This window comes from Brachypodium distachyon, chromosome 5, assembly GCF_000005505.3.
Source record: "Brachypodium distachyon strain Bd21 chromosome 5, Brachypodium_distachyon_v3.0, whole genome shotgun sequence".
Classification (NCBI taxonomy): Eukaryota; Viridiplantae; Streptophyta; class Magnoliopsida; order Poales; family Poaceae; genus Brachypodium; species Brachypodium distachyon.
Window position 1 is genome coordinate 4533706 of NC_016135.3, and position 70216 is coordinate 4603921.

Sequence of the window (70216 nt, forward strand, 5' to 3'; positions counted from 1 at the left end):
GTACAGGACTTAGCCTCACTGACGAGCTGACCGGAAGCAGCACAATATTGATCTAAAACAGATTTCAGACAATTGGCATTTTGGACATCAGCTTTCATCAAGATTAGAGAGTCGTCCGCAAATAAAAGGTTGGACACGGCAGGAGCATCTCTACAAACTTGAACACCTTGCATCTGACCAGAAGTTTCAGCGTGGGCAAGCAAGGCTGTAAGACCTTCCGGACAAAGCAAGAATAAATATGGTGATAAGGGATCACCTTGGCGAAGGCCCCGTGTCGGCTTAAAACCATCTGTTTCTTGGGAATTGATTTTGATCGAGTACTCGACAGAAGTAGTGAGCAGCGTTAAAGAAACCCGAACGCGGCTTCGTCTGGCACCACGATTGGCACGAATGTCCCCATCAGCCAGCTCTCGTACACACCTGGAACAGGCGGCGGCGGCTCTTGTACGTACCTCACCACCTGCGCAACAGGGCGGCGGCCGAAACAATATTTGACAGAGGCATTGGGCAGCAAACTGCAGAGATTGAAGATCCGGTGGACTTGCTCCCGCACGGGCCGCCGCACGCGCCGCTCTGCGAAGGCGCACCCGACGCTCCACAGGTCCACGGACCGGTACGGCATGGCGCCCAGCCGCCCAACGGCATCTCGGGCGGCAATGCGGCTTGTCATTAGCGGTGGCGGTAGCAATGGCGAGAAAGCTTCAGCCAGGACGAAGTCGGTGACCTTGAGCTCGCTACCTGTTGCTGCTCTCCCATGGTAGTCCTACAGCCCTGCAGCAGCTGCTTTATATAGCACTTGATCAAGCTAGGAACGTGGACAATTATTTACTTCTTTACATAGCACTTGATCAAGGGAGGAACGTGGACAATTATTTGGTGGAATTGGAAAAGATAGAGGGGAAGAGGAATGGAAACGGCAGGACATTGTTCCTTAATTCGTACGATCATTTCCATTTTGATTGAATATTAACGGGCTGTGGAGGAGGAAAGGAAACGACGGGATGTTCATTCCTTAATTAGAGGGATTACAACGAACGTGAGATTTTTTTTTTGAGAATCTCAGCTAAAAGGAGTTTTTTTGACCAGTCAACTAAAAGGAGTTAATTCGACGTGCCTAGCTTTAGCAGGGAAAATAGATAGCGCAGGTGCGTACGTGCATTACATGTTTTTTTAGAACAATGCGTGTGTGACAGCACTTGTGGGCAACAGTTTTTGGTGGGCTGCAAACTTGGCCCGGAATTCCTTTGAGCTGGCGAAGACTGCAACGGAATGCCACGAGCAGGCGCGGTGTGCTGGCCCAGATTAGTGCATGGTTGATCAGTGATAACTGATCCCTACATGATGACGTGGCAAATTGCTGAGGTGGATAGGCTGCTTGTGCAGCTTGCTAAATTTATTGCATTTAGTGGGCTTCAACTTTATAGAGTTTATAGATTAGCAATATGGCGGCGTGTGTCACGTGAGACAAGGTAAAAAGCCTGACGTGCGGGGTCACCTGGAGATGTAGCGGCGGCTCTAGACACACGGTAGCATGTGGTGAGGACGCGCGTCCTTCCGTACCCTGCATACGGGCCCCAGATCGGTGGAACTGACAAAAACGTGGGAGTGCGTCTGACACGAGGCGCCTGACCGTCACTTGTACTGGAACGTAAGAAGTCAGCCAAATAAGGGGTGCCGTAGCTTGATGCGTCCCACGAATCTCGATCGGAGATGGAAAGAGCGGCTCTGACAGCATATTCCCGAGGCCCATGGGCTTTCCGACCATCAGAGACCAAATCGGCAGGATTTCTCATTTTAGGTGACAATCTACTAGAACGTCACCGTGAGAATGTCATAATTCGACCAAATTCTTGTAGTGGATGGACTTGGCCAGTCTACGGATTTGGGGGTTTCTTATGTTTGAACGAAGGGGAAAGTGGAAACGGGCGGTTCATCATTGTTTTGTTTATTTCTGACTGACTTATGGGCCTTATCCGGAAGATTATGGGTCGTTGTCACGGGGGTAATTTCTGTTCACAGCGAACTCGTTGCATCCCGAGTTCGATCCTTCACCGCAATTGTTGTTGTTTTTCCAATCGGGACAATAAAATAAGCATTCTCTAATACGGAGTAGTAATAAACATTTGCCCCTCAAATCTAGGCAAACTCTTATTTCGCGCTTCCGCCCATTTACAACCTCAAGGACTTGGTTGAAGCCCGACAAAACATTGGGTCCAATATGGCTGAAACTCTTATTTCGCACTTCAGCCCATATGGCCGAATAGGTGCAAGCCCCACCGTTATACATGATTGGGCCCACCATTGTACATGAAGCCTACTTGACATGTTATTCCATAGTAATTGCAAGGCCTCACAACCCCAGCCCCTTAAGTTTTGCACGTCAGCCCATATGCTTCCTCATATGCTTTCCAAAGCTGGCCCAAACTTGCTTAACATGAGCCCATATGCTATCGCTAAAAAAAAAGGTCTGACATATGGTCCCAACCGTACATGACGTACTCTCATGAGACCACACGAAAGGACACATGTCTCGAAGGTCGCTCTTCCAGTGACATGCCGACCCAAGAGGAACCATAGGAAACGGACACGTGCGTCCCCTTACTCTGAAAGGTTGTCCCGTCTAATATGTGGGTCCACCAGGTTGAAGACACTGACCATTCGGGGCCACACATGAACATGATGGATAGGTGGGAGCAGTTCGTAAAGACACGTGTAGTTGGGTCTGACAGGCAGGCTCAGTCGTATGGTGCAAGCAAATAATGCACGTGCTAGTCAAAAAGGGTGGAAGCGTGACATGTGGGATTACTCGGGGATGTTGAGGCCGATCTGGACACGCGGTGGTACCTGGTGAGGTGAGGACGTGCGTCCTTCCGTACCTTTCATGTGGATCCACCGGGTTGGACAGACTAACCAGGCGGGCCCACCAGGTTGGACGGGCAGACCATGCGGGCCCGCCCGTGAACGGGGTGGACAGGTGGAAGCAGTTCGTAAGGACTAAGGACACGTGTGGTCGTATTTGACATGCGGGCTCAGTCGTTTGGTGCAAGGAAATAACGCACATGCTACTCAAAAAGGGTGGATGCCTGACATATGGGATCACTTGGGGATGTAGAGGCCGATCTGGACATGCGGGTGGTACCTGGTGAGGACGCGTGCCCTTCCGTACCTCGCATGTGGGTCCACCAGGTTGGAGGGACCGACCATGCGGGCCCACGTATGAACAGGGTGGACACGTGGGAGCAGTTCGTAAGGACACGTGCTCTCGGATTTGACAGGCGGGCTTAGTCGTTTGGAGCAAATAACACACGTGCTCGTCAAACAAGGTAAAGCCTGACATGCGGGATCACCTGGAGATGTAGCGGTGGCTCTGGACACACGGTAGCATGTGGTGAGGACGCGCGTCCTTCCGTACCTCGCATGCGGGCCCCAGGTCGGTGGAACTGACAAAAACGTGGGAGCGCGTCTGACACGAGGCGTATGACCGTCACTTGTATGAACTGAATCGTATGAAGTCTGCCCAATAAGGGGTGCTGTAGCTCGATGCGTCCCGCGAATCTCGATCGGAGATGGAAAGAGTGGCTCTGACAGCATATTCTCGAGGCCCATGGGCTTTCCGACCATCCGAGACTAAATCGGCAGGATTTCTTATTTTAGGTGACAGTCTAGAATGTCATAATTTGACCAAATTCTTGTAGCGTGAGTCCTCTCTGTGGTTTGGCGCCCCGGGGGCCGGCTGCTCGCCACTGCCCCCGGCGTCTACCCGTCAGGGGGTCCAACCGGAGCCCCGGGACCTTCCCGGCCGGGTGTTCCTCCTCCCGCTCCGCAACCCAGCACCGAGCTCACCACCTGCTCGGTAGCAGCCAGATACAGGAGTAATGACTCCCCCTCACAGGGGGCGACAAGGATGGGTGGCGAAGCCAAGTAACGCTTCACGTCCCGGAAGGCCGCCTCTGCCTCTAAGGTCCACCGGATTGGGCCCTTTTGCTTGAGGAGCCGGAAGAACGGTAGCGCACGCTCTCCCAAGTGCGAAATGAAACGCCCCAACGCCGTGATGCAACCATTGAGGCGCTGCACATCCTTGACTTTCCGCGGGATCTCCATGTCCTTGATGGCCTTTATCTTCTTTGGGTTCACTTCTATCCCCCGATGAGACAAGAGGAATTCCAACAGCTAGCCCGATGGGACACCGAATGTGCACTTCTCCGGGTTAAGCTTGAGCCGGATCTTGCGAAGGTTATCGAAGGTCTCCTTTAAATCATTAATCAGCGTCTCCATCTTTTTGGTCTTCACCACGATGTCGTCCATGTATGACTCGATATTTCGGCCGAGCTGTTGCCCCAGGCACTTCCGCAGGGCTCGCTAGAAAGTGGCCCCCGTGTTCTTCAGCCCAAACGGCATGCTGTTATGGCAGTAGCACCTGACCGGGGTCATGAACGCCCTCTTCTCTTCATCTTCTTTGGCCATCATTATTGGTGATACCCAGAGAAGGCGTCGAGGAAACACAGCGACTCGCACCAAGCGGTGGAATCCACAATCCGGTCTATCCGTGGGACCGAAAAAGGATCCTTGGGGTAGGCTCGGTTCAGGTCGGTGCAGTCTACGCACATGCGTAGTTTGTCTTCTCCTTTAGGCACCACCACTGCGTTGGCCACCCAGGTAGGGTATTTCACCTCCTGGATGGCCCCAGTTTCCAGCAGCTTTTTGACCTCCTGGTTGATGAATTCTTCTCGATCTTGCGCCTGGGAGCGCGCTCTCTACTTGTAAGGGCGCGCGTCGGGCCGCACTGCTAGTTTGTGCTCGATCACCTTCCTTGGGACCTCGGTAATATCCGACTATTGCCATGAAAACACGTCAGAGTTTTCCCGGAGGAAGGTGACGAGCGTGCTTTCTTATTTGTCCGTCAGGTGCGCGCCAATGGTGACGGTTTGAGTTCCGTCAGCTTGCAGGGGCACCCGCTTCGTTGTGCCACTTGTCTCCTTGAGGCTCTTCCCGGCCCCGAGGACGACGCCGGCTCGCCCGGTGCTCCGCTGGTGGCCCGCAGCACGCCCCCAGAGGGCCCTGGCTCCCATTCGATGCCAGCCGGGCTCCCGGTCGCAGCTGGTGGGGGTAAAGGGAGCCTTGCCCGGGCCCGCTTGGCACTGGGCTTCGAATCCGAGCCCTCGGACTCATCAGCGCCACCATGCGACTCAAGTGGTACAGTCCCATGAGGCACCACAGCGCGTCGCGAATGTCCGTACGCACGGTAAACGCGCCATCTTTTGACGGCACCTTCAATGCGCCATAGGCTGGGTGGATGGTGACCGCGAACTTGATCAGGACCGGCCGCCCCAGGATGCCATTATACGGCATGTCATACTCTGCGACGTCGAAGACGACATCCTGAGTCCGATACCGCGCCCCCGTCCCGCGGCTCACATGCAGGGTAATCTTGCCCAAAGTCGTGACATACCCCGCGGTTATACCGTGGAAGGGGTCGGAACCCAGCAGCCTACGAGGGGAGATTTGGAGCTGGTCGGAACCCAGCAACCCAGGACCGAACTAATGAAGTTGAGGCTGGCCCTGTCGTCAACCAGCATCTTGGTCACAATCACGTTGTTGATGATGGGGGACACGACCAAGGGGAGCTCTCCCTCCCCGAGGCAGTGCAGGGTGCGGTCGTCGGAGTCGAAGGTGAGTGGCTGGTGCGCCCACTTCATGGGCTGGGCCACACCATGCTTGAAAGCTGCCAACAACTCTTGGCCACGGTGTTTCACGGCGTCATGCGAGGCCGCAACTTATGCCCCACCGTGCAGACATGCCACCTCTCGGGTGACACCAAGGGTCCTTGCGCCATGTTCCATGGGCACTCCTCCGGCATCCCACGTCGCCACCACCCCACCTGCAATTTCCGCTATAGCCTCCATAGCCAGAGAAACCTTCCAACGCAACTCGCGCGCCTTGGCGCGCCAGATGTCGGTGCCTTGAACCTCGACACCGGGGATCTCTAGAACCCCCTTTTTGTTCGTGTGGGGTGAGGGAGCTGCGTCGGTAGGATCAAACAAACAACTCTCAAGAACACACACACGGTTTACCCAGGTTCAGGCTGCCGAAACGTAACACCCTACGTCTTGCTTGTCTGGATTGCTAGAGCAACACTTTGGGTACACAGCCTCGAGGGCACACACCCGCTCCCGAGGGTTCTCACTCTCACAGGAGTTGAGCTCTCTCTCTGTGTGTCTGTCCTCACTATTTTGTAATCCTTTTTCTAGTGCCTCTGGTCCTCTTTTTATACTACAAGGAGATACCACAAGGTTGGGCTACATGCGAGCCGCGTGCAGCGGGTACGTGGCGTGTGCGGTACCAGCCCTGGCGTGGTCTTCTGACCTTTCCCTGCACGTGTCCGTCCTGCTCCTGCACTGACCCGACAGGTCGAACAGTCTAGACGCGACCGATCAAGCCACCAAGTCACCAGGCACGGGCGGTGCAGGTCCCGTCTTGTCGCTGCACAGTGTAGATTCCTAGCTTGTTTTACTCTTTTGTCGTCCCAACCACCGAGGCAGAGGCTTCAATGTGGCTGACAAGTGCGCCACGTGTGACGTTTCCCTCTGTCATGTCCGATGGTCGGCGGGCCAGCTATCATGCCCCCGGCGGGATTGAAACGGGCCGTCCCCAAGCATGGAGCCCACGTTGAACGTAGCGTTCCACCACGAGTTCCGACTGCATCAACAATCGGAGCAACAAAATCGCACGAGATCTGACGCACACACCGACAGCTACAACCAGCCAGTAAGCCATCTTCCTCCGTGATAGACCCGTTTTTGTCCCACACCTCGTAGCCTCGTAGCTAGATCATGCGTGCGTACGGAATAGAACTAATACTAAATATTTGTTCGTAACACAGTGAGCAGAACAATGCGCACAAGTAGCTAAAATGCCGCTATAATTGTATCTCACATGCCCGGTAGCTTATCTCGACGATGGAGTGTCCGGCGTGCAACAATCTATTGGGCAGAAGCTGCGGATCTGAGTCAGAAAACACGCTTGAGATGACAATCTACCTCCACGATGATTTCGAAAAACGCCTGGTTAATAAGATTCCACGAGAAATAATCATGGCCATCACACAACATATTGTTCTTTGCGATTAACGAAATCACACGTTAGCAACAGGTTGTTCCCTGCAACAGAAGGAATCTATTTATCCAGCTCTACGGAACGCATGCCGCGCTCGTTACTCCCAAACAAAACATGTTTAAGGCAAAGATATGGAAGCGGCGGGACGTAACGACCATCCAGGGGTACATGTATCCAGAGATCATCCGCCAGCATGGCATAGGCGCATGCGACTGGATCGTGATGACGATGAACCCCGACGAGCTCACCATCGACGCCAGGCTGTTTGGGCCGGATAAAGTCACAGCCATGCAGTCTATTTTTTGCCGCAGTGAGTATTCCCCACCTAACAACGTGGCTCGGCGCAGGAAATAGAAGAAACAAATACCATATCATGACATGCTTATATCCCTTGTTTTCACGTTCATTGCAAAGGGTACAACGGACTCACCGATCGGGAAAAATGCCTCGTTGAGATCCTCATGTGGTCGCCCGGTACGTGTTTCTCGCTGGACGCCATGGAGTTCATCTGTGGAGCATATCCTTGCGGCGGGCCAACTTCACATGTATCCATGGGTCCACAAGTTGGTGCCGGAGGATATGGAACGGTTGGTTACAGCATCACCAGTGTATAAGGTCACATTTACAATAAGATGGGACCTTTGTACCAGTCTTGTAGCTACCTAAAAATTTCACAATGCTTGTGGCTAAACTTGTCATTAATATGGGCCCACAACATAGAAAAATTGAAGTGGTAAGCCTCCTTGTGTACATAAACTATTAAAAAGTAATTTTTTTTGTCTTATGGGCTGTCCACAAGCTTATGGGTTGCCCTTAAGCTTTTGTGCTTGCGAACAACTGTGAAATCATAGGTGATGTGTAACATTACCAAGTGTTTTAGATGAAACATTGATGTTGATACTTTAGATAATATGAATACTTATATGATGACTTGTATCTTGTTTGGACTTAGTGCTTTGCTAGTGGTGTGTTGATCCATTAATTTCTTATGTGAAAACATGGCGTGAATTGTGTGGAACTTACCCTGAGTCAAGTCGTGTACTTGTGCTCGTATTGGTTATCTGTGTGTTCGCTTTCAGGTGTTGCCGGAGCTACAGGAACGTGGTCGATGATGGGATCGAGGGACGAAGCTTGGGAGAAGCTAAGGTCGAAGGATCAATGTAATGCGGGATGTTCGTGCGAAGGAACAATGAAAATGAAAACTACGATAATTCGGAGGACACCGGTTTGTCGTACGTTGTTTATATCGGAGATGTACGGTATTGAAGATATTCGACATGTACGGTATTGAAGATATTCGACACGAAGACATCACAAGAAGAGTTGATGGCATGTAGTGGCATCGACGTAGGTCCAACCGTGGCTGGATGAGAGCTGTTTAAAGATTAAACAGTAGCATCATCAAGATGACGTCCGATGAAAACGTGGTCCACATGAAAGTTGTGCGCGTCGTCGAGACGAACAACTTTGATTTTGAAGTCATCTCAATCCAGGTCGTTTGTGGGCCCCACGGGCAGAATAACTACGGAACAGAGGAGTTCGTGTTGGATTCGGACTCGGTTTAGGGTAGCGAATTTTTCCTTATAAATAGAGTGCATCCTAGCTAGGGTTTTAGCAAGGACGTGAGAGAACTCAGACATTTGGATCTAGATCAATTCCTGGAGAGTTCTTGAATCCATGGTTGCATCTTTTGTAATCGATCGACATCGTTGCAATAAAGAAATTCGTTGGCGGTGTCATTTCTGTTCTTCTCGGATCTTCATGGATTCTTCGTGCTAAATCTTTATAACACTTTGTTGCAGGTTTATCACGAGTTCATAATACTTTGCTGCAGCTTTACCACGAGATCAAGGAAAGATCGCGATTACTATTTTTCTTGTTATTTCTCGAAATCGATTATAGATTAATTCTCGTACCTTTCTGTCAGCTATTACTGCTTTGATCATATCTTTTGATTGGTAAGTCTAATTGAGCTGATTCTTGTTGTGTTGGTTAGATAATTTCAATACCTTTCTTTTGGACACTCATACGTATTTTTTGGTTCATCCAAACAAAAGTTACGGCTGTTTTACTATCACGGACAGAAAGGTGATTCAGGGTTTGAACTTTCGGGAAAAGTTTTAATTTGTTTCCGCGCAATCATTCACCCCTCCCCCCCCCCCCCTCTGATTGCCTATATCAATCTCACAATTGGTATCAGAGCAAGGTCTTTCTATTTATTTTAACCGGTTGATTAGACTTTGTAGATATGGATAGGTATTCTATCAAACCCTGTGTGTTCAATGGTGTTGATTTTCAGTTTTAGAAGGCAAAGATGAAAACATACATCATCGCACAAAGTTACGCCATATGGGAGAAGGTCGCCAAGCCCTATGAGCTTCCCATGGACGATGTGATCACACCAACAAACTTGGTCCACGTGGAGAACAACTTTAAGGCGAGGAACTACATCATCCAAGGTCTACAATGAAGTGACTTCGACCGTGTCGCTCAACTTGCATCCGCTCATGAGGTGTGGAACGCACTTTGTAGTTATCATAAAGGATCAAACTCTGTTAAGGACGTACGTCAGGACATGAACAAAAAGGAGTACGTGAGATTTGAGATAAATACAGGTGAATCTTTGGATGAATTCTTTGCATGCTTTAATAAGATTCTCAGCAACTTACGTGCATTAGGTGTTACTTATACTGATGCCGAGGCTTCTAGGCAACTTTTGAGTGCATTAGATATGTCCATATGGGAGATGAAAGTTACATCTATTAGAGAATCTACTGTCAAGAGCACACTTACACTTGATATTCTGTACTCAAAATTGAAAACTCATGAATTAGATATTCTTGCTAGGAGAACCGGTTCCAAATCAATTGCACTTGTTACTAACCCTGGAAGCTCTAATGATGGTACTTCTACATATTGCTATGCTCTGTCTTTTTTGTCTCAACTAACTGATGAACAGCTAGAGCAATACCCAGAGGAAGAATTGGCACTCCTACCTCTCGTTTTACACGTGCCCTGCAAAATGTTCGTTCAAGGAAGAGAGGTGGAAACAATGCTCCGAGGTGCTTTGAATGTGGTGATCCAAATCACTTTCACCAAAATTGTCCTAAATTCTTATCCAAGATGGCGAAAGAAGAAAATGGGGAGGACAAGAAGAAGAAGCGCCCCTTCAAGATCAAGAATAAAAAGCGGGGCGACTTTGCTTGAGCGGTGACTCACAGTATTTTCTTTGTAATAAATGAATATGGTGAACCATGCTTGAGTGATGTGGATATCGAGTCTGATGAAGATGATGCATCCAAAAGCAAGCGCGACATTAATGGGATGTGTCTTATAGCTAGCAACAAGAGTGCTACCTCCGGCGACGACTACGACAGTGACAGTAACAATGAGGTAGAACTTTCTTATGATGAATTACTTAAAAGTGCTAGTAAATTGAGTTTCTTGCTTGATCACGCTACTGAAAGAATTAAGAAATATGACTTGAAATTTGCATCCATGAATTCTGAAATTACTAAACTTAAGTTTATGATTCCTAATGATGATTCCTGCAAGTCGATCACGCTACTCCATGAATTCTGAAATTACTAAACAACAGAGAAACACAATTAAAAAAAACATTGTCGCATGGATTCACCACAACCACTGGATCCCAGTGGAGTTGGAGCCGCTGCACGTACCAGGCCGTGCCATCTTCCTCCGATACGGGGCGGGGCGTGGAGTTGGCTCCCCATGGCGGCGCCCACCTCGTCTCCGGCCATGGCGGCGGCTACCTCCTTAACTGCATGAGATTGAGAAAGGGAAAGAACAGAGAGCGCCGAGAGAGGGAGAGTGGAAGAAAACCAAGAGTGAAGATGGGGAGAGAAACTTATGAGGGAGAAGGCCGGTGGCTGCTGATCTGTAGAGGAGAGGAGAGAAGGGCGGCTCAGATCCGGCATGGGTGGAGAAATATGGTGCGTAGGGGCCCACTTCTACTCCTCCAGGTGCCACACTTTGCCACTGCTCCAGTGGTCAGCCGGAGTCGCCCGTGGCCAGATCTAGAGGCGTCCTGCACCGGCGAGGCAAGGAGGACGGGCGCACAGCTCCTCCTCATCATCCATGACGCTGGCTGTTGATGCAGATAAAGAAGGAGGAGAGAGTTTGGGGGAGAGATAAGGAAGGAGGAGAGATTGGGGGGGAGAGGAGAGAGTTCGTAGGGGAGAGGAGACAGAACTTGGCGGCGGCAGGGAGGAGAGAGCGAGAGAGTTTGGTCATGGCATAGCTAGGGTTACCTTTATATAGGAAATAGATGGACCGAGATTTGTATGTAAGCCCAATAGTGTATTAGTGGCTGGCCAAATTGTAAAACCCGTTACTAATGGATATTTTTTTTGTTTATTCGTTTGTGTTTCTCATAGTCTATTAGCTTAATGTCTTAGTGGTGTAAAATAAGGTGTAATATTATTTGGCATGGCAAGCTACCTTTGTACAAAAAATGGATACATCATCTTGAACTATAGCACAGAAATGACGATAACTTTGGTCATTTGGCTTCAAAAATACCCATTTTTCGCAGTTGGAAAAAATCATTTTTTTATAACCAAAAAATTATAAATCTTTTTACGAATTTTTTTTGCCATGACAATATGCACATTTGTGCAAAAAATGTATAAATTATCATGAACTATGGCATAGAAAAGGGTAAACTTTGGTCATTTGGCTTAAAATCTAATGTTCAATTATGAGAAATAACAAGATTGTACTACATATGTCATTTTTCAAATGTTACCATATGATATTATTATTCCACTATATTAAGCAAGAAAAAATAAGACTTCAGCAAAAAGAACCACATTTTTCTGATTTTTTATGAATTAGTTATGATTTTTTTCAATCTTCAAAGCGCTCCAGGGGTCATCAGTGGCGGACTTAGATGTAAAGCCCGCCACTGATGTGTGTTTTTGTGAATTTTGTGATTTTTCAGACGTGGATATGAGTGACGGGCGCGGTACGCCCGCCACTGATGAGTGGTCATCAGTGACGGGTTTTATGCGCCCGTCAGTGATGACTCGTCACATATACACTGTTTTGTAGTAATGAATGTATAAATCTATCCTTAAGGGTCACCTTTTTGCTTATGGACAAGTTTTCTAGCACATTGCGGGTGCCCTTAGTGTACGACTATTTTCATATTTCGTTGACAAAATTTCAGAGTTTTCCAGTGGAGGCCGGAACCGACAGCGCTGGACCTCGTTTGTGTCCAGTGACGCTGGTCTAGGGGTGCAACATGGTGACCCTCAGGTACCCGTTGACCCTCCTGAGTTCAAACAAATGAATTAGTTTTTCAAAAAAATTATGTCATTTTGAAATTTTAGTTCATTTAGTTGAACTAAAAAGGATCAATGGATGACCTGAGGGTCCGCATTCCTCGCCAAAATTTCTGACATCGCATTGGGGGACAAAGTCCTGGTGATATCCCATCCAGATGATAATTTCGGTAGAAAGGATCCCTAGGATGCCCGGCCATTGCATCAAGTGCCAGGCTTCTCCGCAAATATAAGGATGCAACGCATGCCACATTTCACCGTAAGAAGAGGCAACAGGCTCATGAGGCCTGTTGTACTCGTGGCATATCGTCTAGGCTTTCCAGCGACAAACAGTTTGTCTCTACTTGTACTCGTGGCACGGCTATCACAATAGTGACACGGGAACGTTAGAGAAGAGGGCGCACCACGGCTCTCCACTCTTTCTCCGGAAAGGACGTCGAGGAAAAAAAACCGAGAACACCGAGGAGAGAGCCGTACAGCGCAGGGACGCAATGACCGTATAGCCGGGGACAAGCAAGGGCCCACAACAAATAACAGGGACAGCAAGCAGAACCCCGGGACGAACCTTGCGAAGGCGCACAAAGGAAACCAGTGCAACAAACGAATCATGGATGGAGGCTCACCGCGGCAGAACGAAGAACACCCACCGGCGACCGCCCATGGGCACGACGGAGAACAACGGCAGGTGAGCACGAAAAACACCCTCGCAGAACGAAGCGAGACCGACACGGGTAACCATCAGCCACAGCGGAGCGCCCTCGACGGCGTGCCTCCCCGGACGGCAGCAGCCAGGACCGACCGCTGGCAAAGATAGTCAAACCAACGCGGCACGGTTGCAACCGCCGCCCCCGACCTTCCACCTCGTAGTCATAACCCCAGCGGAAGCGCGGAAGAACGCAAACCTGCAACACAGCCAAAAACAACAAAACCACCAACGAAAGAAATCAAAGGAAGCGGGTACCCTCTGATCAAACACAAAGAAGGACAAACGGACAGACTTGCACGAAGCCCCTAAACACCATCCTCCGACACGTCGCCGCGCAAACACAATCCCTGAAAACCATGAAAAAAACAACCTGGCCAACGACGGGGCTAACGACGGGCAGGCAACCTTGAATGAAGAGCCGAAACACGAACCTCCGACTCGCCGCCGGCACAAGCCCCGGGCAGAGACCACAAAACCCATGGTGCCGCTGGCCCGAAGGACAACGTCCAAAAAGCACGCCGGCAGCCGTGCACCGTCGTCCACACCGAGGGAAGGAAACGACCGACGCGACGAAGCGGCCTCGCCGACGGCCCGCCACCCAAAGGAAACCCCGCCGGCAGGAAGAAGCAACTCAACACGGCAGACCCGGGATGCGCGAGCACGCAAAACCGACGGCAGAAAAACCTCGAGGCCACAAACGAACTCGAGCGGACCAACACGACGCAGAAGAACCAAAAAATGGCGGAGAACCATCCGGCAACAAACTAACAAACGACTCCACCACACCCCCACTGCATAGGCGCGCGACGGAACGAAGCGTCCCGGGGCAAACCATGGGAAGCGAGGCCGGCAGAGGTAGGGTCGCTGACAGCGGGCCACCCAAAAAAAACCTGTACCGGTGAGAAAACACAAAATACATGGGCACTCGCTCAGGTGGCACGCTGCCAGGGCGAAAAATCCTTTTCACTTTCGAATTGAGACTTACTAGTACAATGCCCGTGCGTTGCCACGGTCTCTTAAACATGTGCACGCGAAAATTCATGTTTATACAAAACATAACAATATAATTGGACATTCAATCAAAATGATCTCGGAGCCGATGCTAGCAGCCGCGGCCACGGACATGGCACCCAGTCCACGCGGCCCGCCGGCCGTGGCTGGCGTCAGAGCACGCGGTGGTGCAGTGCACGAGGAACCGTGCGGCGGTGTATAGCGCCGATCAGCTCTGAACCCCTTTGCTCGTCTCTTGCACGATAATCTAATCCGGCGCCGACGCGTATCGAGAGCGGTCACCATAGGAAGGTGTTGCGCGGGTAGATGAGTCGGCGGTGGCAGCTCGAGAAGACAGCGCTGTGGGAATATGGAAAGGAAGGTTTGATGGAGCGTAAGGAGACACGAAGAATCAGAACATGCACAGAAATTGATGCATGGCGGACGACGACGAAGATTTCCTTCGTACTTTTATTATTAGGGATTAGGGATAGATATCTGGACACTGACATTTTATTCGCTTCTAAAATCAATAGCCTCTCTTCGGCGTAGTATTTCGTATCAACGAGCGAGGAGTAGTATATATCAATACGTAATGCCATTATTAGATGCCAAAAAAAAAAAGAAACAGAAGCCGTTACGATGTCAGACGAAAACGAAAGTTGGATTCGTCGGAAGCATCCTCCGCTCAAACCAGACCCAGTTCCCGGTTCTTCCCCCGCCCCGAATAGTTCCCCCATGTTCGCCCCTGGCTCCCTTCCGCCACGTCTCACAGCGCCGCCGCGTACCGAGTCTTGGTATGACATCGGTGGCTCCTTCGCCCGGCGGTGGGCCGCGCAAGTCGACGCGGATCAGGCCGCAGCCCAACAGCCTGCCGCCTCCAACCCAAGCGTCTCCTCGTCCACCTGCGCCTTGCCCGCCTCCTCGTCCGCCGCCCCCGAGGGTTTGGCTGTCACCACCGCCGCCGCTCTGACCACGTTACGACCTGTTATTGCGTTCTTTCTTTCTTGATTCCTTGGTTTGGGGGATCTTTCTTGAGGGTTCGTTTGATTCCGCCGCCACCACCCAGCAGGCCGCCGCAGAGACCGCCGCCGCCGACGAACAGCCCGCCGCCTCCGATGACGGTTCTGAAAAACCCGTCAGCGACGACTACACGCGCGTCGCCTCCGGGCCAGATGTCGTCCCCGACCCCGGCGTCTCCTTGTCCACCTCGCCCGGCTCCACCGCCGCCTGCCCGCCTCCTCGTGCGCCGCCTCCGAGGGTTCGGCTCTGACCACCACCGCCGCTCTGACCACGGTACGACCTGTGGTTCTTGCATTCTTTGTTTCTTGTTTCGTTGGATTGGGGGATGTTTCTTGAGGGCTCGTTTAGGCGCCAATGTGCTGGGCTGCTTGCCCCGACCTGATCTCCCTCTTTCTATCGCTTCAGCTGCTTTTCCACGAGTATTTTCAACCCCATGGCCAGAAAGAGGAGTTAGCAAAATAAAATAAAATGCGTGATTGCTAAGCCTCCTGGTTCTAAAGTCCAGATCGAGCCCGGACCTTGGCTTCAGAATATGAGAGTTTCTAGCTCATACCAGCGTGAAATCAGTGTCATGTCATATCAACAGACCTCCAAAATGTAATTTTCAGGTCAACTCCATCCCATAGATCAGCCACAGATTGATTTTGTTAATTAGCAATTACATGCAGATCCCAGAATTTGGTAGCCAGACAACAATGGCCAAACAAAATGCCCTCCCTAAACTTGGCAGACCTACCATTACCCATTTGCCACCGATACCCTATTCTGGCTGCTATATCCTTCCAAAAGGGGGAAGCATTCGTTCCAGAACACCAAAAATATTAGGATTAGAAGTATTGTACTTAAAATCAACAATTTTTAGTACTCTCTCCGTCCCAAAATAAGTGACTTGGATTTGTATAGATTCTTATACAAATCCACGTCACTTATTTCCGGACGGATGGAGTATCTTTTTTGTTCTCAGTTTTCAGTATCAAACCTGAAACGACAACTATAATATCTCCAGTATTAAACCTGAAACTACAAGCAAACTGGAATTGTTTCAGTTCAGTCAATAGTCTCAGTTTCTTGTGACCTCCTAGTCTTAGTTTTATTTTCATTTTCATTCTTTTCTTAGTGCTGTCAGTCTTAGTCTCACCTGAGTTCAGTTTCTTATGACCTTTTAGTCTTAGTTTCTTTTCTTCTTAATAATTAGTCTTAGTTTCTTTCTTAGTATCTTTCTTTTTCAGTATTAATTAATCAGCTATATGCCAAATGAAATTTTATTGTTTAATCTCTTCCAAATGAAATGCAGTGTCTGATATATGCCAAATGAAATTGTCTTGTTTGTTAGTTTTGTGCCCCAATTTGTCAGTTTCAGTAGTGCCACACAAATATCAGCTATAAGTATCAGATCCCTACTCTCAAAAAGTCTGAGTATCTGTCATTCGATTAGAAGAAGGAATACTGTACAAAAGGATCCAAGGAGGGTCCCAAGGAAAACAGAAAAGAAAAAAAAACGGAAGGGAGAAAAGCCTAATCTCCCGGATCAGCCGAACACGCACGAATCTGCACCCGGATGTCCTCCCAAATGAGGAGGGCAACCTCAAGGATGGGCATCGCGGCCCCCTTGAAAATGCGCCTATTGCGTTCCTTCCAAACCCCCCACCACGTGTACAAGAGACTTCCGCTAATGGCCCGCTTCGTCGCCTTGGGGGGGGGAGCCGTGAAATTGAGCCTTGTATGCCGAGACCGCAGAGTAGGCACCCGAGGTGCACCACTTCCAAGTGATGGAGTCGGCCGTGTCGGAGAGGGTGATCCCACACAGAGCCTCCCAAAGTTCCACAAAGGCCGTCGACTGTCGAGGCGTGGAGATGCAAAGAAGAGAACAGATCCAATTGTGGGAGGTCAGCTCTTTCTGGACGGAGCTATTCTTTCACGAGGCGATAGCGAAAAGAGCCGGCCAGCGCTGGCTAGCGATCTGCCCGTCCGGCAGCCAGGCATCATGCCAGAACAGGGTCATGGCACCGTTCCCGAGTTGGATCCTGGTGGAAGCTCGGAACAGGGCCATATCGGTCGCTGAGCAGGGGGAAGCGAGTCCATTCCAAGGCCGGCCAGGATCAGTCCAGGAGAACCACGGCCAACGGAGGCGCAGCGCCCTCCCAAATCTGCAAAGATCCGGGATGCCGAGACCTCCCAGCTCCTTGGGGTGGCACACCAAGTCCCAGTTGACGAGCGAGAGCGAGGAAGGTTGTTGTCCCGAGGAGCCGTGGCGCATCCAGATGAAGGAGCGGATGAGCCTGTTGATCTGCTTGAGGATGCCGACCGGAATGGAGAAGACCGTGAGGTGGTACGTCACCATTGCCGAGAGGACCGACTTGGCAAGCACCACTCTGCCGGCCTTGGTGAAGTGCCGCGCCTTCCACCCCGCGAGTCTGGAGCCGATCTTGTCGATGAGAGGCTGGAACGCCACCGACTTGGGCTGAGCGGGAGCCCAAGATAGGTGCAGGGGAAGGAGCCCCTTCTGGCCGGGAAGGCATCGAGGGCGTCCCTGGACTGCTCCTCGCTGCATCCATTCGGGAAGAGCTCTGACTTCTCGAGGTTGGTGCGAAGGCCTGAGGCGTCGTCGAAAATATGAAGGAGCCGATTGATGGCCACAAGGTCGTCGACGTGAGGGCTGGTGAAGATGCCGGCATCATCGGCGTAAAGGAAGACCCGCACCTTCACCCGCGCGTCACGAAAAGGCCTAAGGATCCCCGCGTCCGTGGCGTGACGCAGGATGTGATGGAGCGGATCGATGGCAATGACCGTCTCGAATGCATAGAATCATGGGTATTTGCAAGTCCCTTAACATTCCAATTGGAAGAGGGTTATGCCTAGATGTTGCAACAAGATGGGGCTCTACAAACAGAATGCTAGTTGCTCTCAAACAATATAGGCCAGTTTTGATTGAGTATGCTCTAGTGGATTCTACCTATGCATGGAACCCTAGTAATCGTGATTGGAATTTATTTAGCACTATTCAGCCCATATTGAATTCATTTGCTGAAGTGACCACAGTTTTATCTGGATCAAATTACCCCACCGCCAACATCTTTTATCCATACATATTAGATGTTAAGATTGCTGTGAGCACACATGCTGTTCGATCAGAGGATGAGGGCTTGAGAGCAATGGGTAAAGCAATGCTTGATAAATTTGACAAGTATTGGGACAGCAGCTATGCAGAAGAGCAATTATATGACAATGGGAGAGATAGAAGAAAGAAGAAGAACAATGTGATGGTGATTGCTTGCATTCTTGATCCTCGATTCAAGTTAAGGCTTGTGGAGTATTGTTTTAAAGAGTTGTATGGAGAGAATAAAGGATCACGTGAGGCAGAAGACATAAAAACAGAATTCTCTGCTCTTTTTTCCAAGTATGAGATGCAACATCGAGAGAAAAATGGTGAGAGCAATGAGACTAGACAAACTGCAAGTTCTAGTAAGTCAACTACTACTATGTCTACACTCTCTAGTGGGTTTAAGTCATTCTTGGCCGAGACAAATGCAAACCCAAACAAATCTGATCTGACAAGCTATCTAGAGGACAAAAATCATCCCATTGAGGATACTAATTTCAAAGTTCTTGATTGGTGGAAGCTCAATGCTCACAGGTTTCCAATAGTTGCAAAAATGGCAAGAAACTTCTTGACTATACCGGCAACAAGTGCGTCTTTGGAGTCTACATTCTCTACAGGAGGTTGAGTTCTAGATGACTACCGCAGCTCACTTCGCCCTAGTATGGTTGAGGCACTGGTTTGTGCTTCTAGTTTCATTAAAGGTTCAAAAATTAATATGATGAAGCCTAGAATAGTTGAAGTAAGTTTACTTGCTGCTATTTTCTGTCATTGCACTTGTACAAATTTAATTCTTTGTGCATACTAAAATAGCTGAACTCTTGGCAGGAAGAAAACAATGATGATGATGTGGAGGTCATACCATTCCTGGAGTCGGTGGTTGAGAGCAACTAGTTTGTTTGTTATGCTTCTTCGATTCTTTTGCTGCTATATGCCTATATGATCGTGTTGGACTTGAGCGTTGTTTTGTGTTTTGAACGTACGGCCTTTTGTGATGTAATGATTATTTGAGTGATGGTCTGATGGAGACATGGACAGTTCTTTTGCTTTGTGGATTGGCCGGAGAGCCTGGAGTGGTGGCTCCTGTTAATCTGTTATGATTTATAATGTTGTACAAATGTTTTGTTTGTCAGTTTTTCTGCATACATGCTGCCCATTTTTTTCGCCGCTAACGAGCTTAACGAGCGCTCGCGAGCAGTAAACGAACCGAGCCGAACAGTCGAGCTCTTAACGAGCGAGCTCTTAACGAGTCGAGTATGCTCGTTAGCCAGGCCTACTACCAACGAGGCAGTTGGGCTGCGAAAGTTTTATTACTCTACAAAGGAGTATCAAGCGTTGGGATCCAGATTTGGGCATGTTTTCCCTTGGGCTGTTGCTATTTGGGCCGAATCTACTAGTAGAAACCGGAGCGCAAAGCCGGTCCCGCGGATGAAACGTGTCTTCTAATACAGGTAGTCTCGAAGTATACACCACACTCGAATATTCATTATTTTTCGGTAGTTTGTGTTGAAACATAGTATCAAAAATTCGCGTCTACTTTTGTTAATTTGGTTATAACCAAAACCGAACTGAAATTTAATGGTTATAACCGAAACCGAACCGTAAATTTATACGAAACCGTATTAACCGAAATACATAAACCGTACTAACCGAAAAACCTTATAAACCGAACCGAACTGAGAAACCGAACGCATACCTTGACTTGATAGTAAGACCGACATTTGACACAGTACTGATGCATTGCAGTAGCCAGCAGCAACTCTTCTAATGATTGACCTTAAAGATTGACTATCAACATAAAATGATTTTTCCTGATCTTTTGGTATCTTGTACTTTTGTTATACTCGTTTGTTTTTTCTTCTTAGATCATATAGGCCCCTCTTTTGGGCTTCTATGCCAGCTTCTAAGTTTCAGACGGCTGAATCTCAAAAGAAGAGAAAATTTCCCACAAGCTGCTAGGAGAAACGCAACCCAAATCATGTGTAAAAAGAGCTGCCATGAGAAACTGGTTGTATACTTGTGCTCAGAATTTCAGTTATACTTGAATAGAGAAAGCTTTGTGTATTTGTAAATTATTGTATTATTTTCTTCTTATTGTGTTGAATGGTTATAGGGCTGAAGGCCCATCTTCTACTGGTCCTTATAGCCCAGCAGGTCTTGTACTTGTCGTACCCTAGCTGAGCGGCCAGAGGAAGAAGAGCAGAGCAGCAAGCTGCTGCAGCCTGCAGGTGCATCTCCAGCAGGTTACCAAAAACTGGTTCCCTAAACCTGTTTTAGGGATAGGAGAGAATAATTTTTGAAAAAATTTGGTCCTCCAGCAGGCTAACGCCGTTCCCTATTTCTTTTCCTTCATCACAATGACATATTGGACCCACAGGCCATGACACAAGCTTTTCTTCTTCCCCAAATCCCCATCTGCTCCGTCAACACCCCGCCGGAGAGCACTTCCCCTCCAGTCGCGCTCGCCCCCGCTCAGCCCATCACGCCCAACTCGGTCGCTGTGGGCCCGTGCCGCCCGTTCGCTCGCCGCCTGCACGTGCGCGCCCATCTACACACTCCCGCCCTTGCCAGCCCACCTGCCACCGCCGTCGAGTCCGCCCGTGTACCACCGCGTCCTCATGCGTGCCTCTGCATTCATCCGCCCGCAGCGCCAGCTCGCAGGAGGTCGACGACCGGCTGAAGCTGTGGAGGGGATCGAGAGGAGGTCGAGGAGGGGTCCAGGAGGTGGCCATGGTGCTCCCCAACTTGCCGGCTGTGCGAATCGACAACAGCGTTGTCGTTGATTTGACGGTGGCGGGTGGAAGAGATGGCGGCAGAGTGGTCGCCGGGCACGATTCCGGCCGGCAATGAGGTCGAGACCTCTCGGAGGCGGCGAGGAAGGCTTATGGCGGTGCGGGGAGGTAGTGGAGGCGGCCGGACATCGCGGGCGGTGCGGCCTGGCCGGTTCGGTGGAGGCGGGTCGGGCGGAAGGCAACGGAAACGGACGGTTGGGTTCCCGTCGTAGCATTTCTCGTTTCCACAATTTCTGTTTGGGTTTCATATCCAGTCAGAAGGAGGTTTAAAAAGAGTAAAATGCACCCACACTCACTCTATTTGAGCCGTATTCTCGCTTAAGTCGACGTATTTTGGAAAATGAAAGATACGGTCACTGCATTCGACGAAATATCTCATCTCTGGTCACCGTTACGGTATTCGTACGTATTCGTATGATTCACTTGCCATGTCAGCCGACACGTAGGCGTGTGTTTTTGCAATCAAACCCTTCTGGAAAGTGGGCCCACCATCCCCCCGTCGCTCTTAAAAATTTCCCACCCCACCTTCAAATCCCTAGTTTCTCGTCTCGTCCTGTGACTCCTCCGTGCCGGCGGCCCGACCGGCTCCTCCGCCGCGCATCCCCAGCCTCCTCCGTGCCGGCGGCCCGGCACCCGCCATTCGACAGCCCGGCCGGCTCCTCCGCCGCGCATCCCCAGCCTCCTCCGCGCCGGCTCGTCCCTAGTTCCTCAATGTCCGCTGCCGGCAGTTCGTCCGCGTGGATGGCGGGTGAGCTCCCGCTCATAACATGTCCAGATTGCAAATGCCGGCAGGTGCATGTTTTCTTGTCGACCACCGCCCTGACATGTTCTTCTACAAATGCATGAACCACAATGTAAGTTAGCTATTTGGTTCTAATTTTCATCGTCTGTGTTTTCTGTTGCTGTTCATCTTCAAGTGAGCATGTTGCTTTTGGTGCATGTGCTTGTAGCCAAAGGTGAAAGGGGGGTGTGATTTCTGGCACTGGGAGAAATCGTACTGCAAGTACTTGGTGAAGATGGGATATATGGAGTCAAATGAAGTGGATCAGTTGAGGTCTGAGAAGAGCCCTGAGATGAGGACAGTAGGCAGGGAAGAAATGAAGTTTGCAGTCAGAGAAGCAAGTGTATCAGTTGGGCTTGGGAAAGAAATGCTTTCAATGTTGAAACTAGCTGTGTTGCTTTTAGCAGGGATTTTTGTACTCTGTTTAGTTATTGTAATCAAGATGTGAAAAATGCATGTATGAATGAATGCTATGGTGTTGAATGGAAAATTTGAATGCATAGTATAAATTTGGCTTGAGCAGTTAGTGAATGCAGTTGGACATTTAGATAGTAGTTTATAACTGAAACCATACAACAATCTAGTTCACAGCGTAGACAGGTTTAATGACTGAAAATTTCACTTGAAAATGTCAAACATGGACTCTTTCTTCTGCTTCTTAGCTGCTTGCACTTGCTCCCTTTGCATGACAGTAGCAGCCCTAGCTGCTGCAGCTGCTTCCTGCCTAGCTTGAGCTGCAGCCTTCTTTTCTTGAGCTGCCATCTTCTTGTCATGTTCTTGCTGAGTTCTCTTGGCAGCTGCTGCAGCCTTCTTCTCTTCAACTTGGACAGCCTTCTTAGCAAGTGCTTCTTCCCTTTTCTGTTTTGCAATGATAGCCTTCTGCCTGGCAGCTTCTTCTTTCTTTGCAAGTGCTGCAGCCTTCTTCTGCCTTTCTTTCTCTTCCCTCTAAGCCAGAATGTCAGCAACTTGCTTCTCATGTGATTCATACCTGGCTTCAAGTGTAGCAGAATTTCTAGCTGCAGATACTTGAACCTTGGCATGCTTCATAGCAGCAACCTTTAAAGCTAGATTTCCTTCTTTTGTTGCTGTGCTTGGTCCTGGACCAGCTTTTACAAGAGCCTCTCTAGCAGTTGCTATGAAAGAACTATCTGGCAAAGGACTAGGTTGGGCATTAACAACCTTGGGCATTGGTGTCTACAATGAAAGGATGAAACAAGTAAAGAAGTGCATAATTTTGAAGAAAACTGGTCTATAATTTGCCCTGATTGAACTCAAACAATTGAAACAAGTAAATAACTCAAACCATTGAAACAAGTAAAGAAATACCTGACTCATCATGGAATGAAGCATTGTATGTTCATACTGTGCTCCAAAAGGCACAGCATCTTCCATGTTGTGCTCTTGTGTTATAACAGGTTCTTCCATTGCTTCTTCTTGTTCCTATTACATAGTGCATAGTAAAAGCAGGAAGAATTCATATGTACAAATATTCCAGCTATGAGTTTTTGAACATGAAACTTGTTGAACTTTGTACCTGTGTTATGACTGTTTCTGGTTCCTCTTGCACACTACTTGTGGCCCTCTTCCTTCTCGTGTTCTGTTCTTGTTCCTTCTCATATGGTGGAAGACCAGCCTTAAAGTCATTGCAGCCTCTTTTGTTGTGACCAGCGAGTCCACAATGACTACAGATAATGACAATCCCATGCCTGCTGATCCTTTTCCCACCTTGCCTTGCAGGCACTTCCTCTACTGCTTTCCTTCTGTTTCTTGTAGGCCTTCCAACCTTTCTGCTGTACAGAGGTGGCTTTATGGCACAACCATTCATTGTAGTCCATTCTCTTCTGTCTTTACAAGGCATGATCACTGGACCATATGCTTTGCAAAATGTTTCAGTTGAATAACATGAATGCACTTTGGTCTCTGGTGGAATCCTCTCATGCCTAAAGCATGAGATGGCATGAGAGCAAGGGATTCCAGTCAAGTCCCATCTTCTACATGTGCAAGCATTGACATTGAGCTCCACTATGTAAACTCTGCCCCTATCTTGCACCTCAAATGTCCCATCTCCAGCAGGTGATACAAAACAAGTTGATGCAAGTTCTCTGTTCTTGGCTAATATTTTCCTTATCTTTGGACAGATGGAACCATGCCATGATTGGGCTTCTTGCTGTTTGTTGTAAAACCTGGACATCAGTTGGGATTTGATTCTGTCAATCATGGTCAGAATTGGCAACTCTCTAGCTTCAAGGATGTACCTGCCATGTGCAGAAATAAACCAGCTATGAGTGCATAATTGAAAAGCAGTAACAATTTTTGAACATGAGTACATAATTGTCCAGCAGTAACAATATATTGCAATCTAGGCCATACATGGTAACAATTTTGGGTTCACTTGTTGAAGACCTCAGAGTTATTATTGAGCAAAATGTCACACTTGCTGAAGTCATTTTGAAATGCTCTGACCCAAGTGTTAGGTGGCAGATTATCTAACCATTGAAAGGCCTTCTTGTTCATAGCTTCCATTTCCTTTCTAGCCTCTTCCCAAGTATCAACAGTAGTTCTTCTAGCTATCTTCCAAAGCTGGTTCTTCAGAGCATCTCCTCTAAAATTAGCTATTGTGAAATTCTGCCACATGTGCCTCACACAGAATCTATGATCTGAATGGGGGAACGACGATGATACTGCATTTATCAAACCCTGAAATTAAACAGAACACAATTAAATTCTGCAGTTCATAAACAATAAAGTGAACACACAGAATCAATAACACATACCTTTTGTTTGTCAGACATAATTGTCCAGCATGAGGTGTTATCAATTCCTAGATCTTGCTTCAGGGTGTTCAGAAACCAGGTCCAAGATGTTGTGTCTTCCACCTCAACAACAGCAAATGCCACTGGATAGATGCAGTTATTTGGGTCCATGCCCACTGCTGTCACTAACTGCCCTCCAAATTTAGTCTTGATATGGCAGCCATAAAGACATATTAGAGGTCCGCAACCAACAAGGAACCCCCTCTTACAAGCATCAAAACTGAAATAGCATTTGCTGAATCTGCCTTCATTGTCAACTGAAAGGAAGAAAGTGCTACCAGGGTTGGATCTCCTCACTTCATTTGCATAATCCCAAAGGAGATTGTACTGACCAATTTCATCTCCATAGATTTTCTTCATGGCAAACCTTCTTGCCCTTGATAACTTGCTCCTTGAAGGTGTCATACTCCAGTCCATTTGAACTATCCTTGAGAAATTCTTTAAACTCATGTTTTCATCAGCTCTGAAACACTCAATGTACTTCTCTGACAGAAATCTTGATGTAAATTTCTTGATCTGCCACTTCTTTCCACAAGTATGTTCATCATTGTGCCTCTTGATCACAAAACAGTTGGTTCTACTATCATGTGATGCCCATATGGACCAAGGACAGCCTGCTTCACACTTAGCTGAGATTCTAAGCCTATCATTGACTGGCAAGGTGATATCCACTCTATTCTTGCAGCAACACTCCCTTATTGCTTTCCTTAGCATCTCAGGTGACTCAAATATCTGACCAATCTGTAAGATAGGATTGATCATGTCTTCAGGTCTGAATCTCTTGAAGTTGTGCTTCACCTCATCATCTTTCTCAGAATCTGAGTCAGGGAGATAGAGCTCATCTTCTTCTGAATCTTGTGCTGGTTCTGCCACATCCTTTCCTTTGCCCAGAGCCAAGTGGTCAGCAAGTAAATCTTCATCTTCATCACTGATGTCATAGTCACTGTCAACTATCTCTTCATAATCAGTGTCAGAGTCAGAGTCAGAGGTAGAATCAGAATCAGAATCACAATCAGCTGACTAGTAGCACTGAACTATCTTAGCAGGTGAGATCTCTGTTGGCACTGCAGTATAAAAAGTTGGCAACTCCTGCTCAGCTGGCAATGCTTCAACCTCTATCTGTTTCCTAGGTGATATCACTGTTGGCAACTGAGCTATTGGGCAAAGAATTACATCATCTAGTGCTTGTCCAAGGCTACCTTCATGATCAAGGTAAACATGCAAAAACTTCTTCCCCCAAACCACATATGACCTCATCATTGTGGTCTGTCTCCTCATCAGATTTCATGTCCACAGGACCACCCTTGCTCATCTCTACACCAGGCATGCAGAAGTACACCTTAAATCTCCCTGCCATTTCATACCCCAGCCCCTCCACGATATCTTCAATGTCTTTGAAGCACCATTTATCCCCTGGTATATGATCTACCCAAGCTTATCTGCCACCGACGTACCCCAAATTCACACCACTACCAAGAAAGAAACCTCCATGATGCAGAAACATACTGAATCCGTACTGGGTATCACAGCTATCTACACATATGAAGCAGAACACAAAAACCCTCAAGCACAAATCGAATCTAAAAACCTAATTTCTAACAGCACATAATCTCCAGAAGAGTAAAACATGATTTACGGACGAAATTAACCAACCAAAATCACCTAATTCACCAAAGCGCGCTCAGTTTTCATGGATTAGGAGCACTTACTATACACCGGAGGTCGGGCGCCATCGCGGCGACGAACTGGCCGCATGGTGACCTCGTCGTGCCGCCGCACCGCCACCAATGCTGCCACCCTGAGGTCGACCGAACCAATCGCTGAAGAAGATCGCCCAAAATCAAACCCTAGGACTCCCCGATCACCGCCGCCGTAATCGCCGCCCTTAGCCCCCTTTCTCCGCCTCTATCTCTCTCTCTCTGTTCGACCGAAGGAAGGGAATCCGAAGGGTTCAGGGACTAAACTGCAAAAACCACATGCCTTAACTGCTCCAGCGACGGGGGCATGGTGGGCCCGCTTTCCAGAAGGGTTTAATTGCAAAAACACACGCCTACGTGTCAGCCGTGGCAAGTGAACCGTACGAATACTGTAACGGTGACCAGAGATGAGATATTTCGTCGAATGCAGTGACCGTATCTTTCGTTTTCCAAAATACGTCGAGTTAAGTACGCATACGGCTCAAATAGAGTGACTGTGGGTGCATTTTACTCTTTAAAAAACATACCCCCCTCCCCGCATTGCCCTCCTTTGGCGACTCGGGGGAACCCTAGCCGCCGTCGGCCGTAAGGGCCCCTTCCCGTGCTTCCCTGCACCGTTGCCTCCTGAGGGCTTGCTGGCGAAGCCACTCGTCAGGGAAGATGGCGGCGGCGCGACTTCTTCACCCTCTCAGGACACTCGCGGGCGGGGCCATGATGGCGAGGCGCGACGACGGGGGACGGGCGGGCGAGGCCACGGAGGCGGCGCACGGTGCACGACGGAAGCCCGGCAGGCGAGGCCGCATGTGCCTCCAGGGTGCGGCCGCGGTGGTCTGTGCGCTCTGTTGTTGCTGCCGTCGATGGCGTGGGCCCATTCTGGGCCTGGTTTGGGCCGCGCCGACAGGCGCGCGCGTGCAGGAGGAAGCGGGCGTGGTGGCTGCTTCGGTTGGTGGAGTTGGGGGTGTGGTGGCTCCGGCCAGTTGCGCGTTGGGTGTCAGATCCAGTTCTTGGGGCGTCAGATCCGGCTCGTGGGGCTGTCTCGGCGCCCTGGCCGGTGCCCGGTGGTGGTTGGCTGCGTGGCGTGCGACACCTTCGTCGACGCTCGCGGTGGTGCGGTGGCCCCTGGTCAGGCCTTTCGGCTTGCTGCGTGGCTGCTCCTGTCCACGGTGGGTGTGGTGGCTGCGGGTGAAAACCTAGTGCCGACGTGTCGGTGCCTGTACGACGGCGTCCTCGGACGTTGTTTCCCTTCCTGAAGGTGTCGTCGTGCAGTTTAATACACATCCCACCTTTCGCAAAACGAGGCGTCTCCGAGCGAAAGCTCAGGTTCCTTGTTCGAATCGGGTAACAGCGGCGTCCTTGGACGTCGTATCCACCTTGGAGGCGTTGCCTCTGGAGGCCTCGTTTGGCGGCGGAGTATGCTTGCAGGTGTCTTGGCCAGGGATGGCGGCTTCTTGCGACGCGGGCGTGCATGCTGAGGTGCGAGCTGTTGCTTTTGGGCAGCCTTTCTTTGCTCCGATCGTCGAAGAAGCCCAGTTCCGCCTACCTTCTTCTGGCACATGGAGTTGCTCCGTGTTCGGCGTCATTGGAGCGGGAGTGGTTTTGCTCTTCCAATGGTGGCTTGTTTTTTCGGTTTTGCTTTGTGTGTGCTTGTAACCAGCGGTTTCTCGCACAGTTTTCCTAGAATAAGATGTGCATTGTACTTGGTTCCCTACATTGTACTTGGTTCGTTACATTTGGGTAAGCAGGCTCCAATTAATTAGAAACAGAGGGAGTAGTTGTTTTTGTTTTTGTTGTAGTAATTGGTTCACTACATTTGGGTAAGAGGAGAAAAAAAATAGGAAAATTCCCTAAAAACTTTAGGGATTGGGAACGAGGCAGGGAACCTGCTCTGCTGGAGCAATTTTTGAAGGTTTTTAGGGAATGGGGCGGTTGTTTTTGGGAATGGATGATTTTAGGAAGTGCTTTAAGCCACCTTCCTCAAACTACATGGTATGGGAGCAAGGGACGATGGAGGTGGTGGTGAGGGCGTAGTTGCCGGCGTCGGCGGCGGAGGTAGCAGCGCGTCATTGCAGGCTGCTTGGTGGGTGCGTGACGGCAAGGCTGCGAACTGCGAGCTGGTCTGCGCGGTGGTGGAGCTGCGCACGTGAGGGAGGAGGAGAAAGCAGAGAAGACTGAGGCGGCCCTTTCCTCTTTTCTGTGGCAAGAGGAGACCTGCTCTTGTGAAACAGTGGCAGGACGAGAGGGCAGCCCTACAAGGGGCGCTGAAGAGGGGGTGCTGCAAGAGGTAGTGTGATCGAAGTCATGGGGACTGAATTGGCCACTGCTTTGGAGAAGCTGGCGCAACTTCTAATCGCCAAGAATGCAGACACCTCATCGTCTGCGGGTGGTGCGATGGTTGTGCCTCAACCAGATCAAGTTCAAAAGCTTGAGCTCATGCCGAATGATGTCAAGCTGGAAGGTGTGGGTAGAATCAAAAAACAAATGTATCACAAGATTAAGTTAGTAAATTATGGTAGGCACTGAACATAATTTCCTCCTTTGAATAATAATTTCTAGTATGCTAAACTAGTTTTATCCTTGAATTTGTGCTGAAAGAGTAGCTTTTGATTTTGTTATACTCAAGGTTTTTAACCTGCAAGGTAATAAACTATTGTGGTACATGTCGCTTTGTTTGCTGGGGCTGTTGGAATTGTCACTTCCAATTCTCTGACCATTTTATTTTGGTAATAATGCAGTCTTCACTTCTTTTTGTCAGACATGTCAGGGAAACATCCGTTGTACAAGAAGTATGTGATCCACGTATGTTCTTGTTTATGCATTTGTTTTGTCACTTTAAGTGCTGACACAATTTTGACCCGTTGCAGAGTCTATGTATTTTTCAGTTCTACTACGACTACTAGCTATTGATAGGCAGGTATCATGGCGTACAACTTAACCTCTCAAGATTATTGGTTTGGATTAATAATTGTTATCACAAAATCTTCTGTTTGGTTTGCATGAATCCATTGATTTTTGTGCAGGGCTTCATAACCAACCATGACAAGGCTATAGAACAGCTGTTCACTGAAAATGCAGAAGGTTCAATGAAGTACAATTCATGCATTAAAATGATGGCAACTCAAATTGCTACTGTATTTGTGTCAACGAGGGTACTGTTTTTTCTGCTTTATGTTATTTGCAAAGTTTTGAGGTTTTTATTCACTACAACTTTGTTTCCTCTCTTATTGCCCAATTGTTATTTCATCTTTTTTTTCCTATCCAGTTTTACTTTTTATGAAACAACTATGAGAAGTTCTTTTACCAACATTGAATGTTTCCAATTATTATAGGAATTTCTTCCTATCGTGTTGCCAGGACAATTGATGCTTCTACTTTGACAACTCTACGAAATTTAGTCCCCACAAAGCTTGCGGCCTCTGTGTTGAATTGCTTGGGGAGATAAAATCAACAATACATGTATTCCCTCAGACAAAGACATGTGAGTTACTTATTGTAGACCGGTAGATGGATTAGGTACGAGGATATTTTTATATGTTTGCTTTTCATCGACTGCCACATGAAATGGCTGCAGATTAAATGATGGTTGTGCATGGATGGTAACAAATATGTACAAGATGTGGGCAAATAAAAAACATTTTAATACAGTTCACTGTGACCCAACTTTCAGTTCTGTTGTAATCATGTTCCTTAATGTGAATCTCAAAGAACAGGCGGCAAGTAAGAACTAAGAACGGTTCATGTACTGTGAAAAAGGAGGTGTTGTTGGAAGATCACGATCCAATATGGCTTGAGCTTCGGCATTTACATTTTTCGGATGTAAAATTGTTGCTACGGTCGTCTTCAAACCTTGTTGTATGTTTTGGCAATTGCATTATTAGATCAATGTTGCAGGCTAATTTAAGATTGCATGAGAAGATGACCAGTTTTATATCAAAAAACAAAGCTGCGCAACTACACAAAGCAAAGTTTGGTCAACAAACAAGGTTAGTTCAACAAATAGAACTGTTCTAAGTTGGGTTATGAAGAGCAATTAGCTCAAGGGAGTATCCAATTATTACAATAAACATTTAGAACTCAGGTTAAAAATAGAACTGTTCTAAAATGTATGTGCTTTGCACATGGTAGCTTTGAAACAAACATCGCATCTTAAAAGGAGAACTCCTGAATGGAGAAATGCACAACCAAACCACAATCAAACTGGTTTAGATAATGACATGGTCTTCAGAAGTGAAATTTTTGCCACCAGTCTATGCTTGAGATTCTGTTTTGCCTGGTTTATTAATTAATTAGGTTTATGCAATGCATAATGACAGCCTAAATACTTGAAGTGTGCGGTTTCTAGGATATACTCACTATGCATTGAAAATAGATTATTAAGACTTTTGTTATGCGTTGAATTAATTCTCGTCGTTGAGAAGATTTTGTTCACGTTGTAATGTCAAATCCTCATGTTTGATTTGTAGAACTGGTGGAGAGTTACCAGCAAAACTGCAAAAGAACTACTTTCTCCGATCTATACTACTTGTCGCATATTTGTCCAGATACACATGTATCTAGACGTGTTTCGTTGTGTAGGTACATGTGTATCTAGACAAAGCTGTGACAAGTAATATGGATCGAAGGGAGTACATAAAATGGTCCAAGCCCTTCCACAGTACAGTGATTGTTGAAAAATAGCAATGCATATTTGAGAATATTCTGAAACACTTTGGATAATTGGAGAGTGTTGGGAATTAGTTATGCATATTTGAGAATATTCTAGAATACTTTGGATTATTGGAGGAGAAGATATTTATAAGGAGCCTTCTAGTGAATATGAGAAGATTGGAATATTCTAGAAGGCTTGAGAGATTGCTTGAAGATGGTTGCTATTTACCATGGAAATATCTTAGGGTACCTTTCAAGAATAAGTGGGAATTCTCTAGAACTAAGTACATGTAGAGTATTCTAAAAAATTGTAGTAAGATGTACCACATGCTCTTCTAGAACTATAAATAGGGGTGATCCCCCTCCCCATGAGTTGTACCACAATCACCACAAGTAGTGTATCACCACACCAAGCAGAAAAGTGAGCTACCATGGTAGAGTTGTGTGTACATAGGGTAGCCACTAAAGAGAGTTTTGTACCAATATTGAAATAGTGAATAAAGTGTTGAGTTCTACAAGTTTGATATCCCAAGTAGTGTAGTGTGCAAAGGCCCTCAAAAGTGGGTGTTAGGGTCGCCACCCGTAAAATCTCTACAGTTGGTATCAGAGCAGGTTGGTCGGGACCATTCAAGGAGGAGTCTTCAGTAAGTGCGGGGCACATACATCAGCTGGTTCAGTGGTAAGAGCAGGGCGCTTACATAACTCAGGGGGGCACTGAGAGGCGGTAAAGGGAGATTCTGCCGAAGCACAGTCTGGGGCTGTGGAGATCACTGGTCTGGGACCAAGTGAAGTGGACGCAGGGCGTCAATCGAGATGGCGGATCTCATGATCGCATGCAATGGCATGTGGAGGCTCAATAGTCATAACTATGGCTATTGGCAGACCTGCATGGAGTCCTATTTGCAAGTTCATGACCTATGGGAGGTCATCGCGGGCATCGAGACAACTCCTCTAGAGAATGCAGAAGCTTTGCGGAAGTGGTGCATCAAGGTAGGCAAAGCTATGTTCGTGCTGAAGACGACGATTGAGGAGGATCTAGTGGAGCACATCAGAGATGCAAAGACACCGAAGGAGGCTTGGGACACATTGGCGAAGCTGTTCTCAAGGAAGAACGAGGCACGACTTCAGCTCCTAGAAAATGAGCTCGCAGGTATCTCACAAGGCACTTTAACTATTAGTCAGTATTTTACAAAAGTTAAAAATATTTGTCGTGAGATATCCCAACTTGCCCCGGATGAGAAGGTGAGTGAGGCTCGGATGAGGAGAATCATCATCCATGGTCTTAGACCCGAATACAATGGGTTCATGGCTGCGGTGATGGGATGGCCTATTCAACCTTCAGTAGTGGAGCTGGAGGATTTATGGGCTAATCAAGAGGAGCTAGCCAAGCAGATGGACAGTATCACCTTTAAAAAAAGAGATGGAGACGATGCGCTCTTCACCTATAGGAGAAGATTCCACTAAGGAGCCGAGAAGCGGTGAAGGAGAAGTGGACGAAAGATGAGAGGTGGTGCCCAAGGGAGAGCAGCTATTTAGGGGGAGCTCAAAGAAGAAAAGAAGATCAGCGGGAGCTGATACATGAAAGGAGAAAGAAAGGTGAGTGTTTTAATTGTGGCAAGAATGGCCATCTTGATAGGGATTGTTGGAGTCCAAAGAAGCACTCGGAGAAAGAAGTGGTGACTATGGCGGATGTGGTCTTAGAGGAGGAAGAGTGGAATGCTCATGAAGGATTAAGCATGATGGAAGACGAAGTCTATTTTGTTGAAGACCTAACTGAAGGTGAGCATCCATCAATCCAAGGTGTGGCTCTAGAAGAATCTAGAGAGGAAGAGAATGAGGATGAAGAGGAATGGGATGCTGAAGGTGGCTTCTTCATAGAGGATCTAGAAGAATCCGAAGAAGAAGAGAATGATAAAGAAGAAGAATGAAATGATGAAGGTGGCTTCTTCATGGAGGATCTAGAAGAATCCGGAGAAGAGGAGAATGATGATGAAGAAGAATATGAAATAGAAAATGACTTCTCCACCGAGGTGAGAAATTTAGAACCCATGCATGAGCTTCCAGTGTTTGGATATGACAGTGACGATGGAGACTTGGAAAATCATGAGGATAAGCCAAAGGAACAAGGGCTTATATAGTATATGGATGAGAAGCCACATGAGAAATCTAAGTATAACGGAGATGGTGATGGAGTATTAGTCATGCAAGATGATCTATCAATGAAGGTAATGCAGAAAAATTGTATGGATCAACATAGAGTCAAGGAACCCCAACGGAATCAACAGGAGGTAAAAAAACATGAAGTATGGAGGACAAAGCCACCAGATCTGAGGTATGTCTGTGGTTCCCTTTCTCAAGTATCTTCATACATGGAAATAGCAAAAGGTCAAGTTTGGAGACAAAGAAGAGAACTGAGCTGCGAAAATGCAATGAGGTTAAGAAGAACTCAATGCACGAAGAAAAGAAGAAAATTCGCAATGGAAGAGTTCAGAATATCCAAGGACATCATTGAAGATATAATTGGAAGTCAAGTATGTATTGAGGGGGAGTGTTGAGAAATAGCAATGCATACTTGAGAATATTTTGGAACACTCTGGATAGTTGGAAAGTGTTGGGAATTAGTTATGCATATTTAAAGATTCTAAAATAGTTTGGATTAATGGAGGTGAAGATATTTATAAGGAGCCTTCTAGTGAATATGAGAAGATTGAAATATTCTAGAAGGCTTGAGAGGTTGCTTGAAGAGGGTTGCTATTTACCATGAAAAGGTCTTAGGGTACCTTTCAAGAATAAGTGGGAATTCTCTAGAACTAAGTACATGTAGAGTATTCTAGAGAATTAAAGTAAGATGTACCACATGCTCTTCTAGAACTATAAATAGGGGTGATCCTCCTCCCCATGAGTTGTACCACAATCACCATAAGTAGTGTATCACCATACCAAATAGAAAAGTGAGCTATCATGGTATGGTTGTGTGTAGGAGAGCCATTAAAGAGAGTGTTGTACCAACATTGAAATAGTGAATAAAGTGTTGAGTTCTCGTAAGTTTGATATCCCAAGTAGTGTAGTGTGCAAAGGTTCTCAAGAGTGGGTGTTAGGATCGCCGCCCGTAAAATCTGTACAGTGATCAAATTGAAAGCTTTCCCTTCATGTTGATGTTTGTATTATTGTTTTCCGCTTTGAGCTCCATATTTGTGGTCTGTGTCCTCGTGTAAGGTTGAACTATAAGCTTGCTGTAAAAAAAAGGTTGAACTATAAGCATATCAGATTACTGAATTCTCAATGATTTCTTAACATAACATAGCCAATGCAAGGATAAATGTTGAGCGGGCAGTATTCTTCAGAAATTTAAAATGTATGAATTATTTTAAAATAAAGTTGACTTGACTTTTCATCAACTTGTATATAGACAAACAAATATATTTGCCTGGAAACCATTAATCAAACAAATGTTCATGCCTCAGCGTTGCAAAACTCTTCTCTCTGATAAAATTCACATGCGGCTCTCCTGCATGGTCTCAAATAAAAAAACCGTTTGTGTTATTTCTATTTCTATTTGAGCTAGCCACAGGTTGTATCCATTGATTAGGATTCAGCTCCACCAGGTGTTGCTGTCACTAGAATCCCAAATCCCTAGCACTGCCTCATTCTTGCACTCCTATTTTCTCGTGGAACTAGGCTATGAAGATTTTGAACTGGCTTCCCGAAGAACATGAGTTAAAAAAAAACTGTTTGCACACACCAATGAACATATTTTACTTTTGGTTACCTATTTTTGCTACAGATTGCAGACAAGCTCAGTGACATGATCAAACAACAGCATTTGAAAGATGCCGGGCAGCTCAAGCAAGATCTTGTGTTTGGTGAAGCTGGGATAAAAGAACTAATCAATTTCTTTAGAAAACGTCTGGTAATTATGAGTTGGACTCGAACCAATAAAGTACTAGCACTAAACCTGTCTGGATATCATATTGACATGTTCAACTATTTAATCCAGGATAAGTTGAAGAAGCAGTTACAGCTGAAACTATGGTACTCCAAGATGGGTTGAACCTGGCGGAGCTTGTTGGGTCCAATCGGATTGTCATGAATTCTGACTGCATGGAGGTGATTGATTCTATGAAGCAGGGTGATTTCAATCTTAGCCTGGCTGCCACACTTGTTCTTCATCTGCTCTTTCAGTTCCAGATGTTGGAATAAAATTGGTCTTAGTTGGGATCTTTCAGCGTCGATCAAAGACAGGATGGTGATTGCTAATAATTCCTTCAGGGAGGGCCTGGGTTTCTGCTTATCTTCATTTGTGCTGCTTGGCACATTTGGAAGCAGCGCAATGAACTTATTTTTGAAAGGATCCTCCTTCCGCTCGTCGATGGCTTGTTAACTTTAAGCAGGAGTTGCTTACTAATAGCCTTAGGATTAAAGAAGCTCATAGGATTGCTATTCTTGATTGGCTCTCCTCGTTTGATGGGATCCGTTAGTGTTGTCTTCTTTCTTCTTGTGTGTGCTGGGCTGTGTGTCTTTGTGCCCTGGAGTCTTTGACCTCCTTGTAAATATTTGTAAATATTTCGTTTTTTTAATATATTCACTATCGGAGTCTTCTACAATTTTCCTTTCAAAAAAATAATCTTAGCCTAGCTGCTGCTATTTATGGTGATTGTTTTTGGCTTGTCATAGTTTTGTTGAAATTGTTATGATCATCGTCCTAGGAAAACTAATATGGCTGCTCATATCTTAACTAGTCGTGCGGATGGGTCAGTGGCTACTGTTTGGCATACTGATCCTCCGGACTTTCTTATGTATGTAATCACAAACGATGCATCTTTGTTCCCTGATTAATAAAGCGTTCGATGATGGCTTTCCCTAAAAGAAGGATATAAGTTCTGAAAACAAGCTCCCTTTGCTAATGGTTTATGCTGCAATTACCCAGAAAGATACAAGGTGACAAGGGAGCAAAGCTGATCCAGGTAACTTTAGTTTTATGTTGGGAAAGTTAGCAATCATACATCCAATTAGACTTTGACAAGTGAGCACGGGGTAACGAGAACTGTGCTCTTGGGGAACTTGTAGGTGACAATTGGCATGCAAATGCTGTTTTCCAACATGAATGGTATTTCCAGTGTCACTGAGAGATTAGTCATTGGTTCTTGTACGTGTCATTGCTCACTAGAAGATGTTTTGTCAAAGGACTGGCTTAACGCGCGACCGCGCGTTAGCCTCCGCGCGCGACGGCTCACCCGGCTGTATGTGCTAGCATGCATGCATCTTACAACTCGCCAGCTTAGATTTGATTGGCACACGAGACACAAGATACCTTTACTCAACCACATTAGACAGAGACCGCGTGCGTGGAAAATTGAATTTTTTAAGCGTGCTAACTCTCAAAGCATCAACTGTAATTAAATTTACCGTTTGCTTTGTGTCAAAAGTTTTCAAAATCAAAGCAATTATCAGTGCATGGTATGGCAATTGTGACCGAATAACAACATTGTAACTAGATTGTACACGACATGTCAACTAATAATGGACGACATGACATTTATGACTAAATAAAATGGCAACTATATACTACATGACATGGCAAATATGACCAAACGACATGAAAACTAGGTAGTACACAACATGACAAACTAGTAGTGCATGGCATGCATGACACCTAAGACCAGACAACATGTCAACTTGGTGCTTCACAACATGACAACTAAAACCAAACAACCAGTGCACGACATGGCAACTAGGGCCGAACAACATGGCAACTATTAGTGCACGACATGACACATTGGACTAATTGAACTACATGGCAAGTGGGACCAAACAAGCGGTAGTGCACGGCATGGCAACTAGGAAGTACACGTGATGGAAACTAGTAGTGCACGGCATGGCACTTCGGACCAACACAACATAACAACTAGTAGTGCATGACGTGCCACTAGGACCGACAACATGACAATTAGGACCAAATAACATGAAAACTATGTGGTACGTGACATGGCAACTAGAGCCAGACAACATGACAACTGTGACCACATAACATGAAATCTATGTCGTACATGACATGGCAACTAATAGTGCATGACATGGCAACTAGGCCGGAACATGCCAAGTAGATACCACACGACATGGCGACTAGGGCCGGATAACATGGCACGACATGGCGACTAGGGCCGGACAACATGGCAAGTAGATACCACTCGACATGACAACTAGAGCAGGACAACATGGCAAGTAGATAACACTCGACATGGCTACTTGGGCCGGACAACATGGCAAGTATACCACACGACATGACAACTAGGGCCAGACAGTATGGCAAGTAGGTACTACACGACATGGCAATTGATAGTGCACGACATACATGACAACTTGGTAGTACACGACATGGCAATTAGTAGAGCATGGCATGTCAACTTCTTCCAAAAAAGTGTGGTAATTCTTGCATTATGGCCCGTTAAGAAAGGGATTTGAAGAACTTTGTCGAAATATCTGCAAGTGAGGTCTAATTTTGAAACCCTCACCGACACGAAGCCAATTGTGATTTTGAATCAACTTGGTGTCTTATTTTTTTTTTGCTAGTGGTCATTTTTGTTCACCTTCAATTATGCTTAGCAAAAAAGAAAAAAAAACTGCATGCGTGCAAGCACCCAACAGCAACAGCAGCAAGAGGCAAGAGTGCGCGAGCAAGGCAGCAGGCCACGCGCAGCAGCAGCAGGATGCAGCGTAGCAGGTCCCGCGGGCAAGCCGCGCAGCAGCAGCGCGCTGGAGCACGTCGCGCGGCCAGACAAACGCGCGCACGTGCGCGCCATATATTTCCCGTTTGTCAAAAGGTACATCTCATCCTTTTGTACAGTAGCATATTTCTAAGAACTTGCACATTCTAGCTTCAATTCTCTAATTTATGACTAGTACTTCAAATTAAGTAAGAGGACTTGTTTTGGCAGCCGGCTGGATTATCGGTGGACGACATGATTGAAGTGAATAAGATGCATTGCCTATGTGCGCCTGATACTAAAAAGTATTCAACAGGTGGCTTTACTATGAAATTTGATTTACATAAGGTAACTTCTTGAGGTAGAATAGTTGACAAACTGTTATGTATATCCTACTAAAGTATTAATGGTAGCAGCAAACATTTTGAAGTTCTCGGTACTGTTTCTTGCAATCATATATCTGCATACACCATACAGTAATGTTTTATGTATTGAGATACTTTTGTCTTCAGTCCTGTTCGCTTATTCTCAAAATTTCTTTTACACATTATTCTACTCTAAATTAATTTTTCTTTATCCACCATGAGAGTGGATTTAGAGACCATCTCACTCTATTTTGTCAAACTGCTGGTCAATGGATCGAGGGAGTATTTGATGATCTGCTACACCCAGCGGAGAGATACTCAAAAGTACGTACGTGATGATGCTAAAATTATAAAGCGATCAATGGATCCATCTATGAAAAATCGCAAAGAACATTTGCCTAAAGAAAGAAACGTACTTCCTCCGTTTCATAATTCTTGTCGAAATATTATGTGTATCTAGACACTTTTTAGAAATAGATACATCTATTTTTGGATAAATTAGAGACAAGAATTATGAAACGGAGGGAGTAGTACCTTAGATGTATGCACAATTATTTTGAATTTATTATAATTCAGAGAGGAAATTTCACAAAACCACATTTTTTGGCAACTTTTTCACGGAGCAACAATTAATGAAAAACGGTCCGCAATATCACACTTTTTGTTATCAAGTTGTCACTTAGCCAGAAACCGCTTATGTTGGTGGTTTTGCTCGAATCCTGACCGGTGGGGCCCACATGTTGGTCGCCATCTTCGCCGCTCCCGAGCAACTCCGACTTGAAGATGCTCGTCCATGTCGCCGTCTGAAAGGGAAACGTTGCCCCTGTATGGGTTTTGATGAATGATGACAATATGGTTGAGGAAGTAATGAATTGCACTGAGTGTTTCAGGTTTTAGTTCCTCAAAAGAGTTGGTTTAACCAGCATCGACGACCCCTAAAAATTGAAGTACAGATACTGGCTTGAAGTATGAAGAACTCAGTGAAGAACGGTGAAGAACATGAAGCGTAGCTTTCTTCATAGGTCTTTTCGTAGTTTTTTCTTCACTTGAGTATAGGAATGCCGTACTACTAAAGGGGGTTTGAAGTATGGTGCTGGTTCAGGTGAAACCTATTTTTCATGTTCAGCTTAGGCGAAAACCATTTTCTATGTGTGTTTTTCGTCGGAGTGAAAAATGAAGCATTTCAGGCTTCACAGAAACTTCCGCGTGAAGTCTTCACTCTGATTTCAAATGTGTTTGAAAATCTGTCGCTTTCGTTCTTGACCACCTAATCTAACCGTTGTGAGACAAAGAGATAAAATGTGAGCTGGAGTCTCAGGGATCACTTTATCCAATGGATCACAACGGCTAGATCCGCCATGGCCAAGGCTATATAAGACGACCCACCCCGAACGGTTTCGATGGTGATCCCTAGTGAGTTGTTTTGAAGAACACCAGATAAAACCCTTAGAGCTGAACTGAGCGTGAAGAATGGGATCCCCTCTCTAGCAGAGCACTTGAAGCTTGTTACTCTTTGTGATTGGCATCACCTAGACGGTTAGGAGCCAGTGTTGAAGAGCAATCGAAGCTTGTGAGTTGCCATCAACCGGTCTGTGAAGGTCCGGAGATCACATCAAAATCTACCACAAGTAACTAGGCGAGACTTAGGTCTTAGCTCAGGAGAATTGGGTGGACTTGTGTGTCCGCGAGTCTTGTCTGACTCAGCCCCCTCAATTTTGAAGTATAACTGATCCATTTGTGTTCCGTCTTCTTTGCTACTGCTATAAACTTGTTCCTCAACCTATTACTCTCTGTTGAAGTATAACTGATCCATTTGTGTTTTGTCTTCTTTGCTACTGCTATAAACTTGTTCATCTTTCTTCTTTCCGTTCCTACTCTAAAATTGCTAAGTGTAATCCCTGTTGTCGAAGTACTGTGATTGTCTTCAGTCTTCAGTGTTCATATTTTGAAGAAAGAATTAAAACTGGTCACATCCCCCCCTCTGTGACGTACTCGATCTTTCACCGTCACGGCCGCCGAGGTGGTTTTGTCATTTTGAACCCACCCTCATTTGAGGTACTAAAATCGCCAACTCCATATGTTCCTAAATCACGACAAGTATTTAGGAACGGAGGGAGTAATTAATTTCTTGATTTAACCATTGTGCCACCGTGTATGTTCTTGGTACCACTTTAGCACAAATCCTTGATGTCGGTAAATTTCACACAACTATAGTTTTTGGAGCCTGCTTCTCAGGGAGCCAAAGATTGTGCTAATTTGTTCGTAAAAACACAAGTTTTGTGTATGATTGTGTCAAATTGCCCAAAACATAGAGTTAAATCATTTTGACAGGTTTTCTTACATGTGGACCATTGTCAGGCCACGTCGGACTTAACCTGACCCGCCCTGATAACCCTCCCTCTCCTTCTCTCTCTGACCTGCGGGTCCCAATCAAAGCCATGTCCTTGCCCTAGAAACAAGCGAGCAGGGGACACTCGGCACGCGCTCGAGGCCGCCTCCATGGAGCTCAGCCTAGCCGCCGCCTGCCACCTCGTGCTCCGGTGCTGCACCCACGCCATCGCCGCATACGAAGACGAAGACCTTGCCGGCACCCAAGTGCTGTGTGTGCTGGGCCTGCTACGGGAGGCGGCGGAGCTCATCAACACCATGCACGACCTGGTGGAGAGTGCCCGCGGCCACCTAGGAGCCGCTGAGCTCCTACTAACGGTGCTGGGCGAGAACTGGCCTAGGATCGCTCAGTTTCCTGCTCTCCGGTGGCCTGGCTGGTTCCTCGGTGTTCGGCCGGAAAATCTTCCCACACCATAGTTTTTGCCCACTCATGGACGTTCTGTGTGAGGGACGAGCCTAATTGTAGTTGTCAGTTGCCATTTGAGAGATGTCAATATGCCATGGTTCAAAACTATTTGTATAACGACAAGTATCCCACCCGATTGGAAAAGTCCCGTGCCCTAGCCGCCACCCAGAGCGGCCAGTCCAGATCGATCTTGTCTCTCGGCCGGCCGGCCGTCCGGGAAACGACGTACATGCTTCCTCTACGATTTGGTGCTATCGTAGTTAAAAAAAATAGGGTTTGGTCAACAGACTGCTGAGTTATGGTGATGATGACGGCACTGTTTGGGTCAAGAAGAACGTTCTCCCGACTCCTTATCCACCTCGTCGACGGTGTTCCTATCGGTGGTGTTGAGGAGTGCGGGACGGTTGGTCACTACTCTTCTGTAGTGGTGGAGCTTGTTATGTGTTTATGTTTTGCAGGTCGTTTACGCGTATCGGTTCATTGGTTACTTTTCTGATCGATGAGACTCGGTCAGCTTCGACCTCATCGTGGAGTTAGTGCGGCCAGGTCTTCTCGGATCCGTTTGGCAGGATCCGGAATGGTCATCCAACCTTGTTCGTCGTTTTTTTCTTCCGGACGGTGGTCTGGTTCTCAGATCACTATCGACGGCGTCTTCTGGCTCCGACCGGCGACTTCCCGACTGCTACGTCAACACACTGTCCTTTTTTTTTTACTTTAAAGATGGTGTTGTAAGAGTTGGTTGATTTTAATATATGACCTTAGCCTCCTTGAAATTTTTTTGCTGGTTTTACCTGCAGCTAATGAAGCAAATTAGTAATACTCTGGCGCCCGACGCCCTGACCCACATCGCAGACCCACATGTGTGTGTGCTCCGGCCGCACGTCGCACGCAGCGCACATGTCATGGCTAACGGGTCGGGTCAATTGGCTGACACGGCGCCTGACAAGCAGGACCCACATGTAAGAATACTGTCAAAATGACTTGAACGGTTATTTTGACCGAGGTGAGACATTTACTCAAAACCCGTGGTTTTTAGGACAAAATAGTAACATACGTGGCTCTGTGAGAAAAATGCCTCAAAAACTGTGAGTACCTGAAATTTAGTCACACATATGAATTTACACTCTCTGCTTCCTTTCACCAACTTTATCTGATATGTTTCCGTGGAATTGTTGTGTTGAATACTGAACTAATTCATTCCGTGAAAATACCTTTGATAAATAGACGTTGTTCGCTGCTGAAATGTATGCACTTTGCTACGATTAGTATGAGTGCATGCAGGCCTCTTGTTCTTTTTTTCTTATCATTCACTTCAGCTTCATAGCAAGAGCAGAACTGACTTAGGGCTTGTTCTGGTCCAGGGGATTAGATCCCCTAGTGGAACTAATTCATGTAGGAATTTTGTTGATCCCCTCCCTCCACGCAATCCCTAAGGGGATTCATCCCTGCCACTTAGTAACCATTTGGTTACTCCCTGCCATCAACAACACAATTCATGGAAACTGCACAGCGAGGTAACAAATAACTGATGAAAAAGAAATGGAGATCAACTAAACATCCAAACTTTCACCGGAGATCAACAGTCAACATGCTTCAGAACCTCCAAATATTCGAAGAGGTAGCTAATCAACAGTTCAAGCCATACAATTAAACCCAGCACCATGAATAATCATGAATAACTGCAGAGGAGCATCAACAAGTTTACCTAGCATAAACGCAAGAGCTGCTGAGCTTTTCTGAGCCTCTATCTCTACGCAGAAGTTCTGAATTCTCATGTTGTCCTGTCCAAGACGGTGACACTTTGAAGAAGTGAACTGTTGGTGACTGTTAGGACTTAGGAGTCCTGTTCTGATGTCATCTACTCTGTCAACATCTGGGTATCTCAGCTCACCTTCGGCTTTATTAGCAGAAAACGATGAGGCAGGCATCATGGCACAAGTAATGCATCCCTTGGAGAAGACAAGTAATAGAAATCTCGAAGTTTTGCATAATTAATCAACAGGAAGACAGCTCATGTACGAAACCTGAAAGCAATATAATGTGCAGAAACTAGCTTTCATGTTACTACTGTAGAATACAACCTGAACTTTGTTCAACGCAAAACATTTACAAGAGGCTAAATCCAATAGGATATTCTATCTTCTCTGTGAGACTGAAATGAGATGACTGAATTGATCAGGATTTTAAGTTCCATTATTTCTGCTAGCGTCAAAATAATATCAAATGGAAGAACTGAATTATCTGAACAGTAGTATGAAGCAATAATTTCCATATCATAGTTAAGTGTGTGTATGAGATGGTTTTCCCCCCAATAACAAACTAGCTTCAGACCTTCTTTTAGCATCTGTACAGAGACTGACAGATCCACAAGGCACACTATAAATACCTACTGTTTCCATTTCTACTACTTTTATCTATCTAGACAAGTAATCAGTACAACTCGAAGTAGTCAGTGCATTTCCTAAACGAACAGGATATCAGTGAGTTAGAAGCTTACATGCTTCAGATGCTAGGCATCACCAGAAAAGGAGAGAGTTAGAAGCCTAGTAAGTATCTGACAAGCCACATAAAATATCTGAAAAGAAATCTAGCATTGGCCTGTCACAACAAAACTTATGCATTCATAAGGAGTGATACTGATACATCAGGAATTTTTAGCATCTCTTAAGCATGCTGCCACTTCCATGCATCACCATTAAGAGTGTCCAATAGAGAAGAAAAAAAATACCCCTGTCTAAGATGAAGCAGGGCGTAAATTAGGGTATCCATCCTTAAAGAGATGCAGGGCACTTGAATTTAGATGCCAATTGCTAACTAGTACAGATGAAAAAGTACAGACACAAAGCTGCTGATGAAGGCGTTTGTAGTGGTACACATAATTGAGATGAGTACACTACCTATTTCACTGATGCATTTTTGTTCCTACTTATTTAGCAACTACAGCAAGATTTGCTGCTCATTCGCATAATTAGTAGCTACATTCTTCTCTTAGTCTGGCCTCAAGAGGCATCAACATATAGGAGCATTCTTCTCTTAGTCTGGCCTCAAGAGGCATCAACATATCTACATATAACATAATTTTTCTAACTCTCTCTCTCTCTCTCTCCCTGAGCTTTTAGAATCATGCAAATCAGAACAAATATAAAGAACATTAGTTGACATTTTGAACTAGCAGGGGAACACACTCAAGAAACCAGATAATGGCCATCCGACACTGAGAATGCTAGTACTGAAGAATTGACACTATAGGAAAATGATGTAATATTGAAGATGTTAACAGAAGGAATCATATCGTATGTTAACATACACAACCACACACATATTCAGTTTCAATCTCGGACTTATTTCAAACTAAACTACCTCCCAGGGAGAGATGCCTTTTCCTCAGTTAATGAAAGCAAACATGTTATGCTGTTTTCCTGTTCCTCTGTTATGCTGTCTCCTGTCCATGAATTATTCCACGGGTCACCAAATACGAAATTTCTAGTGGGTTTATGAAAATGGGCCAGAAGGTCATGCCACTCGCCACATAGAAGTGACAGGTGCCCCTAACTGTTACCAAATAATCTTGAGTTTCTGCATAGTCTAGCTAATTAGGCTGTATAATCCTAGGTGGATTTACCAATTTTTAGAACCTTAGAATTGGAGTCTTAAGCTATTTTTGTACCATGCTATGGGAAGATAGATGCCATAGGTGTGCAAAGCAGCCACTATGACTCACTGTCAGCAAGTCTGTTGTATTAGTTAGTAGCAATAAAGTAGCTTATACTTGCATATGATTTTTCTTTCCCATGCTGCCTGGCACTTCTAGTTGGCAGTGTTTCTATTTTTTGCATTTGCATGTGTGGTTATTTCCTTTTCTGTATGAGTTATCCTAGTTCTAGTTTCCGTAGAATCCAAGCAGAAGATCGGCCTGAGCAAGCCCAATCCATCTGCCAGCTCAATCCATTATGGATAGGCGGTACATGGGCGAGGCCTCGAAATTCCATGATGGCTATTCACGGTTCGGACAATCCTTGGACAAAAGGTTGTTCATGATCCTTGTGAACTCGGTGGTTTCTATGCCTGGGCGAGCATCCTGGTCGGCGTCAGCCTTGTCCTTTGAAAGACACATAGGGGTTTCTCCCTCCATGCGAAGGGGCTAAACTCACCCTTTGGCCCAGAAGGCAGCCAAGTTCTCAAAAGTGAGAACCCTCTCTAGCAGAATAACAATGTTATTCTCTAGAGGCCTTCCTCTGATAATTAATACTAATGAAGATGCTCCCTGTAATGAAAAGATATTTTCATTTTGAGCTTGCTTGGCTTAAAGATGAAAGGTTCCTTCCTAAGGTGGCTGATATTTGGGGTCAACCTGTTCATAAGACTGATGTGGTGGATATTATTAATATCAAGCTTAAAAAGGTTCAGAAATATTTCAAAGGCTGGGGCTCTAATCTTTATGGGGAAAATAGGAAAAGGAGGGCTAAGCTCAAAGAGGAGTTTGTTGGAATTGAAAGCTGGGAGGAAGTTGCAGTGTTGTTTCCAGGTATGTTTGGAAGGAAGGTGGTGATTCGATCAGAATTGGATGAGCTATATGTTGATGAGGAGTTAAGCTGGGCGCAAAAATCTCATGAAAATTGGGTCTTGAAGGGTGATTAGAATACTACCTATTTTCATAAAATTGCCGATGGTAGGAAGAGGAAAAATACCATTCATAACCTGAAAGATGGTGAGGTTAGCGTTGAAGGAACCGAGCAGTTGTTAGCTCGTGCAACATCTTACTATAAAGAGCTTTTTGGCCCTGTTCCTGGCAATCTTTTTCAACTCTCTCCTGACTTATGGGCTATTCATGAGGTGTTGGATGAACATGATAGTGGGGATTTAACCAGACCTTTTCAGCTGGATGAGATTAAGCATGCTTTGTTTTCCATGTAACATAACAAGGCACCTAGTCCTGACAATATTCCGGTTGAATTCTTTCAGGCAACATGGGATATTATTGTTGGCGATATAATGAATATGTTTAAAGCATTTTATGATGGCACCCTTGAGGTGCAGAGGCTGAATTATGGTGTCATTACCTTGCTTCCTAAACTTGTTGGGGCTGGCAGAATACATCAATTCAGACCTATATGTCTCCTAAAATGCTTGTATAAGTGGGGGACTAAAACTATGAATTTGAGGTTTGAACCTTGCTAACTAGCTTATTAGCATCCATTAGAATGCATTTATTAAGGAAAGGAATATCATGGAGGGGTACTTACTTTGCATGAATTAATGCATCATTCTCATGTGAAAAAGGAGGTTGGTGTAATTCTCAAGTTGGATTTTGAGAAGGCTTACGATAAGGTTAACTAGTACTTCTTAATGTCCTGTCTGAAACTAAAGGGTTTTAATGAAAAATGATGCTCATGGACTAAACAGGTGCTAAAAAATGGAACAATAAGTGAGGCGCTAAATGATGAGGTTGGCCCCTATTTCCAAAGTGCAAAAGGAGTGAGCCCTTGTCTCCCTTGTTGCCTAGGTGTTAACTAAGATGGTGCTTAAGGGACAGAGTAATGGTTTATTTGTTGGATTGGCAGCTGACTTGATTCAGCATGGTCTGGCAATCCTCCAGTATGCTGATGATATTGTGATTTGTCTTCATCATGATATGACTAATGTTGTTAACATGAAGCTCCTTCTTTATATGTTTGAGATGATGTTTGGCTTAAGATCAATTTTTGTAAAAGTGAGGTTCATAAGATTGGAGGAGATAATACAACTGTAGAAGTATTTCGGGTTGCCTGTGAGCTTTATCCTCTTAAGAATACATATTGGGACTTTCTAATGCTAAATTCCTGAAGAGACTAGAGGCTTGGAAAGGGTGTGTCTATGGGTGGTAAAACTGTCTTGCTTAATGCTGGCCTATTTAATATGCCATCTTATCACATGTCCATGTTCTTTTTGAATACAACATTCAATGAGAAACTGGACAAGCATTGGAGGAAATTTCTTTGGGAAAGAAAAAGTGAGAAAAAAATCATCTAGTTAAATGGGCCAGGGTTTGCAGATCTAAAGGAAAAGGTGATCTGGGGGTTAAGGATATGAGAAAACAAAATATAAGCCGCTTACGCAAATGGTGGTGGGGGTTAGACACTTGTCAAGGTCTGTAGCAGACTTGTTAGGAGAAAGTATCGCTCTAATTCATTTGTTCCTACTGTTAAATTGAGAGTTGTTCCTACTCTAATTCTCGTTGTTGGAAAGCTCTATTGAAAATTAGAGACTTTTACTTGCTGGTAGGACAATTAAGACGGGGAATGGGAATCTGATGAGGCTGTGGGAGGACCGTTGGGATGGTGATAATGGCCCCTTTGACAACAAAATTTTCTAAGTTGTACCGGATATGTTTGTCCCCATGTATCACTATTAGAGAGTTTAGGGAGGCTTGGCCTGTCTTGAATTTTAGGAGACAACTGAATCCTTCACTTTCGGAGCAATGGGTATTTGAAATATACTTATGTGGATTAAAAAAAAAGGAGGGAAACAAGAGACTTTTAGGTAAGAGTAGATCTTCTTACCAGTGTACATCATCAAATCTAATGGTAACAAATCATTTAAAAATACATTGCACTCCATGTCTATAACCCATTGACTACATGACGTGGAAAATCAATACTACTCAACCATTATGGTTATTCAAAATGGAGATTTGCAAAAGGATAAAATAAAATTTGGAACAAAAATTGTGCAATTTTGGCACGAAATTTGCAATGTACTTGTGTTGTTGTGTTGGATGTGGGCCATGGCTACTTTTTTAATTATTTTTTGACGAAAAGATATTTTAGGTTGAACGATAAATCTTATATCTTAAAATATTATGGGTAGGTGATAAAATTTCTTTTTATAGTAGAGGCGTAATTCGACACGACCCCCCCCCACCCCCCCCCCCCCCGGCGTAAGTCATCGGGTTTCCAGGGCCCCGCGACTTAAGTCACGCCCCTTTAGGTATAGCCCGTCGTAAGCCCATATCCAAGCCCTGTATAACCCCGTAGTCGCGTACGTATTCGTCTACGGCGTCGAGGTAACCCGCCCGCGAATGTAAATAGGAAAAAAGAAAAGAAAAGGAAATGAAAACAAAAACAGAAATGGACGGATCAACGCCATGAATCGCGCACGTGATACATTCTCGGCTGGCGGTTTCAAAAAAAAATCATGCGGCGGCCACCATCTGCGATTCGATTTTGTCCGGCGGAAGAGACTCGGCACCACCTCGCCATCCTTTTACACAGATCTCCGTGAAAACTCCGGCGGCCGGACACATATCTCAACGGAGTGGTCTCGTTTGACCAACCCTGCCATGGTTCCCGCCTCCTTCGTTCGTCCGAAGGTAATGCCGTGCTTTCATGCTATTGGCGTCCACGCCAACCTCATGTAGGTTAGCCTAGCTAGCGCTATAGTTTAGCTCCGCCACCCGGGTAGCCACCTATACATTTTGGCTTTTTCATTATCAATAACATCGCAAGTTCATGTGGTTGTGCTGTGCTGAGGTATGGAGGACGACAACGGATACGCGGGCGGGGATTCTAGTTCGGATAATGAATCCACGTCGTCTAGTCCTAGGAACGGGCCATTTGGTGACGAAGGAACTGACGACGGAAACGTGAGGCTTGAGCACGAATTAGGTGTTGATCATGAGCAGGCCGATCCTGCTGATTTGGACTACATGAGCGATGTAAGTTGTATACCTCGTTTCCTATTCATACCTGAAGCGATGATAAATACAAGGAACGTGACGCCAAGTTATGACGCGTATGGTTTCATTTCTTTTTACAGTCCATGATGGGCTCCGGCGATGAATATGAATACATTGGGGATTCGGACATTGACATGGGGCATGAAGAAGACCCTGAAGAATCGGAGGTTATTACGGGGTCCTACTCGGGAAGCACAAGTGAGGTACGTTGATCAGCGTGGATACGTTACATGATTTAATGATATCAAGACTTATATATGTATTTCACATTGTGTAGTTGCAAGACCATCTTCAGGACGAAGAAGCGGGAGACTGCAATTTTAACATGAACATTGAACTTGACGAAGATCGGCGTGGTAGATACCGTCAGATAATGGAGATGTTTTTATATTCGAAAGATGCTGCTTACAGTTTCTACAACAAGTATGCTAAAGAAAATGGATTCAGCATAAGAAGAGACAAGGTGAAACAAACCAAGAATGCTCCCGGACAAGTAGGCTTAAGGCATTTTGTCAGTTCAAGGGAAGGAAAACGTCATAAGAGGTACTTTGCCAACCTGGGAGGCCGCTCGCAAAGGCTAAGGGCTGAATCTCGATGCAACTGCAAAGTGCATCTCGTTGTGAAGCTCGACCGTCGGCGTGGGGTTTGGGTTGTTGCAAGGTTCGACGACCTCCACAACCATATATTGGCCAAAGCGGATGAAGTCCCATTTCTTTGGTCGCAGAGGAAAATCAAAGATTTTCAGAAAGCAGAAATTTTAGCATTGGGAGCTGCTGGGGTCAGAAAGCACATGATCATGAGTAGCTTCATAAGCAAATACGGGAGATACAACGAAGTGGGATTCGTGAGATGGGACGTGTATAACATGTGTGCCAGAGAGAAGAGAAAGCTGATTGCGAATGGTGACGCGTCCACCTCACTCGGCATTATGCTCAGCAGGAGGGACAATGATCCTGATTTTTTTTTCGAGTACCAGGCAGATGAGATGGGACGTCTGCGAAGCATGTTCTGGTGTGATTCGCAGTCACGTCAGGACTATCAGGATTTTGGCGACGTCGTCGTGTTTGACAGTACCTACAAGATGAACCGGTATGGCATGCCATTCATTCCCTTTGTTGGTCTGAACAATCATTGTAAGATCACAGTTTTTGGGTGCGCCATCGTTTTAGACGAGACTGAAGAAACGTACATATGGCTGCTCCAAACATTCTTGAGAGCCATGTGTCAGAAGAAACCGAAGACTGTGATCACTGATGGTGACGCTTCTATGATCAGGGCTATTGGGGCCGTCCTCATAGGCGTATGGCACCGTCTATGTTCTTGGCATAGAGAAAAACATGAAGAAGCACCTTAGTTTCAAATCAACAAAAGAGTTCCGGTCTCTCATATACTACACCACTTCAGAAGACAGGTGGAACGCGTTTGTTCAGAAATGGCGGACAGATAGAACAGAACGATGGCTGAGGAGGATGTACAGAAAGAAAAGACTGTGGGCCGCATCCTATCTCTCGGGAGGATTTTTTCTAGGTATGAAAAGCAATCAGAGAAGTGAAAGTTGAACTCATGCCTCCACCTTCACCCTGACTTCGGGATGACTCTCGTCGATTTGATAGTGCACTATGAGAACGCAATTGTTCGTATCCGCGAGGCAGAGGCAAGTGATGACTGTAGCTGTTCTCAGACACTAGCTGTGGCAGTTACAAACTATAAGGCGATCGAGGTGGCCGCTTCACGTGTGTTCACTCCGGCAAACTTTTATATGGTGCAGAAAGATCTCAAGAATATTGGCGGCCTACAAGTGTTTGATGTACACGAAGGAGATCCTCGCGGTTTCATCGTTGGATGGAAAAACAGCAACAGGTAGAGGTTCGCCGTGGACTACACACCTAGAAGTTCTGAAGAAACTATCAAGTGCAGCTGTCGTAGGATGGCTCGGAAGGGTCTCCCTTGCAAGCATATCCTCTACATACTAAAGGTATTGAAATTGGAAGAAATTCCTCAGTGTTGTGTTCTTACACGCTTCTCGAAAAGGGCCAGGCATGGAGTGCCCGCGAGGCGAAAAAGTGATCTGTTTGCATGGGGATGGTCCGGAGCAGGGGAGCGGAAACGATACAGCGAGCTTAGCGTATTAGGCTCGGAGGCTTTCCACGTCGCGTGCAATGATCGGGTCCTGTTCGGTGAGATGAAAGGATTCTTGAAGAACATGATATCGAAGAAACAAGCTGGGGGCAACAGATTCTTCGACGAAGAAGATGGTAAGAAAACAGATATTCACATACCCATTGATTGGTGATCCCGTCAAAGTTTGTACCAAAGGAGCGCCCAAGCAGAAGACTAAATTTCGGCACGTTCAGAACTCGCCTGTAACGAAAAATGGCCGGCCACTAGCATTCGACGAGCGAACAAACCAGGAGCTGTGAGACCCCGAGACTGGATTTATGCAATTTAGCCCCCAAATGCTAACTCGCGCATAAATCAAGTCCCAGTGCCTCCCTACGATGAACACTTCACAACATACATGCAATGTGTTCACCGCAGGTTGGAACAACAATGATATCATTACATCACTCTAAGACACAAGAATAAGTCAAGCTCATACAAGGAGCGAAATACCAAGTTATTACAACTCACGGACACATGTCCACAATCATCATTACACCAACGGAAGAAAATTAGACCCGAGTACGGACAAGTTTACAATTATTGCCTAAGAGACTGAAACTGAAAAGGAGAGCCGCCACAAGTTCTCAGAACCCTGCTCTGGAATCTTCTAGCTAAAAGTCGAAGCTGTCGTCGTCGAACTCCACGAAGTAACCACTCACCTGTTCCTCCGGAAACTCTGGAGAAAACAACGTTGCAAAGCAACTGAGTACTAAGTACTCGCAAGACTTACGGGAGATCTAAACTAAATATGCAACAAGTCTCAAAGGATGGATAAAAGGTGGGTTATGCAGCAGCGATATATCTGGAGAGACACATTAATGACATCGTCTAATTAGAGGATAAGAAGCGTCTACCAAGTGAGGTGATAAACTATCAACTAACACCAAACAAACACAACCTCTTATCAACCGCTCAACCCCTTGTGAGGAAATAATCCAAAGGCACTCACACTTAAGCAGTTTTAAGTATATCCATGATTAAGGCTAATTACTACTCAAGTTTAAGAGATTGAGTTAATTAAATTGATTGAGTTCTCTATGATCAAGTAATGACTAACCAAGTCGTCCATGACCGCGAACACGGCTTTCCGAAAAATTTATCCCTGCAGGGTGTGCCAATTTACCCATACACGTTCGTCCAACCCTTGATGCCACTAGCATGGAACACACGCAAAAGCATGTGCCGGCAGGATTGAGCGACACGACGTTTCCAAGCCTCACAACTAATCCAGGGAACCACCCAACTGAGTCTAATCTGAAACGAGAGCCCGACCGAAGCGTCGTACGGACTCAAGAGTTGCGTGGACAGCTAGTAGTGGTTCAGTGTCCGCAGAATGACCACTCCAGACTAGTGCCGCAATCCTATATGTATGCAAGTACCAACAAATCTCCAAACACAACACCAGTGTATATGCGATATGCCAAATGGAACGCCCGAACTATGTGGCCCCTGGAAGAGCTATGAAACGAGTACTAAGCCAAGGGGGAACCCATATATTCTCCCACGAGCGGTTAGCACGAAGTTTCTTGGGTCGGCGAAGACGAGAACTCAGTTTTTAGGTCGGCGCCAATGGAACAAAACAACAATGCGTTAGCACGGCCTCCCATCGTGGCCTTGTACAGGTAATAACATGTCACAGTTTAACAATTGTAATTAAATATAGAAAAGTAGCATGTGGATGTAGCAATTGTATAACCCCAAGTAAGGACACTAGACTAGCAATCTAAACATACTTCTAATAACCAACTAGGGCATTAACAAACATGTGACATGGTAATAGGACAAGGAACAAGACAACATGCATTTGAGTAGAGCTGACTAAAGCTATGCTATCCTAGAGGCATCGTGACAAGAACTGAGAACGTAACTTAATGCAAGAACGAGAGAGAGGCATTGGGTATAAACAACATGTTCAAGGAATGGCTGCTTGGCTGGATTCTCGGTCGCTGGGCACCGAGAGAGGGGATCTGAAGAAGTGTGGGAACCCGGATCGTCGACCGAGTAAGTCGGAGTCGCTATCGTAAGATCCAAATCACACAATTACGCAAATAAGTAACCAATCATAGGTGCAATGCATAATACAACATGAGATGGCATGTGACAACATGATGCGACAAAATACATGTGAAATGATTCCATTCGGCAACAAAGTTAACTATTAGGTGATTAGAACATGGTAGACAGCAGCTTCAAAATACACAAATGGCCTAACCAAGTATGCTACAGTGTTATACATGTTGCAGTGACCAACTTTGATGTTTACAACAAACACAGAAGAGTTACCAATTTTAAACTAGAGACTAAACAAGTTCATACTTTTGAATTTCAAATCTGGGACATATTTGAAATGTAATTCTAATTGCACAGTTAAATTCATTGCATTTTTCTGATTCCAAAACATATATGGTTTGCTCAATTTGGACATAGCATGCATTTTCTATGATTTAAACAAGATTATCTCAAATTTTATGCAATAAAACAAAACCAAAAAGAAAACCACACAGACCGGGGCATGGACTCGGTCCACCGGGCGCATCGGTGCACCAGGCGACAGACAAGTGGGTCCATGGGGCCCACTTGTCAGTGGCCGGTTTAAAGCACAAAAATTAGGGTTTTTACCCTTGCGGCCACGGGAGATCGAACGCGGGTCGGTTCGACCAAGCGAACGGATGAGCGAGATAACCAGGCGGGCTGTGTAACGGATCTTACCAAATCAAGGGTGCAAACCCTTTTTAACCAACCCAAAACGGACGGCTTGGGGCACGCACGGTGGCCACGGCGACATGCTCGCCGGCGGTGACCACACGGCGTGATGGAGGGCTACCTAGCGCAGAAAAATGGAAGCGTCACGCAGAACTACCCTAAGTGGCACGAAGACCACCTCAACATACTCAAGGAGACGACGGCGCGGCGACGAGCAGGAGCTCGCCGGCTACGGCGAAAGAATGCACCAAAACGAGCGCGGAAAGGAGAGGGAGCAAGAGGAGCTCACCACGAAGCCGTAGTAGGAAGCTGACGAGGAAGCGGTGTACCGGCTCGCCGGAATTTGTCGGAGAAGAGGCGGCGGCCGGAGTTGGGGAAGACGAGCTAGGCGTCGACGTAGGCGATCCCGGTCAAATTCCTTGCACGCGGACGAAGAGGAAGAAGCTGCGGAGCTCGTGACGCGCTTGGTTCGGCTTGACGTGGTCAGAGTCGACGACGCGGCGCGACGGCGTCCACAACCCGAAAGAAGCGGCGGCGGCGGCGCAAGAAACGGGGAAGAGGAAACCCTAGCTAGGGTTTGCCGGGCGCTGGGGAAGGGAGGAGGTGCGGCGCAGCTTATAAGGAGGCCCGGAGGGAGGCTGTCGCTGTCAAAGGCCGATGTGGCGCGGGGCTCACCGGTCGTGAGGAAGAAAAAGCAGAGAGGAGGAAGAAGCCTGTGAGAGAACGCGTATTTCGGAGAAGGCGCTTTCGTTGCGGGGAAACGGAACGCGGGCGCTGCACGCGGTGGAGTTGGGCCGCGGCCTGCGCTGTTGGGCGGTGGCGCGCGCGCGAGGAGGTGGGCCGCGAGGCTGGCGCGCGCGAGCCTGGGCCGAGCCGGCTGCTAGGCCGGCTCGGGCCTGAGGTAAGCAGGTAAGGCTTTTCTTTTATTTCTTTTTGCTTTTTCCTATTTTCTCTTTTGCAAATGCTTTTGGATTCAAATTTCAAATACCATTTTGAAAAGCGGAGGAGTAGGAGAGTTCAAATATGGTACTAGTATTTGGAAGGATTCAAATGGGTTAAAGGTTTGAAACAAAACCCATTTGAATGTAATTTGTAAAATATAGGAAAAAGGAATTAAAACTCAAAGAAGGATGATTCATATTTGAATCTTCTAGCAAATTCAAACAACAAGATTTCAAACCACAAGTTAAAATCTAATTTTCAAATTTTATGTGCAACAAAGAAGTGATGACATGGCATGGATGCAAATGTAAAATGTTATGCGACAAGAATTAAATTACAAACAGGTCCACACAAGGGCTTAAATGTAAATGTTGCTCTTGGGCCGTTACAGCAGGTGTGCAGCGCCTGCAAGCTTCCAGGCCATAAAATACGTAGCAAAGTTTGCTCCGTCGTAAGGGCCTTTAGACATCACTAATCGTCAATACATTTTGTGCTGAATTACTTTGTTGCTGAATTTTTGCCGTATCTTTTTGTGCAGCAAGGCGGATGGGAACTAAAGGGGCAGTGCTGACGTTCATCTTTTTTTTAAAAGCGGATCGTCGTGCCTACGGATTTCCTGAGCTGATAATAAGCACTCCTTGATTTACGACATGGTAGTTACCTTAATGCTCGCACGTACGAGCCCATTGCGTGTCAGATACTGGGCGAACTGGCCCAGCTATGATAACCATCAAATTTAAATAAACTTGAAATTGTGCATTAAGAAATTTAAATATGTGATTAATAAATCAATATATATATATATATATTGACACTCTAGCAAAGAATTCACAATTTTGTAACATACTTTTAATTTGACACATCAAATTTAAATGAATTTAAATTCAAATTTTTTGAAAACATCTTCAAATTGAACATGGTTTTGCATTCACGCAATACACACCGAATATGGTAAGTGCACCAAATTTCACAAGATTTGGATAAAGTTAAGAAGTCAAAATCTCAAAATACCTTCATATCTCAAACATCTCCAAGATATGTTTTCAGAAACAACTCGGAGGCTTGTCGTGTTTTCTACATGAAGTGCATTGTCAAATTATGCATTAAGAAATTTAAATATGTGATTAATAAATCACTACATATTGACACTCTGGCAAAGAATTCACAATTTTGTAACATTATTCTAATTCGACACATCAAATTTAAATGAATTTAAAATTCAAAAAATATGAAAACATCTTGAAATTGAAAATGCTTTTGCATTAATGCAATACACACCGAACATGTTAAGTGCACCAAATTTCAGATTGATGTAGTGATTTGGATAAAGTTAAGAAGTCAACATCTCAAAATGCCTTCATATCTCAAACATCTCCAAGATGTGTTTCAGAAACAACTCGGAGGCTTGTTGTGTTTTCTACATGAAGTGCATTGTCAAATTGTGCATTAAGAAATTTAAATATGTGATTAATAAATCACTACATATTGACACTCTGGCGAAGAATTCACAATTTTGTAACATTATTTTAATTCGACACATCAAATTTAAATGAATTTAAAATTCAAAAAATATGAGAACATCTTGAAATTGAAAATGCTTTTGCATTAACGCAATACACACCGAATATGGTAAGTGCACCAAATTTCAGAAGATTTGGGTAAAGTCATGAAGTCAAAATCTCAAAATTCTTTCATATCTCCAACATCTATAAGAGGTGTTTCAGAAACAGCTCGGATGATTGTTGTGTTTTCTACATGAAGTGCATTGTGAAATTGTGCATTAAGAAATATAAATATGTGATTAATAAATCACTATATATTGACACTCTGGCAAAGAATTCACAATTTTGTAACATTATTTAATTTGACACATCAAATTTAAAGGAATTTGAAATTCAAAAAATATTAAGCCAAATTTGAAATTGAAATAATTCAAATGTTGTATGAAATAAAGCAAATTGGGTTATATACAGTATTCCTAAGACCGTGCAAAAAATCTTACCTACAGAAAATGAGGAAATTTGGTTCAAATTGACCATATCAATTTACAGCCAAATTTGCAAAACATATATTACTCATTTTTTTTGGTCCTTTCTTTATTAAATGAGCCTGTCACGTATGCTAACCGCCGAGTCGCGCGATCTTCGTGGCGGTTTCCAATGCCAGCGGAATCACGTGTCTTGACGGGCCGCGGTTTCCGTGCCGTCTGCAAGCGCGTCTCCCGACGCTTGGTTGTTACCCGTGCATTAAGGCCCCAACCAACCCCGGAATGCCTCCCTCCCCGTTAAAAGCCGGCCGCGAGCGTAAATCAACGCCTCTACCGGAAACAAACCGCCCCGCATCCCCTCTTCCTTTCCCTCCTTCCTTCCCTGGCGAGAACCCATGGATACCACGCCGCCGCCTCCGCCTCCGCCTACGCCGCCGGCATCGCCTCAGCCACCGCCGCCGCTGCCGCCAAATTAACCCGCGGTACCACGACGCATTTGGTCCAGCCGAAGAATGCTGGAAGAAATGAATCACCCGCCAGATCCAATCCCCCGTGGGGGACACCGGACTCGTCCAATTCCGAGGCACAGAGTCTTCCCGCCCGAGCGTAACCAAGGCAGCCACGGACTTCAGGGGCACGTGGAGAGCGTCGGAGAATGCTCCGCGGGAAGCGACGGCGAGACCGACGCGGAGAGCACGCCGGTGCGGGAGGCGGCGGATAGTGCCCTCTCGATGCAGCGACAGGCCTCCAGCCCAAAAGACGGAGCCGCCGTGGACAGTGACGGCACCGACGCGTCCAATTAGTTTAGTATTATTATTTTATAAAGTTTAAAATAATTCCTGCGTAATCTGCTCTCCTCACCGTATGTGGCCGTAACTGCCGGGATATTAATCCCGCTTTTAAATAATTGCAAGTCTTTGTGTATTAGTTATAGTTACTTCGATTTAAATAATTGCCATTATTTGTGTATTAGGTCGATTCAAATACTTGCAAGTGTTTACTTGAAAATACGCGCGTTAAACTGCACCCCAAGTGGCCGTAACTGTGCCGGGATATTATTTCTGCTTTTAATCTTACCCCGTTGGGGTTACGTCGTATTGCCTTAACCGCGATTCACGCAATCAGACGAAGTAAAATGCCAGTGAGCCGACAGCTAACCCCAAAAAGGAGGAGGCGCTGATATTGATTTTTTGCGTTCGGCCGAACCCTTTTATGCCGGTGACGGCTCCTCTAAACGGGCGAGGTGGGACTAAAACACCCCCTCTCTGGGCCGAGACGAGGTAAAATGCGAGCGTCACGGCCCAAAAGCGTCCGCCGACTATCGCTTGCGCCAGGGGAAACTTGGCCGAGACGAGGTAAAATGCGAGCGTCACGGCCCAAAAGCGTCCGCGCACTATCGCTTGCGCCAAGGGAAAGGGTATTTTAGTCCCACCTCGCCCGTTTAGAGGCGCCGTCACCGGCATAAAAGGGTTCGACCACCGTCACAAATCAATAGTACCGGCTCTTCCTCTGTTGCATCTCCTTTAGCTAGTACCTTCTGATACCTTCAGCGCTGATGCTTAAGCACCTTAGTGGGTACTAGGTGAGGGTGGTGCGCCTATGGGGGAGGTCGCTCTTTTTTTGGTTAGCAGTAGGCTCCACGCATGACCGGGTAAAACGTTAGTTTTACGCATTCAACTGCGGTAAAACGTTAGTTTTACGCATTCAACTGCATTTATTTTGGCAATGGGGTTTCCAATAACATAGCAGTTACACAACAAATAGAACAACACATATGATATGATTCGGATAACGTCGGTTCAATGAACACCACATTCATAGAAACGTGTTCATGCAACCAACTTAACGATACTTATGTTCTTCAATCAAACTACTAAACTGTTTCAAACCACCACAATTCAGTAATAGCAAATAAAATACGACGAAAACTTTATGGTTCGATTCTCCCTTCCTCCCCTTCCTCGCCTTCTTCTTTGGAAGGCTCGGCGTCCACATCCACCTCCTGGGCTTCGAGCTTCCTTAAGAACACGCCGAATGCCTTGTGTTTTGCCACAATATGAGGTGCATTCTTAGACACACGCCCAGTGTCTTCGGCATGCTGCACCATGCTTTTGAAGTCGTTTGCGAACATCCTCTTGTAACGGTATTCGTACACACCAAACTCCAGTGCATTGAGGACGTGACGGCTTTTCGCATGAATCCATTCCTCCTCACTGCCGACATCCGAATCCTTTTCTTGCATAACATTAACAAGCATATGTTACTATCGAAGATCGGCGTTACACAAAAATTAATTCACGACGGATACTTGAAAATAATTGCCAAAAAAAAAGTTCGGCCTCCCTATAAGCGCACCACCCTCACCTAGTTCTCACAGAGGTGCTTAAGCATCAACACTGAAGGTCTCAGAAGATACTAGCTGAAGGTGATGCAACAGACTAAGAGCCGCTGCTACTGATTTGTTAGGGTGGCCGAACCCTTTTATGCTAGTGACGGCGCCTCTAAACGGGCGAGGTGGGACTAAACCACCCCCTCCCCTAATTTGTACTTTAGATTTCTACGCGGAGATTCGTGGACTTGTTTTTTTTCCTCTGGCTGGGCTAGTAAGCGGCCTGTGTTCTGTTTGGGCTTCGGAGCCACATTTGTTCTGGGCTTTTCGTCGGGCCTCGGGGGAGGGCGGGTGGGCGGGGGTGTTGATTGACTGGGAGGACGTGTTGTTTCCTCTTTTTTTTTATCTCGCTTTCCAGTTTGGGGACGGGGTGCGGGAAGAGGGAGAACCGTCGCCGGAGTTCCTTGCGCCTGTCTTGCCAGATTGCTCTGCCAGCTCCCGGATCGTGGTAATGTTTCTTTCGCCCCAGCACCGCTCTGTTTGTGCAGGAACGTGTGTCTAGGATTTGGTCCTTTTTTTTGCATCTGTGATTCGATAGAGGGGTTGTTAGATCACGGGTTGCTTTGTTTGAATACTGTATACTGTTGCAGATACCACCCTACATAAGATATACACGCCGTTTTTAGATCGCCGGATCACGGGTTGCTTTGTGTTTTTCCAAAAAGTATCATTGAAGTATACGCGACGTTTTTATTGTGTTTTTCCTGTGAGTGTTCTGCACTTAACCTATGTGTTTTCCTAGTGGAGTTCATGGCGCGCCCTTGCAATGAGTGCAACAAGTTCAATGTATTGTGCAAACGCCCTGAGGCTTGCCATTCAGCCTTCACAATCACCATGGTTCAAGGGTGTGGCAATTTTGCGGTAATGGGAATAGTTAAGTGTTCACATTTTTATTTTTGATGCTTTTAAATTTTTTTTTACCAATGCTTTCTGTTTAAGCAGGTTGTTCCCCAGTTCTTCAAGGATCGCCTGAACGATTTTGCGGAGAACTTCCTTATTGTTGTGGACTGCCATGGGTTCGAGTACGACTTTCACATTCAAATTGGGACTGACACCACCTTGCTATGTGGTGCTTATTGGAAACTGTTTGCAAAGACCCACAAGTTGAAACCTGGTGCTAGTGTGCACTTCTCTGCCGCGGAGGACGGGGATGCTTTCAGTGGTGTGTTAGTGTGGCAACCCAATGATGTTGTGCTGCATGCTACCCTTTTTGGTTAGTAGCTTGTTTCTTTCTTTATTTATTTGTTGTTTTATTTTGCTTGCTTTTTTCTGTAACTTCTTGCTTCTTTTTTCACAGAGCTACGTGAGGTCAGTGCTAATGTGCGCAATCTCTTCCACTCCACTGTATTCAAGAACATGGCCGACCTAACCGATCGTGAAGTACGAAGGGTTCTAAAAATATTAGATGGATTGGATGAACCCGAGTTTTTCGAACGCGAGATCATCGTTCAGAAGATGACTGATCTTGATTTGGCTTCCCGAGTACTTGTAAGTTTATTGTCATTTCCCTTTTTGCCATTACGACTAGCTAGGACTTTTCCCAAGTTTTCATAAGTGTATCTCGTAGGTTATCCCATGCAAGAGCAAGAATGTGTTGAGGATTCCCACTTCTGGGTATGGGAATTTCAGTTCTGAAAGGCTAAGCAACAAATTCATGGCACTGGCGTACTCAACGACCAACGCATGCGACACTGTCATCCACCAGGGGTGGGAGGATTTCTGCATTTGCCACGAGATCAGGAGCGGCAGCGTCCTTATGTTCGAGGTGGGCAATGCAGCAAGATTGTTTGTTCAAGTTTACATTGTCAAGCTCTGAAGATTGCCGGTGTCCTCTTTTGTCAGATTCCTATTATATACACCTTCTACCATGAGTTTGTGTTTCCAAGACAAAAACAAGTGTATTTTTTGTGTTTTTGATCTTTTTTCATGCACTGGGGTAATATGTGTGTTGAGGTGCAGAGGATATGTGGGAATGTTTTCTGTTACAAATGAGTATTGTGTGTTGGCACGAACAAACCGATTTTTTAACGAGTTGCTCCAGTAGTATATATCAGTGGTTAGTCTGACTAGTGCTAAAACTTTGTTTCATATTTACTACCAAACGGCTAAACCATGAGTATTGCTAAACATTTGTTTGATATTTATTTTGGCAACAGGGTTTCCAACAACATAGCAATTACATAGCAAATAGAACAACACTTATGATATGATTCGGATAACGTCGGTTCAATGAACACCACATTCATCGAAATGTGTACATCATAAATATTTCATGCAACCAACTTAACAATACTTATGTTCTTCAATCAAACTACTATACTATTTCAAACCACCATAATTCAGTAATAGCAAATAAAATACGACGAAAACTTTATGGTTTGATTCTCACTTCCTCCCCTTCTTCCTCCCCCTCCTCGCCTTCTTTCTCGGCGACCGCATCCACCTCCTGGGCTTCGAGCTTCCTTAAGAACACGCCGAACGCCTTGTGTGTTTGCCACAATGTGAGGCGCCTTCTTAGACACACGCCCAGTGTCGTTGGCATGCTTGACCATGCTTTCGAAGTCTTATGCGAGGCTCCTCTTGTGACAGAACGGGCACACCCATTTGTCACCGTAACAGTATTCGTACGCACCATACTCCAGTGCATTGAGGACATGACGGCTTTTCGCATCAATCGATTCCTCCTCACTGCCGACATCCGAATCCTTTCCTGCATAACATCAACAAGCATATGTTATTACCGAAGATCGGCGTTACACAAGAATATGTAATTCACGACGGATCATCAAGAATATCCAAATCACCATTTGTACGACGAAGATAATGATTCCGACATAAATTTAGCCATAAATTACATCACCTACAAATGGGCGCCGATCATGCATACTAAACTTAACTTAACATGAAACTAAACATCAATAGTGTATCCGACTAACCCTAACTCGCATAGACTTAGCATACCGGTGACAAACTAGATTGCATCGACAAACCCTAGAATAACATTGCATCGAACTCATGGACTAACTAGTTTGATCTTACCTCTGGTTCCAAGTCGTTGAGGACTTCATCAAACTCTGTGTAGTCGGCCGAGTTGTTGGAGAAGTCCCAGTCGTGCGGCAGATTAATGGGGTCGACGACGCCGACGACGTCCTCCTCCTGTTGGGGGGTATTGGATCCCGCGGCGATCTCGGACGGCGAAGATGTCACTGAACCTGCCGGCGCTTTACCCAACGCGGTCACGCCTTCCTTCTCCTCCATTGCATCTGCCACGATCACGGCCTCCTCCTCCTCCTCCTCCTCCTCCTCCACTGGATCTGTCACGACGACAGCTTCCTTGACCAACGCGGTCACGCCTTCCTTCTCCTCTGCTGCATCTGCCACGATCACAGCCTCCTCCTCCTCCTCCTCCACTGGATCTGTCACGACGACAGCTTCCTTGACCAACACGGTCACGCCTTCCTTCTCCTCCGCTGCATCTGCCCCGATCACGACCTCCTCCTCCTCCTCCACTGGATCTGTCATGACGGTAGCTTCCTTGACAACAGCCACGGCGTCGTCTGCTCCGCGCGTTCACTTCATCGCCGGAGGTGGTTGTGCGTTCAGGGCGTTTTTTTCTTCTCCGCTAGATTAGAGGGAGTCGTGGGGCAAGTTGATGCGGACGACGCAGGTTTTATTCCATAACTGGTGCGTCCGGGACGTTATTTCTTACCCTGGATTAGAGAGAATAGTGGGGCAAGTCTGTGCCGACGATGCGGGTATTATTCCATAACAGGCGTACGCCGTCGCCGAGTACGTCGAGTACGTATACACGTCGACGTCAACGAATACAGCCGCGTACAACCCCTTGCGGCCCGTATGGACTTTCTAGGGCCATACGCTGGGTTCTACGCAGCGATATTTACAAAATTGCCACGGCGGCCGAAGGGGTACGCGTCAATGCCAGCCGTCCTTGTGTTTTCGTCCGACCGACGGCGGTCGTATAGAATGAGAAGTGTTTATAGTATTGATGATGCTTGCTCTTTTTCACAAATGTTGGCATAGTTTGTTTCGTTAATTCAAGATTTTGACCAATAAAAACTCTATTGATATGTGTTTTTATATACATGAAATTTATATCAATGGATGTTTTTAAAATTTTTGTTAATGACCACGATAACTTACATATTAATAAAGTAATTTTTTATCTAAGATTCGAGCTTTATATGGAGGGAGTATCCTTTCTTACGGCTGCGTGGTGGAGATATTCTCTCTCTTTTGTTTTTGGGCGTGTGTTTGGCCCGATCCGGTAAACTGAGCTCGTGCGGCTGCGCAAATGGAGGATTCGAGCTGCAACTCGCCGTCGCCGCCGATCTTCCGTAACAGATACTGGATCCTCCGTCACGGCCGCAGCGTTCCCAACGACCGCGGCCTCATCGTCTCCTCACTGGTACCAACCCGTCCATCCCAACTAGCCATTTCAATTTCGATCTGCCATAGTCGCAAATTCAATCCGGAATTTTAATGAACGCGATAGTTCTTTTGCAACTGTTCTGGTCCTGGCAGGAGAACGGCACGAAGCAGGAGTTCGGGCTGGCTCCGCTGGGCGTCCAGCAGGCGCGGTCCGCTGGCGAATCGCTCCGGAAGGTGCGGGATCTAGTTCAAATTGGCGCTTGTTGTTAGTCTTGGATGGGGGTGTGCAGTACAGCAGTAGTGACCTGGGTGAGGTGATCGGTTCTGTGCGTGCAGGAGCTTGAGGAGATGGGTGTGCCGGTAGATTCTGTCAAAATTCATTATTCACCGTTCTCGCGGACCACGGAGACGGCCAGGGTGGTCGCCGGCGTGCTTGGTGTTCCATTTGAGGGTCCCAACTGCAAAGTAAGTGGTTTAATTCTGGATGAAACCTTTTTGAATTTCAAGGTATGATCGTAATTGATTACATGTTACGTTTCTGAGCAATTCTTCTTGGCTAACGAAGTGTGTGGGGGTAGTATAAGCATTTGAATGGCTGAGTAATTTCAATCAGATTGCTTTTCATGGTGGAACTTTTGTATGTCTGATCAGGGATAAGGGCTTTGGATTAATTAGGCATGATATGAATCATGTTTGTGAAATAATATGGAGATGGTAATTTTTGTATGAGATATGGAGATGAAGTGAATGCATCCGTGCATTGTGTAACCAAACTACGTATACTGCTGCTGTCTTGAATACCATCTACTTACGTCTACCACACAGACCAGGGTGGTCGTATTGCAGCTGGACATTATCATGCTTTTGGCAAGGGCTTGCAGCAGCAAGTAAATAGAAAGGAGGAGAGTCCCTTAGGAAATTATAGGACCAGGAAAATTTTGAATTGTGTAAGAAAAGGTCTAATAAGTTTAATCATATTAGGAGAGGTCAAGGTCTGAGCACCTACTACATAAGGATGCCATGTATCAATGTTTGAATGAAGCAAGAACGAACCAATTTATCCTGTCCCAAATATTCTCCCATCTAGTCTGTCTATGCCGTCTGGCTACCTTCAGCACAGTAATTATTCCATTGCGGTTCAAGGACCACAGCGAGTCTTCCCATTCTTATTTCCTTAAAAGTAAAGTGAAGAAATAAAAAATTTGCCGACTTAATTATACTATTTTATTGCTCTCCCTCGCCCCGTGCATGTATTAGAAAATCAGAATAAGCAGCGCATAATGGTCAGGTTGTAGAATAAGATTACTGCCAGCAAAAGCTGTAGAACTGTAGAATAGTCCACCAATAGAAGATCTGTAAAACAAATTAACAAATGGAAACAGTAAGAACTGATGAAAACAGATTTGTGTCCTAGTTGTCGAGAACCCAATTCTTTACCCTTATCATTTCTGCACCATCACCCCCTTTAATTGTCTTGATGGTCAACAGCGCATGTGGGAATCAATCAAAGTTTCTGAACTATTACGGAGCACATTCTTCTTGAAATACTTTTGTAGTTATGATTTGCTTTTGTAAGTTAAGTAATTTTCCAGCAAAAGGCTCTTAGGTCATATCTCTCGTGATTTTTTTTGACAGGAGTTCGTATATCTAGTGATTGTGACCATCTTGTTGACTCATGAGAATTTCCTTTACAGGCAGTGGTAGAACTTCGTGAGCGTTATTTTGGACCATCATATGAGTTGCTTTCACATGAGAAGGTGAGTTCATACTCAACTACTAAACTTCGTAGAGTCTCTTAAACAAAAGAATGTGATGTGAATAAACATGCTTATCAGAGGGGGATCAAGCGTTGACCTTTTTATCAAATATATTTGGTTAGTGTCTGTAATGATCTCTGATCTTTGGGGGGACACGCTTGAACTGGCGGACGAAGTTAAGAAGCCCCGTCCTCCAGAAGTACTTCTCGTACCACTCGTTGTATGGCATTTCAGAGGTGGCCCCTCGCTTGCATAGGGAGTAGAGTGCAAAAACAAACTTGTGGTCACTAACTCGTTCTTGCAAGCAAAATAAAATTTAACAAGCTTGCTTATTTCCTGTCCATTTTGGATAGGCTGCGCACGATGATCATTGTCATAATCTCAAGCCCTGGATTGTAACGGTCATTTGCGTCATCGCCCACCATCCTACCTAATACATACATGCATAAGACATTTGGACCATACATACATGCCAACATTGACATAAAAGATAATACATTATCAACTCAATACATACGAATTACCAACAAAAAATTGGCATGATGCATTTATTGAGTAAACATATATACAGACAGATACATTTGGTTCAAAAAGAAAATAAATTCATACAGATTATTAATAAGAAATCATCACATACACACATTGCAATCATCCCTAGGGATTGCATTAGGACAAAATAAGCAACATACACATTGCGTCATATTGCATTAGGCATTGAAAAGTAACTAGGCATAACTAGGGGTAACATTGCATTAGCCATACACATTGCATTAGGCACAGACACTAGGTCAAAATAACAACAAAAGTTACTATGCATAACAAGGGATAACTAGGTCTTGAACAAAATGCACACATTGCATCACAATTCATTAGCATTGAAGACAAAATGACTAGGGATTAAGAGTGAAAATCCCTCAACAAATCTAAAAATCTAATCTTAGGGATAAGGATTGAACAACATAATGCAGAAAAAGGACAAAATACCCGGAATAAGTGAGAGGGGAGGGTGAGATTTACCTTACAGGTTGAGGAATTTCAAAATCCCTCAAAAAATCACTTCGGTTTGGCTAAGTGTTGAAGAGAATTGGTGGGGGGAGAGAGAGAACTCTATTCTTTTCGGGCTGAGGAGGAAGATGGGGTGTGGGTGGGTGGCCCACCCATGGCCCCGGGTTACTTATGTCTTAGGGGGGAAATATTGAAGGGTGTGGCGTTTGGGTTGGTGGGGATGAAACGCCCTGTCCCGTGGGAAAAATTCCACTTAGCCACGTCAGCCTGGCCAGAGGTGACTGGTTAGCCGTGGGCCAGGGTGCAAGGCTGGAAACGCCATGGGCCTTGGCATTGCGGTCTGAGGCCAAATGCCAGGAGCTGTTGCACTTGGGTCGTGCCCCGTCAGCCCGTTCAGCTGCGACTGTCCTGGCAGCAGTGCCAACGCCATCGACCCTTGTGTGTCCATGCCTAGGTTAAATGCCAGTGTGTGTGGCATTTACTAAAAGGGTTAGTTCCGGCTGAAATTTTGGGCATGGGTCATTTTGGTCTAAACTTCCAACAAGAGGTCAGTACTGTCGTTTTGACCAATTTGTTTTAACCCAAGCCAAACTATTTCCATTTCGCGCGAGAGCAAATGGTATGCAAAGACACATTATCTGCTCAACAAATGCAAATGACGATCAAGTGGGCGACACCGGTTCTGCAGGTCCCCTGGGCACCATAAAAAAGTTCCCTTTGGACACATTGAACTTTGAACAAAAAGCCCTGCTTTCGATAGGACATGCTTGATTATGGTTATGTTCTTTTCGATCTCATCTTTTATGTTAATAATCTAACATATGTGGTAGTATGCAGAGGTATGGGCGGTAGATGAAGCTGATCCCTATATTGCTCCAGAAGGTGGCGAGAGTGTTGCAGATGTTGCTAGTAGATTTGCAGCAATGCTGTCTTCTGCAGACATGGAGTTTCATGGGTACTTGTACTTGCAGTCCATTATATTCAAATGATATACTCCCTCCGCCATCAAATAAGTGTACTTCTAGGTTTTGTCCTAAGTCAAAAATATTGAAGTTTGACCGACTTTATTGGAAAACGTAGAAACATTTATGACACTAAATTAGTGTCACTAGATCCGTTTTGAAATGTAGCATAATATACCGATTTGATGTCATATATGTTGTTGCTCTTTTCAACAAAGTTGGTCAAATCTAAAAAAGTTTGACTTAGGACAAAACCTAGAAATACCTTTTTGTGTGGACGGAGGGAGTATCTGTTTATTCATGTTTTACTACATGTATTTGGTCTTGTATCATCACCAAAAACCATATCAGTGTCAGCTTAAGAAAATCTATATCAACAGACCAAGAGGCTACAATTAAGTGTCCAAGGTTTTTTCTATAATGAAGAATTGCATGGCTTGCCATTTCGTTTTCAATCTATCTGTAATGATGATAAGCTGCTGTGTAGCAACTACTTTGACTCTATAAACAGTGAAAAAGGCTTTCGCTATCCAGTTCAGTAAGAATTTTTTCAAACCTATTGCACTCTTCTTCCTTCAACTCACACCGAGTTTTTTAGTATGCATCAGAACACCTGGAAGTGACTGAACTGATTAAATCTGGTGATTTGTTCTTATGTGGATTTTTAATTCGGTGAGTGGTATTTGGCTGCTTTGGGACAAACAGTAAACTTTAGTGCATATCTGGGTAAATCAACTTTCTGTTAAACAGAGATTTAGTTTATTACATATTGGATTAGCAGGATTATGTTTGAAATTGGATTAACTAAATGAAAGATTTATAGGGTAAGTTTATGATTATTATCGGTGCAGATAATCAGAAATAAACTCTTGATGAAAATAGGAAAATATTGGACCAGCCTGTTTCTTAACCCTTACTAGGATGATTGTGACATGCCATCTCCCAGATAATGCTCCTCTGGGCTTTGGCAGAAATCAAGAAGATGAAAACAAGAATATGAAGTCATGAAGCTTAATAACAGTTGGCTTAAGGTTTGTCAGAGGAGAACCTATGGTCTAGAAAGAATGTTAATGTTCAGAATATGATTATGCAGAGAGCACAGTTCCTACACTTGGCTTACGCAGGCCAGGGGCGGAGCCAGGATTTCAAAAATGGGTATGCAAAGCTTTTTTCTTCGACAAAAACTAGTCGACGAGAGAGAGTGTGTACCAACGGAGGCGAGACGCTGGTAGGCGTATACACGATGGACTGACAATTTTGGTCGTATTCGGTTCCGGCTCAATTCATCAGACACGTTCATGTTTAGATTGTGACACCACGCTTAGGTACATGATCAAATGGGGTGACACATAAATATGAAAAATCATGATCAAAGAAAATCTCACCTGGACAATGAAAAAGGCATCTAACATTATACTAGTACAGTATACAACATACTATCATACACATGAATACCAAGTACTCCCTCCAATCCTAAATTGTTCTCGAAATATTACATGTACAAATTTGAGTCAAAAATTTAGGATCAGAGGGAGTAGTAATTAGTAAGTACTAGCAGTAATAAAGTTATTGCCAAAAAGTCTGGGTATGCAATGCATACCCAGGCATTAGCCTGGCTCCGCCAGTGACGCAGGCTATGCATTGTAAATAAGCACAGTAACTTGAAGAACTACTAACAGGGGTTAAAGCTTATAGAGCTGCCATGACAATTATCAACTAGTAGTCCAGGATACTGGAGTTCTCATAGTTCATTAAGAACCTTTGATGTATGACCAAGTTGTTTTACATAATGATGGATGAACCACACTTAACATGCACACTGCACAACACTTTTGCATATGAAGTCCCATTTGTCTTGCTGAAGTTGACTTAGATGTTTCCATGCAGCTCTGCTGTTCTTATTGTCAGCCATGGGGATCCACTACAGATCTTTCAAGCAGTACTCAGCGGAACCAAGAAAATCACATCTTTCCTTGAGGAGGTAAGTGACCTGCAAAAGAAAAGCCTGATAGCTCCATCCCTGTTGTCAGGGCACCGCAAATTTGCACTAAACACAGGAGAGCTGCGCCGACTTGTGTGACTTCTGCAGTTTGGATCCTACACCGCTACAGGATATATAACTGAAAGTTATAAATCTGCAAATTATGCTTGATGTGGCACTAAGCAATCCGAAAACCAGAAGAACTGAAATTCAAATGTTGAATATAACTGACAGTTCTTTGTGACTTTTGTGAGCTGGAATTGTTTCATGACCTTGAAGAACTGAATTTTGGACTTTCACATGGGAGTCAATAATTTCACAGCATGATTGAGAATTTGCAGCACTCTAAATTGGGCATTCTGAAATTCAATTTGGTTGTAACTAGGTGAATATTTCTCCTGGCTAGTTTGCAAGCACATGCACGCAAGTGGAATTCTAAACGCATGCCGAGATCCTCTAAGGCTGAGTTTAGCGTTGAGGTGGATTATGATAATCTAGTTTTTCTAACTAGCTTTTGTCTATATTTTTTTGTTTTGCTAATGACATTTTTCTACTTTTTAATGTATTTTCCTATGACAGATAAAAAATTAAGTTATAGCACAGTTTGTAAGCACAAACTGAGCCTATCTTGCTTAAGTTGAAGCACAGTTCATGTAACCACAAACTGAGCCTATCTTGGCAGGGAACTCGCAGCTTATCTTGGGCCCCAATGTGTACTGTCCAAACTGCATCTGATGGCCGCGGCTTTAGATACAGAGGCATATCTTACCATTAAAGGAAAGGAAACTTGAATGTATTTATTTTATGTTTGTAAATCCGTAGCATCGTTCGAACTTTGTGCTAGTTTCATAAAAAGGCAAAGCATTATAAGTTTGTGGTCCTCATCGACAATGCCATGTCAATGATGTGATATCGTCCAAAATGAAGGTTCTTTGCTTTTTCCACTACCGTGGCGGTGCCTTATGGACAGTGAGGCCAGAGAATTTTACTCATAGCAGGTTTGATGTGTCCGATCTTGCGGATTGTGAATTTGTGTCCTGATAGGTCTGTCCATATGAATCCGATATCATGAGTTTCTATCAGTGTGTTATGGTGTTTTCATTGTTATGTTCTTTTGTTGCTTTGCAGTATTCCTCCGGCGTTCTAGTCTTTGGAGGATCATCCGAGCACAATAGTTTCAATGCTCATGACTTCTCTTATTTTAGATTGAAACTCAATGGGCGTTTTGAATCCTTGAAGATAGTCAATTTCGTGTAAGGATACGGGCGGCGGTTGTGTCGCTCGAGTCTAACGGACAATCTAATCAGGCACGTTCTCACCGTTGTCCATCCACAATTCAATGGCCAGCGGACCGTCTGGGGCCGCGCACTCCTGATTGCTTCTCTCTTTTTTGTTTTCT

The 70216-nt window shown here is 45.5% G+C and overlaps 5 protein-coding genes, 1 long non-coding RNA gene and 1 pseudogene across 6 annotated transcripts; 5 read left to right on the forward strand and 2 right to left on the reverse strand.

The window, feature by feature from the left end:
* Positions 1–7098: 7098 nt before the first annotated feature.
* LOC112269462 lies at positions 7099–7694 on the reverse strand. Its single transcript, XR_002961313.1, has 2 exons — positions 7544–7694; positions 7099–7438 (listed from the first exon to the last, which is right to left on the reverse strand). It is a non-coding gene; the product is annotated as an uncharacterized LOC112269462 (long non-coding RNA).
* A 7033-nt stretch (positions 7695–14727) lies between these two features.
* Positions 14728–19325, forward strand: LOC112269453 (proline-rich receptor-like protein kinase PERK8). Its single transcript, XM_024456215.1, has 3 exons — positions 14728–15092; positions 15188–15411; positions 19064–19325. Exons 1-3 carry the CDS (start codon positions 14758–14760, stop codon positions 19075–19077), a joined length of 573 nt encoding a protein of 190 aa, XP_024311983.1. The 5' UTR covers positions 14728–14757; the 3' UTR covers positions 19078–19325.
* A 2230-nt stretch (positions 19326–21555) lies between these two features.
* Positions 21556–22327, forward strand: LOC112269356. Its single transcript, XM_024456006.1, has 2 exons — positions 21556–21881; positions 21978–22327. The coding sequence occupies exons 1-2, from the start codon at positions 21795–21797 to the stop codon at positions 22254–22256; spliced, it is 366 nt and encodes a 121-aa protein (XP_024311774.1). The 5' UTR covers positions 21556–21794; the 3' UTR covers positions 22257–22327.
* An 8-nt stretch (positions 22328–22335) lies between these two features.
* LOC100821374 lies at positions 22336–26563 on the reverse strand. Its single transcript, XM_010241409.3, has 6 exons — positions 26331–26563; positions 24583–26154; positions 24300–24505; positions 23343–24063; positions 23135–23248; positions 22336–23002 (listed from the first exon to the last, which is right to left on the reverse strand). Exons 2-6 carry the CDS (start codon positions 25381–25383, stop codon positions 22754–22756), a joined length of 2091 nt encoding a protein of 696 aa, XP_010239711.1. The 5' UTR covers positions 25384–26154; positions 26331–26563; the 3' UTR covers positions 22336–22753.
* Positions 26564–28616: 2053 nt separating this feature from the next.
* LOC100821678 lies at positions 28617–38026 on the forward strand (annotated as a pseudogene).
* A 10309-nt stretch (positions 38027–48335) lies between these two features.
* Positions 48336–49893, forward strand: LOC104585517 (protein FAR1-RELATED SEQUENCE 5-like). Its single transcript, XM_010242438.1, has 3 exons — positions 48336–48518; positions 48620–48742; positions 48817–49893. Exons 1-3 carry the CDS (start codon positions 48336–48338, stop codon positions 49891–49893), a joined length of 1383 nt encoding a protein of 460 aa, XP_010240740.1.
* Positions 49894–62934: 13041 nt separating this feature from the next.
* On the forward strand, positions 62935–69453 carry LOC100844339. Its single transcript, XM_003581258.4, has 6 exons — positions 62935–63149; positions 63266–63346; positions 63449–63577; positions 64807–64869; positions 66705–66829; positions 68724–69453. Exons 1-6 carry the CDS (start codon positions 63036–63038, stop codon positions 68914–68916), a joined length of 705 nt encoding a protein of 234 aa, XP_003581306.1. The 5' UTR covers positions 62935–63035; the 3' UTR covers positions 68917–69453.
* Positions 69454–70216: the final 763 nt, after the last annotated feature.

What these genes read in the sequence shown, in the direction of transcription:
- LOC112269453 (XM_024456215.1), top strand. Translation starts at nt 14,758, where the DNA reads ATGTCAGACGAAAACGAAAGTTGGATTCGTCGGAAGCATCCTCCGCTC. An exon ending in ACCGCCGCCGCTCTGACCAC is followed by an intron (nt 15,093 to 15,187) that starts GTTACGACCTGT and finishes ACCACCCAGCAG; the next exon opens with GCCGCCGCAGAGACCGCCGC.
- LOC112269356 (XM_024456006.1), top strand. Translation starts at nt 21,795, where the DNA reads ATGTCCAGATTGCAAATGCCGGCAGGTGCATGTTTTCTTGTCGACCAC. An exon ending in ACAAATGCATGAACCACAAT is followed by an intron (nt 21,882 to 21,977) that starts GTAAGTTAGCTA and finishes ATGTGCTTGTAG; the next exon opens with CCAAAGGTGAAAGGGGGGTG.
- LOC100821374 (XM_010241409.3), bottom strand. Translation starts at nt 25,383, where the DNA reads ATGATCAATCCTATCTTACAGATTGGTCAGATATTTGAGTCACCTGAG. An exon ending in TTATGTCTGACAAACAAAAG is followed by an intron (nt 24,506 to 24,582) that starts GTATGTGTTATT and finishes GTTTAATTTCAG; the next exon opens with GGTTTGATAAATGCAGTATC. An exon ending in TTCATTCCATGATGAGTCAG is followed by an intron (nt 23,003 to 23,134) that starts GTATTTCTTTAC and finishes CTTTCATTGTAG; the next exon opens with ACACCAATGCCCAAGGTTGT.
- LOC104585517 (XM_010242438.1), top strand. Translation starts at nt 48,336, where the DNA reads ATGGAGGACGACAACGGATACGCGGGCGGGGATTCTAGTTCGGATAAT. An exon ending in ATTTGGACTACATGAGCGAT is followed by an intron (nt 48,519 to 48,619) that starts GTAAGTTGTATA and finishes TTCTTTTTACAG; the next exon opens with TCCATGATGGGCTCCGGCGA. An exon ending in ACTCGGGAAGCACAAGTGAG is followed by an intron (nt 48,743 to 48,816) that starts GTACGTTGATCA and finishes CACATTGTGTAG; the next exon opens with TTGCAAGACCATCTTCAGGA.
- LOC100844339 (XM_003581258.4), top strand. Translation starts at nt 63,036, where the DNA reads ATGGAGGATTCGAGCTGCAACTCGCCGTCGCCGCCGATCTTCCGTAAC. An exon ending in GCCTCATCGTCTCCTCACTG is followed by an intron (nt 63,150 to 63,265) that starts GTACCAACCCGT and finishes TGGTCCTGGCAG; the next exon opens with GAGAACGGCACGAAGCAGGA. An exon ending in GCAGACATGGAGTTTCATGG is followed by an intron (nt 66,830 to 68,723) that starts GTACTTGTACTT and finishes GTTTCCATGCAG; the next exon opens with CTCTGCTGTTCTTATTGTCA.